The sequence below is a fragment of the Physcomitrium patens genome, chromosome 11, assembly GCF_059467195.1.
Source record: "Physcomitrium patens ecotype Gransden chromosome 11, ASM5946719v1, whole genome shotgun sequence".
NCBI lineage: Eukaryota > Viridiplantae > Streptophyta > Bryopsida > Funariales > Funariaceae > Physcomitrium > Physcomitrium patens.
The window spans coordinates 4,951,908-5,023,996 of record NC_143420.1 but is presented as its reverse complement, the minus strand read 5'-3'; the positions used below and the strand labels follow the sequence as shown (position 1 = coordinate 5,023,996).

Sequence of the window (72,089 nt, the reverse complement as noted above, 5' to 3'; positions counted from 1 at the left end):
GTATGATGGATTTATCACATATTATAATATGCACTTGATTTCTAGGAAGAAAAAAATCTATTTTTATATCAAGAGGTGGTCAGAATGGTTGTTATCACCAAGTATGTAATAATCAACACTTGTGAGTCGCTTTCCAAGAGAGACAAAGGAATATACTTTGACAAGCTGTCTTATGGTCTAGAAATGTTTTCTCTGGTAATTATTTCAAATATAAAAAATATAATGAGATGTCAAAAAATTGTTCAAAATTTATAGAATTTGTGTGAGATTGCTGAATAATCGTCTCTTACATGCAAGCAAAGTGGATTCCTTAATATTTGACTTATCAACATTTTTTTTGGAAAACTTTTAATCACCCTCTAAAATCCACTAGCACTCTCTTAAAAGAGATTGAATTAATTCAATTTACAATTCATACCTCTCAATCGAGGTGAGATATAGGTAGATATTGAAAACATCAATGTCTATGCCAACTGTCTTATGAAAGCTTAGCCATTGTGCCTTCCTTGTGTTTTGAGTATCTCTTAGTAACAATTAAGTGGGTCAATTGGGAAGCAACTCAAAGACATGTGATGATACACATCGGTATCAGATGGTAGCCAAAGCGCTGCTTCTCGCTGATGAGACGCGAATGCACGACCCCTCCTGCTCACCTCCAGGCGGGTGCAAGGGTGCAACGTCATGTGGTTCGCCGCTCTCCTTGGTAACCTGTTGCTAGAGCTCCCGGGCCTAAATCAACTCATTCTCGCAGACTCCAAGTCCAAGTCGAAGTGCAGGTGCAGGCCATGAATGAGGGAGCGGTTCGGACGGATGTTGACCCGATGGTCATGCGAGGTAAGCTTTCCACTTTCGTGGATGAAGTCATCCACTGCAGAGGTGCGGCTGCGGTCGGAGACCCCCGCCGCCGACACATGCCCCGGAGAATGGCAACCGCTTCGTCAGCAACGCTTGAACGATTACGTCGCGGATCTGTTGGACCCGTCCTTCAACGGCAGGGCCGTTCCTGATCTCGGCTCCATACACAGCGTCTCAAACCTCGCAACCTTCCCCATTGTCGAAATCAATCACTCTTAAGTATCAACCAATTAACTAGAACAGAGAATATGTTTATAATTAGCTCTGCAGTCATTGCATGGAGCAATTATTTTTTCGCGTGGTACCACTTTTTGACAAATGTTTCGCACCACCTCATGTTGGAGTTGTTGGTCCACTGGCTATGCACCACAGTGCAAGTCCCAAGCGGATGGGATAATGCCGTGCCATGCAATGCAAATTCTTTAGCTTGATTTGGATGAGGTAAATGGTTACCTTCTAACCCCTCCTGCTGTTTTCCGGTCACTTTCATTCACACCCACATCTTGCACCGACAGCTACTAAAGCAGTGAGTGTTTGAACACTAGATCGAAAAAGCATGGATGGATTCAGCCCCAGCATTTACGTTTGAGCAACGGTAGCAGCAGCAAGTCACAAGCAAAGCCACGCATTCCAAATACAATTTAATGCTGCTCAGGCGCCATGAAACCGGAGAGTGTGGGAATTGAGTATTTACGTATTGGGATCAGATCAGGTTGGTAAAGGGTGCGCGAACCATGAGCATGATACCACTGCGACGAAAGCATCTTCAAACAGCGCCTACCGCACATCTAATGCCTACCGCTCATCTAAACGCAGGAATGATGCACGCACGAAACCAAATCGCTCCCACCCTGACTGGCATCTGGATGCGCCTTCACAAGCATGCACTCGGATGCCTTCATGTCAACAACCAGTGTAAGGAAATTCCGCCCGTTCCTGCTCCCATGAAGGTCGCAGCCCACGCCGTCCCCTTACTGGCAGGAACGCACACAAAACCAAAACCAACAACAACAACAACAACAACAACAAGGCGGCGTGCCCGAGGCACAGCCAGTTCTCGGCACAAGCCTGGTAGTCCCGAAACCGGCAATGCCCTCCACTGAGACTACCGCAAAAACCACCCGCACACGCCTCCAACATGAATACACCAGATACTCGGCCCTGACTCATGCGGTGCTATATCCGAGACCTTCGCCCTCAAAATTGCTCACTAACCACAATGACAGTGGTCGGGCACAACTTGGAAGGAACTTGTCATCGCCATTGGACATGCCGGTGTGGTCGAAAATGCGTGCCATAGCTGTACAGGACTTCCAGTGCTCCTCACGTCCAACATGGAAGTATGCAGTTTCATCCGAGTGCGCCACAAAGTACGTAAGGTCCAAATTGAATCGGTCACCATGGGAACCGGTAGCCTGCACGGAGGTGCAAGATTCGCCCCCGACTGTGGGTAAGTCTCCTCGCTGGTTCATGGCAGGCGCATTGGCATATCAAGGTACGACCAGCTCCCTCAGTTTCCCACAGTTGGACGCGGACAAGGCATAAAGGGAGAGCGTTGGCGTTGCACCCTCCAGCCGCGCTGCATACTCGGGCACCGCAGGCCCAGGCAGCACAGCTCCAGCAGCAAACAAACGGCATGACACGAAGCCGCACGCGCACACCCAAACGCCATGGCCGCAAGGGTTTGGGCACGCTCGGATGCAGGGGACCATCGAGCAGCTTCGCAATGCAGCGGGGCCGGTGCGGCGGTGGAAGGCAGGTGGAGAGAAAAACACGGCACCGCGGTGGCTGACGCGCTCATCCGGGGTCCATTTCGCGGAAACCAATCCAAGGCCTCCACGTTTGGTGACAATGAATATCTGACACTCGGCGCCCGGAAGTCAACGCCCCCAACTGCTCGAGGCCCAGCCCCCAGATAGCCGCGCATTCGACAGCGATTTTCGTTACTAAAGGGTTTCGCGCGCGCACCTGTCAGAGCCTCAAATGCAGTTCGGTGAGGTGCAGCGACCCGTCAGAGTGAAGTTGACGCAGTGTGGCGATGGGCCATGCGACCTGCTTGTGCGTGGCCAAGGCTAGAAAAAGGCGGCATTGTTCCTGGTCCAAACCATCCTCAGATCGCCTCTCGGTTCAGCGCAGCCCTCAGCCGTGAGCCGTGAGCCGTGAGCCCCTTAGCACAGCTCAGATCAGCTCAGCTCCGCTTGGTGGCTGACCGCTCAGCAAGCAGCAACGTGGTGGTGAGCCGAGTCCAGGAGCAGCAGGATCTCGGAGCCGAGTTGAGCCCCCCAGTAAACGCATCGGGACCGGCAGCGGCAATGGCAATGGCAGTGGCAGTGGCAGGATCGAAGTGGCGTTTCGCAGCTGTAAGCGTTTGTTTGCTGGTGGTGATGGCGATGGTGGCCGAATCCAGCGCTGCCGGGGTGTGCGACCCCAACGCGCTGTACCCGTGCCTGCGAGCCATTCAGGGAGCTCGGCCACCGCCGCCCAGCGCGCAGTGCTGCATGGTGGTCCGCAGGGCGAACAAGAATTGCATGTGCGCTCAGCTGAGGTCCAGCTCCTTCCCCGCCCAGATGGTGAACAACGGGTTGCGGCTGCCCAAGAAGTGTGGTCGCACGGATCTGGGTGGCTTCCGCTGCGGGCGTTACACGTTCCCCAAATGAGCGGATGGTTGCAGGCGGGAAGCAGCAGGAAGGCTGGGCGGTGGGCAATGCGGACCCGGGACGGCGTTGGGCAGCGGAGCGTAGGTGTGGATAGTTCATGTCGGTATAGCCAGGATCACGTGTGTGGCGGTGCAATCATGGGTATTGTATGGGACTCTTGTGGATACCCCATTGTATTGTTTCTTTCCTTCCCCCCATGAAACGCTGGCTTCCTGTTCTCAGCACTACTTGTCCCTTTCACGCGAGTCGTCCTGTTTTTCTACGGGCGCTGGAAGCCGTCGTGTCCCCGAGTGAGCATGTGTCCACTACTGATAGCTACTTGATTTCTATTACTTCAACATTAATCCATATGCCAAGTAAAAATTTCAATAATATAGGTTACAGTCCTTATTAAATCTTCTTTTTCTAATAAGATAAAGGATGTGTCATGTGCATATTGAGTTAATACTTATTAATGTCCTATGATGAGAAGTTAGATGCTTTGTATAGTCCCACTTGCAATGTTCTTTGTTATCATGGTATTTATTGCTTCTCCTACAATTAAGAATAAATAAAGAACCAATGGACATCCTTGTCTCATCCCTCTTATAATTGGAAAATATTTTGATAATGTTCCATTTACCTTTATACAAGTTGAAGCATTTCCTAAAAGAAAATTGACCATGTCTATGAATTCTTTTGAGAAGCCTAGTACTATCATAATTGTGAATAAAAAATAATATTCTATCATATCATATACCTTTGAAAAATCTAATTTGAGAAATAATAGAGGTTGATCTAAATATTCAGCCTATTCCATGGTTTCTTAGGTAAGTAAAAAATTGTCCATATGAATTCCATGAATAAGAATATCAATTGATCTATGCTAATAATATTTATAAGTATTGATCATAAAGATAGGTGCAATGTCATGGCATATATTTTGTAGTCTAAGTTCAGAAGTGTAATGGACTTCCAATTGGTTAAGAAGCAACAATCTCCACCTTTATGAAGAAGGGTTATTGTACTAGTAGTAACTCAAGGAAGGAGGAACCCTAAAATAAGGCTAGTATTAATCATTTCTATGTATTGTTAGCCAATTATGTCTCAAAAAGTGAGATAGAACTCTATCACTACATCTGGGTCCATATACTTAAATTTAGCTAGTATTGAAAGTGCACAAATTGTTTCTTAGAGCGTTAATGGGTCTTTTAGTAAATTTAATGTCTCTATATCTAGTATCATTTCTAATACTTTGTAGGCCTAATCTTGCACCTCCCTAACTACTTTCGAATTGTGGCTTGTTCTTTATAGTTTGTGATAATAATTTATACAGATCTTGGACATAGCGGCCTGGTTGGTATATAATTGCCCTAAATGGTCTACCAATTTTGAAATTTAGGAGCTTAACAACTATTCTTGATTAACATTAAAAAATTTCCATGAGCACCTATCTCTGACTTGCTACCATTTGATTTTGCTCCGTACCCACCCACCCTTAGTTATTTGTACATCCATAGCTTTGAAGTTGTCCATATACTAAACTATATTTTATTGGAGACATGAATTATTGGGATCTCTATATAATTCCAAAATTATATTTGTGAGATTTTGGTAAAGAACATTTTCTTTCCAATGCCGCTCTCTTCTTTTTTGACACACATCTTTATAAAACTTCATACAACACGTATTTTTCTTTAAAAAGATAGATTAGAATGGATATTTCAAATTTGAAAAATGCAATTTAGATTGTTAAATCCTAAAGGTATGATGGATTTATCACATATTATAATATGCACTTGATTTCTAGGAAGAAAAAAATCTATTTTTATATCAAGAGGTGGTCAGAATGGTTGTTATCACCAAGTATGTAATAATCAACACTTGTGAGTCGCTTTCCAAGAGAGACAAAGGAATATACTTTGACAAGCTGTCTTATGGTCTAGAAATGTTTTCTCTGGTAATTATTTCAAATATAAAAAATATAATGAGATGTCAAAAAATTGTTCAAAATTTATAGAATTTGTGTGAGATTGCTGAATAATCGTCTCTTACATGCAAGCAAAGTGGATTCCTTAATATTTGACTTATCAACATTTTTTTTGGAAAACTTTTAATCACCCTCTAAAATCCACTAGCAGTCTCTTAAAAGAGATTGAATTAATTCAATTTACAATTCATACCTCTCAATCGAGGTGAGATATAGGTAGATATTGAAAACATCAATGTCTATGCCAACTGTCTTATGAAAGCTTAGCCATTGTGCCTTCCTTGTGTTTTGAGTATCTCTTAGTAACAATTAAGTGGGTCAATTGGGAAGCAACTCAAAGACATGTGATGATACACATCGGTATCAGATGGTAGCCAAAGCGCTGCTTCTCGCTGATGAGACGCGAATGCACGACCCCTCCTGCTCACCTCCAGGCGGGTGCAAGGGTGCAACGTCATGTGGTTCGCCGCTCTCCTTGGTAACCTGTTGCTAGAGCTCCCGGGCCTAAATCAACTCATTCTCGCAGACTCCAAGTCCAAGTCGAAGTGCAGGTGCAGGCCATGAATGAGGGAGCGGTTCGGACGGATGTTGACCCGATGGTCATGCGAGGTAAGCTTTCCACTTTCGTGGATGAAGTCATCCACTGCAGAGGTGCGGCTGCGGTCGGAGACCCCCGCCGCCGACACATGCCCCGGAGAATGGCAACCGCTTCGTCAGCAACGCTTGAACGATTACGTCGCGGATCTGTTGGACCCGTCCTTCAACGGCAGGGCCGTTCCTGATCTCGGCTCCATACACAGCGTCTCAAACCTCGCAACCTTCCCCATTGTCGAAATCAATCACTCTTAAGTATCAACCAATTAACTAGAACAGAGAATATGTTTATAATTAGCTCTGCAGTCATTGCATGGAGCAATTATTTTTTCGCGTGGTACCACTTTTTGACAAATGTTTCGCACCACCTCATGTTGGAGTTGTTGGTCCACTGGCTATGCACCACAGTGCAAGTCCCAAGCGGATGGGATAATGCCGTGCCATGCAATGCAAATTCTTTAGCTTGATTTGGATGAGGTAAATGGTTACCTTCTAACCCCTCCTGCTGTTTTCCGGTCACTTTCATTCACACCCACATCTTGCACCGACAGCTACTAAAGCAGTGAGTGTTTGAACACTAGATCGAAAAAGCATGGATGGATTCAGCCCCAGCATTTACGTTTGAGCAACGGTAGCAGCAGCAAGTCACAAGCAAAGCCACGCATTCCAAATACAATTTAATGCTGCTCAGGCGCCATGAAACCGGAGAGTGTGGGAATTGAGTATTTACGTATTGGGATCAGATCAGGTTGGTAAAGGGTGCGCGAACCATGAGCATGATACCACTGCGACGAAAGCATCTTCAAACAGCGCCTACCGCACATCTAATGCCTACCGCTCATCTAAACGCAGGAATGATGCACGCACGAAACCAAATCGCTCCCACCCTGACTGGCATCTGGATGCGCCTTCACAAGCATGCACTCGGATGCCTTCATGTCAACAACCAGTGTAAGGAAATTCCGCCCGTTCCTGCTCCCATGAAGGTCGCAGCCCACGCCGTCCCCTTACTGGCAGGAACGCACACAAAACCAAAACCAACAACAACAACAACAACAACAACAAGGCGGCGTGCCCGAGGCACAGCCAGTTCTCGGCACAAGCCTGGTAGTCCCGAAACCGGCAATGCCCTCCACTGAGACTACCGCAAAAACCACCCGCACACGCCTCCAACATGAATACACCAGATACTCGGCCCTGACTCATGCGGTGCTATATCCGAGACCTTCGCCCTCAAAATTGCTCACTAACCACAATGACAGTGGTCGGGCACAACTTGGAAGGAACTTGTCATCGCCATTGGACATGCCGGTGTGGTCGAAAATGCGTGCCATAGCTGTACAGGACTTCCAGTGCTCCTCACGTCCAACATGGAAGTATGCAGTTTCATCCGAGTGCGCCACAAAGTACGTAAGGTCCAAATTGAATCGGTCACCATGGGAACCGGTAGCCTGCACGGAGGTGCAAGATTCGCCCCCGACTGTGGGTAAGTCTCCTCGCTGGTTCATGGCAGGCGCATTGGCATATCAAGGTACGACCAGCTCCCTCAGTTTCCCACAGTTGGACGCGGACAAGGCATAAAGGGAGAGCGTTGGCGTTGCACCCTCCAGCCGCGCTGCATACTCGGGCACCGCAGGCCCAGGCAGCACAGCTCCAGCAGCAAACAAACGGCATGACACGAAGCCGCACGCGCACACCCAAACGCCATGGCCGCAAGGGTTTGGGCACGCTCGGATGCAGGGGACCATCGAGCAGCTTCGCAATGCAGCGGGGCCGGTGCGGCGGTGGAAGGCAGGTGGAGAGAAAAACACGGCACCGCGGTGGCTGACGCGCTCATCCGGGGTCCATTTCGCGGAAACCAATCCAAGGCCTCCACGTTTGGTGACAATGAATATCTGACACTCGGCGCCCGGAAGTCAACGCCCCCAACTGCTCGAGGCCCAGCCCCCAGATAGCCGCGCATTCGACAGCGATTTTCGTTACTAAAGGGTTTCGCGCGCGCACCTGTCAGAGCCTCAAATGCAGTTCGGTGAGGTGCAGCGACCCGTCAGAGTGAAGTTGACGCAGTGTGGCGATGGGCCATGCGACCTGCTTGTGCGTGGCCAAGGCTAGAAAAAGGCGGCATTGTTCCTGGTCCAAACCATCCTCAGATCGCCTCTCGGTTCAGCGCAGCCCTCAGCCGTGAGCCGTGAGCCGTGAGCCCTTAGCACAGCTCAGATCAGCTCAGCTCCGCTTGGTGGCTGACCGCTCAGCAAGCAGCAACGTGGTGGTGAGCCGAGTCCAGGAGCAGCAGGATCTCGGAGCCGAGTTGAGCCCCCCAGTAAACGCATCGGGACCGGCAGCGGCAATGGCAATGGCAGTGGCAGTGGCAGGATCGAAGTGGCGTTTCGCAGCTGTAAGCGTTTGTTTGCTGGTGGTGATGGCGATGGTGGCCGAATCCAGCGCTGCCGGGGTGTGCGACCCCAACGCGCTGTACCCGTGCCTGCGAGCCATTCAGGGAGCTCGGCCACCGCCGCCCAGCGCGCAGTGCTGCATGGTGGTCCGCAGGGCGAACAAGAATTGCATGTGCGCTCAGCTGAGGTCCAGCTCCTTCCCCGCCCAGATGGTGAACAACGGGTTGCGGCTGCCCAAGAAGTGTGGTCGCACGGATCTGGGTGGCTTCCGCTGCGGGCGTTACACGTTCCCCAAATGAGCGGATGGTTGCAGGCGGGAAGCAGCAGGAAGGCTGGGCGGTGGGCAATGCGGACCCGGGACGGCGTTGGGCAGCGGAGCGTAGGTGTGGATAGTTCATGTCGGTATAGCCAGGATCACGTGTGTGGCGGTGCAATCATGGGTATTGTATGGGACTCTTGTGGATACCCCATTGTATTGTTTCTTTCCTTCCCCCCATGAAACGCTGGCTTCCTGTTCTCAGCACTACTTGTCCCTTTCACGCGAGTCGTCCTGTTTTTCTACGGGCGCTGGAAGCCGTCGTGTCCCCGAGTGAGCATGTGTCCACTACTGATAGCTACTTGATTTCTATTACTTCAACATTAATCCATATGCCAAGTAAAAATTTCAATAATATAGGTTACAGTCCTTATTAAATCTTCTTTTTCTAATAAGATAAAGGATGTGTCATGTGCATATTGAGTTAATACTTATTAATGTCCTATGATGAGAAGTTAGATGCTTTGTATAGTCCCACTTGCAATGTTCTTTGTTATCATGGTATTTATTGCTTCTCCTACAATTAAGAATAAATAAAGAACCAATGGACATCCTTGTCTCATCCCTCTTATAATTGGAAAATATTTTGATAATGTTCCATTTACCTTTATACAAGTTGAAGCATTTCCTAAAAGAAAATTGACCATGTCTATGAATTCTTTTGAGAAGCCTAGTACTATCATAATTGTGAATAAAAAATAATATTCTATCATATCATATACCTTTGAAAAATCTAATTTGAGAAATAATAGAGGTTGATCTAAATATTCAGCCTATTCCATGGTTTCTTAGGTAAGTAAAAAATTGTCCATATGAATTCCATGAATAAGAATATCAATTGATCTATGCTAATAATATTTATAAGTATTGATCATAAAGATAGGTGCAATGTCATGGCATATATTTTGTAGTCTAAGTTCAAAAGTGTAATGGACTTCCAATTGGTTAAGAAGCAACAATCTCCACCTTTATGAAGAAGGGTTATTGTACTAGTAGTAACTCAAGGAAGGAGGAACCCTAAAATAAGGCTAGTATTAATCATTTCTATGTATTGTTAGCCAATTATGTCTCAAAAAGTGAGATAGAACTCTATCACTACATCTGGGTCCATATACTTAAATTTAGCTAGTATTGAAAGTGCACAAATTGTTTCTTAGAGCGTTAATGGGTCTTTTAGTAAATTTAATGTCTCTATATCTAGTATCATTTCTAATACTTTGTAGGCCTAATCTTGCACCTCCCTAACTACTTTCGAATTGTGGCTTGTTCTTTATAGTTTGTGATAATAATTTATACAGATCTTGGACATAGCGGCCTGGTTGGTATATAATTGCCCTAAATGGTCTACCAATTTTGAAATTTAGGAGCTTAACAACTATTCTTGATTAACATTAAAAAATTTCCATGAGCACCTATCTCTGACTTGCTACCATTTGATTTTGCTCCGTACCCACCCACCCTTAGTTATTTGTACATCCATAGCTTTGAAGTTGTCCATATACTAAACTATATTTTATTGGAGACATGAATTATTGGGATCTCTATATAATTCCAAAATTATATTTGTGAGATTTTGGTAAAGAACATTTTCTTTCCAATGCCGCTCTCTTCTTTTTTGACACACATCTTTATAAAACTTCATACAACACGTATTTTTCTTTAAAAAGATAGATTAGAATGGATATTTCAAATTTGAAAAATGCAATTTAGATTGTTAAATCCTAAAGGTATGATGTGATTTATCACATATTATAATATGCACTTGATTTCTAGGAAGAAAAAAATTCTATTTTTATATCAAGAGGTGGTCAGAATGGTTGTTATCACCAAGTATGTAATAATCAACACTTGTGAGTCGCTTTCCAAGAGAGACAAAGGAATATACTTTGACAAGCTGTCTTATGGTCTAGAAATGTTTTCTCTGGTAATTATTTCAAATATAAAAAATATAATGAGATGTCAAAAATTGTTCAAAATTTATAGAATTTGTGTGAGATTGCTGAATAATCGTCTCTTACATGCAAGCAAAGTGGATTCCTTAATATTTGACTTATCAACATTTTTTTTGGAAAACTTTTAATCACCCTCTAAAATCCACTAGCAGTCTCTTTAAAAGAGATTGAATTAATTCAATTTACAATTCATACCTCTCAATCGAGGTGAGATATAGGTAGATATTGAAAACATCAATGTCTATGCCAACTGTCTTATGAAAGCTTAGCCATTGTGCCTTCCTTGTGTTTTGAGTATCTCTTAGTAACAATTAAGTGGGTCAATTGGGAAGCAACTCAAAGACATGTGATGATACACATCGGTATCAGATGGTAGCCAAAGCGCTGCTTCTCGCTGATGAGACGCGAATGCACGACCCCTCCTGCTCACCTCCCAGGCGGGTGCAAGGGTGCAACGTCATGTGGTTCGCCGCTCTCCTTGGTAACCTGTTGCTAGAGCTCCCGGGCCTAAATCAACTCATTCTCGCAGACTCCAAGTCCAAGTCGAAGTGCAGGTGCAGGCCATGAATGAGGGAGCGGTTCGGACGGATGTTGACCCGATGGTCATGCGAGGTAAGCTTTCCACTTTCGTGGATGAAGTCATCCACTGCAGAGGTGCGGCTGCGGTCGGAGACCCCCGCCGCCGACACATGCCCCGGAGAATGGCAACCGCTTCGTCAGCAACGCTTGAACGATTACGTCGCGGATCTGTTGGACCCGTCCTTCAACGGCAGGGCCGTTCCTGATCTCGGCTCCATACACAGCGTCTCAAACCTCGCAACCTTCCCCATTGTCGAAATCAATCACTCTTAAGTATCAACCAATTAACTAGAACAGAGAATATGTTTATAATTAGCTCTGCAGTCATTGCATGGAGCAATTATTTTTTCGCGTGGTACCACTTTTTGACAAATGTTTCGCACCACCTCATGTTGGAGTTGTTGGTCCACTGGCTATGCACCACAGTGCAAGTCCCAAGCGGATGGGATAATGCCGTGCCATGCAATGCAAATTCTTTAGCTTGATTTGGATGAGGTAAATGGTTACCTTCTAACCCCTCCTGCTGTTTTCCGGTCACTTTCATTCACACCCACATCTTGCACCGACAGCTACTAAAGCAGTGAGTGTTTGAACACTAGATCGAAAAAGCATGGATGGATTCAGCCCCAGCATTTACGTTTGAGCAACGGTAGCAGCAGCAAGTCACAAGCAAAGCCACGCATTCCAAATACAATTTAATGCTGCTCAGGCGCCATGAAACCGGAGAGTGTGGGAATTGAGTATTTACGTATTGGGATCAGATCAGGTTGGTAAAGGGTGCGCGAACCATGAGCATGATACCACTGCGACGAAAGCATCTTCAAACAGCGCCTACCGCACATCTAATGCCTACCGCTCATCTAAACGCAGGAATGATGCACGCACGAAACCAAATCGCTCCCACCCTGACTGGCATCTGGATGCGCCTTCACAAGCATGCACTCGGATGCCTTCATGTCAACAACCAGTGTAAGGAAATTCCGCCCGTTCCTGCTCCCATGAAGGTCGCAGCCCACGCCGTCCCCTTACTGGCAGGAACGCACACAAAACCAAAACCAACAACAACAACAACAACAACAACAAGGCGGCGTGCCCGAGGCACAGCCAGTTCTCGGCACAAGCCTGGTAGTCCCGAAACCGGCAATGCCCTCCACTGAGACTACCGCAAAAACCACCCGCACACGCCTCCAACATGAATACACCAGATACTCGGCCCTGACTCATGCGGTGCTATATCCGAGACCTTCGCCCTCAAAATTGCTCACTAACCACAATGACAGTGGTCGGGCACAACTTGGAAGGAACTTGTCATCGCCATTGGACATGCCGGTGTGGTCGAAAATGCGTGCCATAGCTGTACAGGACTTCCAGTGCTCCTCACGTCCAACATGGAAGTATGCAGTTTCATCCGAGTGCGCCACAAAGTACGTAAGGTCCAAATTGAATCGGTCACCATGGGAACCGGTAGCCTGCACGGAGGTGCAAGATTCGCCCCCGACTGTGGGTAAGTCTCCTCGCTGGTTCATGGCAGGCGCATTGGCATATCAAGGTACGACCAGCTCCCTCAGTTTCCCACAGTTGGACGCGGACAAGGCATAAAGGGAGAGCGTTGGCGTTGCACCCTCCAGCCGCGCTGCATACTCGGGCACCGCAGGCCCAGGCAGCACAGCTCCAGCAGCAAACAAACGGCATGACACGAAGCCGCACGCGCACACCCAAACGCCATGGCCGCAAGGGTTTGGGCACGCTCGGATGCAGGGGACCATCGAGCAGCTTCGCAATGCAGCGGGGCCGGTGCGGCGGTGGAAGGCAGGTGGAGAGAAAAACACGGCACCGCGGTGGCTGACGCGCTCATCCGGGGTCCATTTCGCGGAAACCAATCCAAGGCCTCCACGTTTGGTGACAATGAATATCTGACACTCGGCGCCCGGAAGTCAACGCCCCCAACTGCTCGAGGCCCAGCCCCAGATAGCCGCGCATTCGACAGCGATTTTCGTTACTAAAGGGTTTCGCGCGCGCACCTGTCAGAGCCTCAAATGCAGTTCGGTGAGGTGCAGCGACCCGTCAGAGTGAAGTTGACGCAGTGTGGCGATGGGCCATGCGACCTGCTTGTGCGTGGCCAAGGCTAGAAAAAGGCGGCATTGTTCCTGGTCCAAACCATCCTCAGATCGCCTCTCGGTTCAGCGCAGCCCTCAGCCGTGAGCCGTGAGCCGTGAGCCCTTAGCACAGCTCAGATCAGCTCAGCTCCGCTTGGTGGCTGACCGCTCAGCAAGCAGCAACGTGGTGGTGAGCCGAGTCCAGGAGCAGCAGGATCTCGGAGCCGAGTTGAGCCCCCCAGTAAACGCATCGGGACCGGCAGCGGCAATGGCAATGGCAGTGGCAGTGGCAGGATCGAAGTGGCGTTTCGCAGCTGTAAGCGTTTGTTTGCTGGTGGTGATGGCGATGGTGGCCGAATCCAGCGCTGCCGGGGTGTGCGACCCCAACGCGCTGTACCCGTGCCTGCGAGCCATTCAGGGAGCTCGGCCACCGCCGCCCAGCGCGCAGTGCTGCATGGTGGTCCGCAGGGCGAACAAGAATTGCATGTGCGCTCAGCTGAGGTCCAGCTCCTTCCCCGCCCAGATGGTGAACAACGGGTTGCGGCTGCCCAAGAAGTGTGGTCGCACGGATCTGGGTGGCTTCCGCTGCGGGCGTTACACGTTCCCCAAATGAGCGGATGGTTGCAGGCGGGAAGCAGCAGGAAGGCTGGGCGGTGGGCAATGCGGACCCGGGACGGCGTTGGGCAGCGGAGCGTAGGTGTGGATAGTTCATGTCGGTATAGCCAGGATCACGTGTGTGGCGGTGCAATCATGGGTATTGTATGGGACTCTTGTGGATACCCCATTGTATTGTTTCTTTCCTTCCCCCCATGAAACGCTGGCTTCCTGTTCTCAGCACTACTTGTCCCTTTCACGCGAGTCGTCCTGTTTTTCTACGGGCGCTGGAAGCCGTCGTGTCCCCGAGTGAGCATGTGTCCACTACTGATAGCTACTTGATTTCTATTACTTCAACATTAATCCATATGCCAAGTAAAAATTTCAATAATATAGGTTACAGTCCTTATTAAATCTTCTTTTTCTAATAAGATAAAGGATGTGTCATGTGCATATTGAGTTAATACTTATTAATGTCCTATGATGAGAAGTTAGATGCTTTGTATAGTCCCACTTGCAATGTTCTTTGTTATCATGGTATTTATTGCTTCTCCTACAATTAAGAATAAATAAAGAACCAATGGACATCCTTGTCTCATCCCTCTTATAATTGGAAAATATTTTGATAATGTTCCATTTACCTTTATACAAGTTGAAGCATTTCCTAAAAAACAATTGACCATGTCTATGAATTCTTTTGAGAAGCCTAGTACTATCATAATTGTGAATAAAAAATAATATTCTATCATATCATATACCTTTGAAAAATCTAATTTGAGAAATAATAGAGGTTGATCTAAATATTCAGCCTATTCCATGGTTTCTTAGGTAAGTAAAAAATTGTCCATATGAATTCCATGAATAAGAATATCAATTGATCTATGCTAATAATATTTATAAGTATTGATCATAAAGATAGGTGCAATGTCATGGCATATATTTTGTAGTCTAAGTTCAAAAGTGTAATGGACTTCCAATTGGTTAAGAAGCAACAATCTCCACCTTTATGAAGAAGGGTTATTGTACTAGTAGTAACTCAAGGAAGGAGGAACCCTAAAATAAGGCTAGTATTAATCATTTCTATGTATTGTTAGCCAATTATGTCTCAAAAAGTGAGATAGAACTCTATCACTACATCTGGGTCCATATACTTAAATTTAGCTAGTATTGAAAGTGCACAAATTGTTTCTTAGAGCGTTAATGGGTCTTTTAGTAAATTTAATGTCTCTATATCTAGTATCATTTCTAATACTTTGTAGGCCTAATCTTGCACCTCCCTAACTACTTTCGAATTGTGGCTTGTTCTTTATAGTTTGTGATAATAATTTATACAGATCTTGGACATAGCGGCCTGGTTGGTATATAATTGCCCTAAATGGTCTACCAATTTTGAAATTTAGGAGCTTAACAACTATTCTTGATTAACATTAAAAAATTTCCATGAGCACCTATCTCTGACTTGCTACCATTTGATTTTGCTCCGTACCCACCCACCCTTAGTTATTTGTACATCCATAGCTTTGAAGTTGTCCATATACTAAACTATATTTTATTGGAGACATGAATTATTGGGATCTCTATATAATTCCAAAATTATATTTGTGAGATTTTGGTAAAGAACATTTTCTTTCCAATGCCGCTCTCTTCTTTTTTGACACACATCTTTATAAAACTTCATACAACACGTATTTTTCTTTAAAAAGATAGATTAGAATGGATATTTCAAATTTGAAAAATGCAATTTAGATTGTTAAATCCTAAAGGTATGATGGATTTATCACATATTATAATATGCACTTGATTTCTAGGAAGAAAAAAATCTATTTTTATATCAAGAGGTGGTCAGAATGGTTGTTATCACCAAGTATGTAATAATCAACACTTGTGAGTCGCTTTCCAAGAGAGACAAAGGAATATACTTTGACAAGCTGTCTTATGGTCTAGAAATGTTTTCTCTGGTAATTATTTCAAATATAAAAAATATAATGAGATGTCAAAAAATTGTTCAAAATTTATAGAATTTGTGTGAGATTGCTGAATAATCGTCTCTTACATGCAAGCAAAGTGGATTCCTTAATATTTGACTTATCAACATTTTTTTTGGAAAACTTTTAATCACCCTCTAAAATCCACTAGCAGTCTCTTAAAAGAGATTGAATTAATTCAATTTACAATTCATACCTCTCAATCGAGGTGAGATATAGGTAGATATTGAAAACATCAATGTCTATGCCAACTGTCTTATGAAAGCTTAGCCATTGTGCCTTCCTTGTGTTTTGAGTATCTCTTAGTAACAATTAAGTGGGTCAATTGGGAAGCAACTCAAAGACATGTGATGATACACATCGGTATCAGATGGTAGCCAAAGCGCTGCTTCTCGCTGATGAGACGCGAATGCACGACCCCTCCTGCTCACCTCCAGGCGGGTGCAAGGGTGCAACGTCATGTGGTTCGCCGCTCTCCTTGGTAACCTGTTGCTAGAGCTCCCGGGCCTAAATCAACTCATTCTCGCAGACTCCAAGTCCAAGTCGAAGTGCAGGTGCAGGCCATGAATGAGGGAGCGGTTCGGACGGATGTTGACCCGATGGTCATGCGAGGTAAGCTTTCCACTTTCGTGGATGAAGTCATCCACTGCAGAGGTGCGGCTGCGGTCGGAGACCCCCGCCGCCGACACATGCCCCGGAGAATGGCAACCGCTTCGTCAGCAACGCTTGAACGATTACGTCGCGGATCTGTTGGACCCGTCCTTCAACGGCAGGGCCGTTCCTGATCTCGGCTCCATACACAGCGTCTCAAACCTCGCAACCTTCCCCATTGTCGAAATCAATCACTCTTAAGTATCAACCAATTAACTAGAACAGAGAATATGTTTATAATTAGCTCTGCAGTCATTGCATGGAGCAATTATTTTTTCGCGTGGTACCACTTTTTGACAAATGTTTCGCACCACCTCATGTTGGAGTTGTTGGTCCACTGGCTATGCACCACAGTGCAAGTCCCAAGCGGATGGGATAATGCCGTGCCATGCAATGCAAATTCTTTAGCTTGATTTGGATGAGGTAAATGGTTACCTTCTAACCCCTCCTGCTGTTTTCCGGTCACTTTCATTCACACCCACATCTTGCACCGACAGCTACTAAAGCAGTGAGTGTTTGAACACTAGATCGAAAAAGCATGGATGGATTCAGCCCCAGCATTTACGTTTGAGCAACGGTAGCAGCAGCAAGTCACAAGCAAAGCCACGCATTCCAAATACAATTTAATGCTGCTCAGGCGCCATGAAACCGGAGAGTGTGGGAATTGAGTATTTACGTATTGGGATCAGATCAGGTTGGTAAAGGGTGCGCGAACCATGAGCATGATACCACTGCGACGAAAGCATCTTCAAACAGCGCCTACCGCACATCTAATGCCTACCGCTCATCTAAACGCAGGAATGATGCACGCACGAAACCAAATCGCTCCCACCCTGACTGGCATCTGGATGCGCCTTCACAAGCATGCACTCGGATGCCTTCATGTCAACAACCAGTGTAAGGAAATTCCGCCCGTTCCTGCTCCCATGAAGGTCGCAGCCCACGCCGTCCCCTTACTGGCAGGAACGCACACAAAACCAAAACCAACAACAACAACAACAACAACAAGGCGGCGTGCCCGAGGCACAGCCAGTTCTCGGCACAAGCCTGGTAGTCCCGAAACCGGCAATGCCCTCCACTGAGACTACCGCAAAAACCACCCGCACACGCCTCCAACATGAATACACCAGATACTCGGCCCTGACTCATGCGGTGCTATATCCGAGACCTTCGCCCTCAAAATTGCTCACTAACCACAATGACAGTGGTCGGGCACAACTTGGAAGGAACTTGTCATCGCCATTGGACATGCCGGTGTGGTCGAAAATGCGTGCCATAGCTGTACAGGACTTCCAGTGCTCCTCACGTCCAACATGGAAGTATGCAGTTTCATCCGAGTGCGCCACAAAGTACGTAAGGTCCAAATTGAATCGGTCACCATGGGAACCGGTAGCCTGCACGGAGGTGCAAGATTCGCCCCCGACTGTGGGTAAGTCTCCTCGCTGGTTCATGGCAGGCGCATTGGCATATCAAGGTACGACCAGCTCCCTCAGTTTCCCACAGTTGGACGCGGACAAGGCATAAAGGGAGAGCGTTGGCGTTGCACCCTCCAGCCGCGCTGCATACTCGGGCACCGCAGGCCCAGGCAGCACAGCTCCAGCAGCAAACAAACGGCATGACACGAAGCCGCACGCGCACACCCAAACGCCATGGCCGCAAGGGTTTGGGCACGCTCGGATGCAGGGGACCATCGAGCAGCTTCGCAATGCAGCGGGGCCGGTGCGGCGGTGGAAGGCAGGTGGAGAGAAAAACACGGCACCGCGGTGGCTGACGCGCTCATCCGGGGTCCATTTCGCGGAAACCAATCCAAGGCCTCCACGTTTGGTGACAATGAATATCTGACACTCGGCGCCCGGAAGTCAACGCCCCCAACTGCTCGAGGCCCAGCCCCCAGATAGCCGCGCATTCGACAGCGATTTTCGTTACTAAAGGGTTTCGCGCGCGCACCTGTCAGAGCCTCAAATGCAGTTCGGTGAGGTGCAGCGACCCGTCAGAGTGAAGTTGACGCAGTGTGGCGATGGGCCATGCGACCTGCTTGTGCGTGGCCAAGGCTAGAAAAAGGCGGCATTGTTCCTGGTCCAAACCATCCTCAGATCGCCTCTCGGTTCAGCGCAGCCCTCAGCCGTGAGCCGTGAGCCGTGAGCCCTTAGCACAGCTCAGATCAGCTCAGCTCCGCTTGGTGGCTGACCGCTCAGCAAGCAGCAACGTGGTGGTGAGCCGAGTCCAGGAGCAGCAGGATCTCGGAGCCGAGTTGAGCCCCCCAGTAAACGCATCGGGACCGGCAGCGGCAATGGCAATGGCAGTGGCAGTGGCAGGATCGAAGTGGCGTTTCGCAGCTGTAAGCGTTTGTTTGCTGGTGGTGATGGCGATGGTGGCCGAATCCAGCGCTGCCGGGGTGTGCGACCCCAACGCGCTGTACCCGTGCCTGCGAGCCATTCAGGGAGCTCGGCCACCGCCGCCCAGCGCGCAGTGCTGCATGGTGGTCCGCAGGGCGAACAAGAATTGCATGTGCGCTCAGCTGAGGTCCAGCTCCTTCCCCGCCCAGATGGTGAACAACGGGTTGCGGCTGCCCAAGAAGTGTGGTCGCACGGATCTGGGTGGCTTCCGCTGCGGGCGTTACACGTTCCCCAAATGAGCGGATGGTTGCAGGCGGGAAGCAGCAGGAAGGCTGGGCGGTGGGCAATGCGGACCCGGGACGGCGTTGGGCAGCGGAGCGTAGGTGTGGATAGTTCATGTCGGTATAGCCAGGATCACGTGTGTGGCGGTGCAATCATGGGTATTGTATGGGACTCTTGTGGATACCCCATTGTATTGTTTCTTTCCTTCCCCCCATGAAACGCTGGCTTCCTGTTCTCAGCACTACTTGTCCCTTTCACGCGAGTCGTCCTGTTTTTCTACGGGCGCTGGAAGCCGTCGTGTCCCCGAGTGAGCATGTGTCCACTACTGATAGCTACTTGATTTCTATTACTTCAACATTAATCCATATGCCAAGTAAAAATTTCAATAATATAGGTTACAGTCCTTATTAAATCTTCTTTTTCTAATAAGATAAAGGATGTGTCATGTGCATATTGAGTTAATACTTATTAATGTCCTATGATGAGAAGTTAGATGCTTTGTATAGTCCCACTTGCAATGTTCTTTGTTATCATGGTATTTATTGCTTCTCCTACAATTAAGAATAAATAAAGAACCAATGGACATCCTTGTCTCATCCCTCTTATAATTGGAAAATATTTTGATAATGTTCCATTTACCTTTATACAAGTTGAAGCATTTCCTAAAAAACAATTGACCATGTCTATGAATTCTTTTGAGAAGCCTAGTACTATCATAATTGTGAATAAAAAATAATATTCTATCATATCATATACCTTTGAAAAATCTAATTTGAGAAATAATAGAGGTTGATCTAAATATTCAGCCTATTCCATGGTTTCTTAGGTAAGTAAAAAATTGTCCATATGAATTCCATGAATAAGAATATCAATTGATCTATGCTAATAATATTTATAAGTATTGATCATAAAGATAGGTGCAATGTCATGGCATATATTTTGTAGTCTAAGTTCAAAAGTGTAATGGACTTCCAATTGGTTAAGAAGCAACAATCTCCACCTTTATGAAGAAGGGTTATTGTACTAGTAGTAACTCAAGGAAGGAGGAACCCTAAAATAAGGCTAGTATTAATCATTTCTATGTATTGTTAGCCAATTATGTCTCAAAAAGTGAGATAGAACTCTATCACTACATCTGGGTCCATATACTTAAATTTAGCTAGTATTGAAAGTGCACAAATTGTTTCTTAGAGCGTTAATGGGTCTTTTAGTAAATTTAATGTCTCTATATCTAGTATCATTTCTAATACTTTGTAGGCCTAATCTTGCACCTCCCTAACTACTTTCGAATTGTGGCTTGTTCTTTATAGTTTGTGATAATAATTTATACAGATCTTGGACATAGCGGCCTGGTTGGTATATAATTGCCCTAAATGGTCTACCAATTTTGAAATTTAGGAGCTTAACAACTATTCTTGATTAACATTAAAAAATTTCCATGAGCACCTATCTCTGACTTGCTACCATTTGATTTTGCTCCGTACCCACCCACCCTTAGTTATTTGTACATCCATAGCTTTGAAGTTGTCCATATACTAAACTATATTTTATTGGAGACATGAATTATTGGGATCTCTATATAATTCCAAAATTATATTTGTGAGATTTTGGTAAAGAACATTTTCTTTCCAATGCCGCTCCCTTCTTTTTTGACACACATCTTTATAAAACTTCATACAACACGTATTTTTCTTTAAAAAGATAGATTAGAATGGATATTTCAAATTTGAAAAATGCAATTTAGATTGTTAAATCCTAAAGGTATGATGGATTTATCACATATTATAATATGCACTTGATTTCTAGGAAGAAAAAAATCTATTTTTATATCAAGAGGTGGTCAGAATGGTTGTTATCACCAAGTATGTAATAATCAACACTTGTGAGTCGCTTTCCAAGAGAGACAAAGGAATACACTTTGACAAGCTGTCTTATGGTCTAGAAATGTTTTCTCTGGTAATTATTTCAAATATAAAAAATATAATGAGATGTCAAAAAATTGTTCAAAATTTATAGAATTTGTGTGAGATTGCTGAATAATCGTCTCTTACATGCAAGCAAAGTGGATTCCTTAATATTTGACTTATCAACATTTTTTTTGGAAAACTTTTAATCACCCTCTAAAATCCACTAGCACTCTCTTAAAAGAGATTGAATTAATTCAATTTACAATTCATACCTCTCAATCGAGGTGAGATATAGGTAGATATTGAAAACATCAATGTCTATGCCAACTGTCTTATGAAAGCTTAGCCATTGTGCCTTCCTTGTGTTTTGAGTATCTCTTAGTAACAATTAAGTGGGCCAATTGGGAAGCAACTCAAAGACATGTGATGATACACATCGGTATCAGATGGTAGCCAAAGCGCTGCTTCTCGCTGATGAGACGCGAATGCACGACCCCTCCTGCTCACCTCCAGGCGGGTGCAAGGGTGCAACGTCATGTGGTTCGCCGCTCTCCTTGGTAACCTGTTGCTAGAGCTCCCGGGCCTAAATCAACTCATTCTCGCAGACTCCAAGTCCAAGTCGAAGTGCAGGTGCAGGCCATGAATGAGGGAGCGGTTCGGACGGATGTTGACCCGATGGTCATGCGAGGTAAGCTTTCCACTTTCGTGGATGAAGTCATCCACTGCAGAGGTGCGGCTGCGGTCGGAGACCCCCGCCGCCGACACATGCCCCGGAGAATGGCAACCGCTTCGTCAGCAACGCTTGAACGATTACGTCGCGGATCTGTTGGACCCGTCCTTCAACGGCAGGGCCGTTCCTGATCTCGGCTCCATACACAGCGTCTCAAACCTCGCAACCTTCCCCATTGTCGAAATCAATCACTCTTAAGTATCAACCAATTAACTAGAACAGAGAATATGTTTATAATTAGCTCTGCAGTCATTGCATGGAGCAATTATTTTTTCGCGTGGTACCACTTTTTGACAAATGTTTCGCACCACCTCATGTTGGAGTTGTTGGTCCACTGGCTATGCACCACAGTGCAAGTCCCAAGCGGATGGGATAATGCCGTGCCATGCAATGCAAATTCTTTAGCTTGATTTGGATGAGGTAAATGGTTACCTTCTAACCCCTCCTGCTGTTTTCCGGTCACTTTCATTCACACCCACATCTTGCACCGACAGCTACTAAAGCAGTGAGTGTTTGAACACTAGATCGAAAAAGCATGGATGGATTCAGCCCCAGCATTTACGTTTGAGCAACGGTAGCAGCAGCAAGTCACAAGCAAAGCCACGCATTCCAAATACAATTTAATGCTGCTCAGGCGCCATGAAACCGGAGAGTGTGGGAATTGAGTATTTACGTATTGGGATCAGATCAGGTTGGTAAAGGGTGCGCGAACCATGAGCATGATACCACTGCGACGAAAGCATCTTCAAACAGCGCCTACCGCACATCTAATGCCTACCGCTCATCTAAACGCAGGAATGATGCACGCACGAAACCAAATCGCTCCCACCCTGACTGGCATCTGGATGCGCCTTCACAAGCATGCACTCGGATGCCTTCATGTCAACAACCAGTGTAAGGAAATTCCGCCCGTTCCTGCTCCCATGAAGGTCGCAGCCCACGCCGTCCCCTTACTGGCAGGAACGCACACAAAACCAAAACCAACAACAACAACAACAACAACAACAAGGCGGCGTGCCCGAGGCACAGCCAGTTCTCGGCACAAGCCTGGTAGTCCCGAAACCGGCAATGCCCTCCACTGAGACTACCGCAAAAACCACCCGCACACGCCTCCAACATGAATACACCAGATACTCGGCCCTGACTCATGCGGTGCTATATCCGAGACCTTCGCCCTCAAAATTGCTCACTAACCACAATGACAGTGGTCGGGCACAACTTGGAAGGAACTTGTCATCGCCATTGGACATGCCGGTGTGGTCGAAAATGCGTGCCATAGCTGTACAGGACTTCCAGTGCTCCTCACGTCCAACATGGAAGTATGCAGTTTCATCCGAGTGCGCCACAAAGTACGTAAGGTCCAAATTGAATCGGTCACCATGGGAACCGGTAGCCTGCACGGAGGTGCAAGATTCGCCCCCGACTGTGGGTAAGTCTCCTCGCTGGTTCATGGCAGGCGCATTGGCATATCAAGGTACGACCAGCTCCCTCAGTTTCCCACAGTTGGACGCGGACAAGGCATAAAGGGAGAGCGTTGGCGTTGCACCCTCCAGCCGCGCTGCATACTCGGGCACCGCAGGCCCAGGCAGCACAGCTCCAGCAGCAAACAAACGGCATGACACGAAGCCGCACGCGCACACCCAAACGCCATGGCCGCAAGGGTTTGGGCACGCTCGGATGCAGGGGACCATCGAGCAGCTTCGCAATGCAGCGGGGCCGGTGCGGCGGTGGAAGGCAGGTGGAGAGAAAAACACGGCACCGCGGTGGCTGACGCGCTCATCCGGGGTCCATTTCGCGGAAACCAATCCAAGGCCTCCACGTTTGGTGACAATGAATATCTGACACTCGGCGCCCGGAAGTCAACGCCCCCAACTGCTCGAGGCCCAGCCCCCAGATAGCCGCGCATTCGACAGCGATTTTCGTTACTAAAGGGTTTCGCGCGCGCACCTGTCAGAGCCTCAAATGCAGTTCGGTGAGGTGCAGCGACCCGTCAGAGTGAAGTTGACGCAGTGTGGCGATGGGCCATGCGACCTGCTTGTGCGTGGCCAAGGCTAGAAAAAGGCGGCATTGTTCCTGGTCCAAACCATCCTCAGATCGCCTCTCGGTTCAGCGCAGCCCTCAGCCGTGAGCCGTGAGCCGTGAGCCCCTTAGCACAGCTCAGATCAGCTCAGCTCCGCTTGGTGGCTGACCGCTCAGCAAGCAGCAACGTGGTGGTGAGCCGAGTCCAGGAGCAGCAGGATCTCGGAGCCGAGTTGAGCCCCCCAGTAAACGCATCGGGACCGGCAGCGGCAATGGCAATGGCAGTGGCAGTGGCAGGATCGAAGTGGCGTTTCGCAGCTGTAAGCGTTTGTTTGCTGGTGGTGATGGCGATGGTGGCCGAATCCAGCGCTGCCGGGGTGTGCGACCCCAACGCGCTGTACCCGTGCCTGCGAGCCATTCAGGGAGCTCGGCCACCGCCGCCCAGCGCGCAGTGCTGCATGGTGGTCCGCAGGGCGAACAAGAATTGCATGTGCGCTCAGCTGAGGTCCAGCTCCTTCCCCGCCCAGATGGTGAACAACGGGTTGCGGCTGCCCAAGAAGTGTGGTCGCACGGATCTGGGTGGCTTCCGCTGCGGGCGTTACACGTTCCCCAAATGAGCGGATGGTTGCAGGCGGGAAGCAGCAGGAAGGCTGGGCGGTGGGCAATGCGGACCCGGGACGGCGTTGGGCAGCGGAGCGTAGGTGTGGATAGTTCATGTCGGTATAGCCAGGATCACGTGTGTGGCGGTGCAATCATGGGTATTGTATGGGACTCTTGTGGATACCCCATTGTATTGTTTCTTTCCTTCCCCCCATGAAACGCTGGCTTCCTGTTCTCAGCACTACTTGTCCCTTTCACGCGAGTCGTCCTGTTTTTCTACGGGCGCTGGAAGCCGTCGTGTCCCCGAGTGAGCATGTGTCCACTACTGATAGCTACTTGATTTCTATTACTTCAACATTAATCCATATGCCAAGTAAAAATTTCAATAATATAGGTTACAGTCCTTATTAAATCTTCTTTTTCTAATAAGATAAAGGATGTGTCATGTGCATATTGAGTTAATACTTATTAATGTCCTATGATGAGAAGTTAGATGCTTTGTATAGTCCCACTTGCAATGTTCTTTGTTATCATGGTATTTATTGCTTCTCCTACAATTAAGAATAAATAAAGAACCAATGGACATCCTTGTCTCATCCCTCTTATAATTGGAAAATATTTTGATAATGTTCCATTTACCTTTATACAAGTTGAAGCATTTCCTAAAAGAAAATTGACCATGTCTATGAATTCTTTTGAGAAGCCTAGTACTATCATAATTGTGAATAAAAAATAATATTCTATCATATCATATACCTTTGAAAAATCTAATTTGAGAAATAATAGAGGTTGATCTAAATATTCAGCCTATTCCATGGTTTCTTAGGTAAGTAAAAAATTGTCCATATGAATTCCATGAATAAGAATATCAATTGATCTATGCTAATAATATTTATAAGTATTGATCATAAAGATAGGTGCAATGTCATGGCATATATTTTGTAGTCTAAGTTCAAAAGTGTAATGGACTTCCAATTGGTTAAGAAGCAACAATCTCCACCTTTATGAAGAAGGGTTATTGTACTAGTAGTAACTCAAGGAAGGAGGAACCCTAAAATAAGGCTAGTATTAATCATTTCTATGTATTGTTAGCCAATTATGTCTCAAAAAGTGAGATAGAACTCTATCACTACATCTGGGTCCATATACTTAAATTTAGCTAGTATTGAAAGTGCACAAATTGTTTCTTAGAGCGTTAATGGGTCTTTTAGTAAATTTAATGTCTCTATATCTAGTATCATTTCTAATACTTTGTAGGCCTAATCTTGCACCTCCCTAACTACTTTCGAATTGTGGCTTGTTCTTTATAGTTTGTGATAATAATTTATACAGATCTTGGACATAGCGGCCTGGTTGGTATATAATTGCCCTAAATGGTCTACCAATTTTGAAATTTAGGAGCTTAACAACTATTCTTGATTAACATTAAAAAATTTCCATGAGCACCTATCTCTGACTTGCTACCATTTGATTTTGCTCCGTACCCACCCACCCTTAGTTATTTGTACATCCATAGCTTTGAAGTTGTCCATATACTAAACTATATTTTATTGGAGACATGAATTATTGGGATCTCTATATAATTCCAAAATTATATTTGTGAGATTTTGGTAAAGAACATTTTCTTTCCAATGCCGCTCTCTTCTTTTTTGACACACATCTTTATAAAACTTCATACAACACGTATTTTTCTTTAAAAAGATAGATTAGAATGGATATTTCAAATTTGAAAAATGCAATTTAGATTGTTAAATCCTAAAGGTATGATGGATTTATCACATATTATAATATGCACTTGATTTCTAGGAAGAAAAAAATCTATTTTTATATCAAGAGGTGGTCAGAATGGTTGTTATCACCAAGTATGTAATAATCAACACTTGTGAGTCGCTTTCCAAGAGAGACAAAGGAATATACTTTGACAAGCTGTCTTATGGTCTAGAAATGTTTTCTCTGGTAATTATTTCAAATATAAAAAATATAATGAGATGTCAAAAAATTGTTCAAAATTTATAGAATTTGTGTGAGATTGCTGAATAATCGTCTCTTACATGCAAGCAAAGTGGATTCCTTAATATTTGACTTATCAACATTTTTTTTGGAAAACTTTTAATCACCCTCTAAAATCCACTAGCACTCTCTTAAAAGAGATTGAATTAATTCAATTTACAATTCATACCTCTCAATCGAGGTGAGATATAGGTAGATATTGAAAACATCAATGTCTATGCCAACTGTCTTATGAAAGCTTAGCCATTGTGCCTTCCTTGTGTTTTGAGTATCTCTTAGTAACAATTAAGTGGGCCAATTGGGAAGCAACTCAAAGACATGTGATGATACACATCGGTATCAGATGGTAGCCAAAGCGCTGCTTCTCGCTGATGAGACGCGAATGCACGACCCCTCCTGCTCACCTCCAGGCGGGTGCAAGGGTGCAACGTCATGTGGTTCGCCGCTCTCCTTGGTAACCTGTTGCTAGAGCTCCCGGGCCTAAATCAACTCATTCTCGCAGACTCCAAGTCCAAGTCGAAGTGCAGGTGCAGGCCATGAATGAGGGAGCGGTTCGGACGGATGTTGACCCGATGGTCATGCGAGGTAAGCTTTCCACTTTCGTGGATGAAGTCATCCACTGCAGAGGTGCGGCTGCGGTCGGAGACCCCCGCCGCCGACACATGCCCCGGAGAATGGCAACCGCTTCGTCAGCAACGCTTGAACGATTACGTCGCGGATCTGTTGGACCCGTCCTTCAACGGCAGGGCCGTTCCTGATCTCGGCTCCATACACAGCGTCTCAAACCTCGCAACCTTCCCCATTGTCGAAATCAATCACTCTTAAGTATCAACCAATTAACTAGAACAGAGAATATGTTTATAATTAGCTCTGCAGTCATTGCATGGAGCAATTATTTTTTCGCGTGGTACCACTTTTTGACAAATGTTTCGCACCACCTCATGTTGGAGTTGTTGGTCCACTGGCTATGCACCACAGTGCAAGTCCCAAGCGGATGGGATAATGCCGTGCCATGCAATGCAAATTCTTTAGCTTGATTTGGATGAGGTAAATGGTTACCTTCTAACCCCTCCTGCTGTTTTCCGGTCACTTTCATTCACACCCACATCTTGCACCGACAGCTACTAAAGCAGTGAGTGTTTGAACACTAGATCGAAAAAGCATGGATGGATTCAGCCCCAGCATTTACGTTTGAGCAACGGTAGCAGCAGCAAGTCACAAGCAAAGCCACGCATTCCAAATACAATTTAATGCTGCTCAGGCGCCATGAAACCGGAGAGTGTGGGAATTGAGTATTTACGTATTGGGATCAGATCAGGTTGGTAAAGGGTGCGCGAACCATGAGCATGATACCACTGCGACGAAAGCATCTTCAAACAGCGCCTACCGCACATCTAATGCCTACCGCTCATCTAAACGCAGGAATGATGCACGCACGAAACCAAATCGCTCCCACCCTGACTGGCATCTGGATGCGCCTTCACAAGCATGCACTCGGATGCCTTCATGTCAACAACCAGTGTAAGGAAATTCCGCCCGTTCCTGCTCCCATGAAGGTCGCAGCCCACGCCGTCCCCTTACTGGCAGGAACGCACACAAAACCAAAACCAACAACAACAACAACAACAACAACAAGGCGGCGTGCCCGAGGCACAGCCAGTTCTCGGCACAAGCCTGGTAGTCCCGAAACCGGCAATGCCCTCCACTGAGACTACCGCAAAAACCACCCGCACACGCCTCCAACATGAATACACCAGATACTCGGCCCTGACTCATGCGGTGCTATATCCGAGACCTTCGCCCTCAAAATTGCTCACTAACCACAATGACAGTGGTCGGGCACAACTTGGAAGGAACTTGTCATCGCCATTGGACATGCCGGTGTGGTCGAAAATGCGTGCCATAGCTGTACAGGACTTCCAGTGCTCCTCACGTCCAACATGGAAGTATGCAGTTTCATCCGAGTGCGCCACAAAGTACGTAAGGTCCAAATTGAATCGGTCACCATGGGAACCGGTAGCCTGCACGGAGGTGCAAGATTCGCCCCCGACTGTGGGTAAGTCTCCTCGCTGGTTCATGGCAGGCGCATTGGCATATCAAGGTACGACCAGCTCCCTCAGTTTCCCACAGTTGGACGCGGACAAGGCATAAAGGGAGAGCGTTGGCGTTGCACCCTCCAGCCGCGCTGCATACTCGGGCACCGCAGGCCCAGGCAGCACAGCTCCAGCAGCAAACAAACGGCATGACACGAAGCCGCACGCGCACACCCAAACGCCATGGCCGCAAGGGTTTGGGCACGCTCGGATGCAGGGGACCATCGAGCAGCTTCGCAATGCAGCGGGGCCGGTGCGGCGGTGGAAGGCAGGTGGAGAGAAAAACACGGCACCGCGGTGGCTGACGCGCTCATCCGGGGTCCATTTCGCGGAAACCAATCCAAGGCCTCCACGTTTGGTGACAATGAATATCTGACACTCGGCGCCCGGAAGTCAACGCCCCCAACTGCTCGAGGCCCAGCCCCCAGATAGCCGCGCATTCGACAGCGATTTTCGTTACTAAAGGGTTTCGCGCGCGCACCTGTCAGAGCCTCAAATGCAGTTCGGTGAGGTGCAGCGACCCGTCAGAGTGAAGTTGACGCAGTGTGGCGATGGGCCATGCGACCTGCTTGTGCGTGGCCAAGGCTAGAAAAAGGCGGCATTGTTCCTGGTCCAAACCATCCTCAGATCGCCTCTCGGTTCAGCGCAGCCCTCAGCCGTGAGCCGTGAGCCGTGAGCCCCTTAGCACAGCTCAGATCAGCTCAGCTCCGCTTGGTGGCTGACCGCTCAGCAAGCAGCAACGTGGTGGTGAGCCGAGTCCAGGAGCAGCAGGATCTCGGAGCCGAGTTGAGCCCCCCAGTAAACGCATCGGGACCGGCAGCGGCAATGGCAATGGCAGTGGCAGTGGCAGGATCGAAGTGGCGTTTCGCAGCTGTAAGCGTTTGTTTGCTGGTGGTGATGGCGATGGTGGCCGAATCCAGCGCTGCCGGGGTGTGCGACCCCAACGCGCTGTACCCGTGCCTGCGAGCCATTCAGGGAGCTCGGCCACCGCCGCCCAGCGCGCAGTGCTGCATGGTGGTCCGCAGGGCGAACAAGAATTGCATGTGCGCTCAGCTGAGGTCCAGCTCCTTCCCCGCCCAGATGGTGAACAACGGGTTGCGGCTGCCCAAGAAGTGTGGTCGCACGGATCTGGGTGGCTTCCGCTGCGGGCGTTACACGTTCCCCAAATGAGCGGATGGTTGCAGGCGGGAAGCAGCAGGAAGGCTGGGCGGTGGGCAATGCGGACCCGGGACGGCGTTGGGCAGCGGAGCGTAGGTGTGGATAGTTCATGTCGGTATAGCCAGGATCACGTGTGTGGCGGTGCAATCATGGGTATTGTATGGGACTCTTGTGGATACCCCATTGTATTGTTTCTTTCCTTCCCCCCATGAAACGCTGGCTTCCTGTTCTCAGCACTACTTGTCCCTTTCACGCGAGTCGTCCTGTTTTTCTACGGGCGCTGGAAGCCGTCGTGTCCCCGAGTGAGCATGTGTCCACTACTGATAGCTACTTGATTTCTATTACTTCAACATTAATCCATATGCCAAGTAAAAATTTCAATAATATAGGTTACAGTCCTTATTAAATCTTCTTTTTCTAATAAGATAAAGGATGTGTCATGTGCATATTGAGTTAATACTTATTAATGTCCTATGATGAGAAGTTAGATGCTTTGTATAGTCCCACTTGCAATGTTCTTTGTTATCATGGTATTTATTGCTTCTCCTACAATTAAGAATAAATAAAGAACCAATGGACATCCTTGTCTCATCCCTCTTATAATTGGAAAATATTTTGATAATGTTCCATTTACCTTTATACAAGTTGAAGCATTTCCTAAAAGAAAATTGACCATGTCTATGAATTCTTTTGAGAAGCCTAGTACTATCATAATTGTGAATAAAAAATAATATTCTATCATATCATATACCTTTGAAAAATCTAATTTGAGAAATAATAGAGGTTGATCTAAATATTCAGCCTATTCCATGGTTTAAGTCACGGCCATAATCATGTAAGTTAATAATTACATCTAGAAATAGGTAGAAGTAAGTAAAAGTAAATAAAAGTAAGTTAATTCTGTAATATTTAATATAGAAGCTTCCTAGAAACTTTCTAGACGCTGGTTTGACTTCATAGGTGTCTTTATTTTACTTTTTGGATTAGAAACGTGGTCAACAAGTTGGCCATGTGCCACACATGTTGTTAGTTTGAAGATCAAGCTAACTATGTGGCCCACACGTAGAAAAACTTGCCTTGTAAGTCAAGGCATGTGTCCTACAAAGTCATCACATATTGGAGGTCCTATAGAACGTCGCCACGTAGCCCCTAGTTAGATAGTATATATAGAGACAAGAGTGAAGGCTTCTTCACTCTTGTCAACTCCTTTCTTGCTTCTAGTCTAGTCTCAAGGGTCTCTAGTTTTTGTGTCTTTTGGCAATAGCCATTCTAGTTTCTTTTTCAATATACATACTTATTTATTTATATTTTGTTACTTTTCTTTGAGTGAAGGCTTACTTGTCTGAACTACTTTTTCATCGAGTTCTTGTCCTTGACAGATTGACAAGAGTACACTTACAATATCAGAGCTTTGTTTTTCTTGAGTAAGAGTGGATTACCCCTTTCTCTTGACAAGACTTAAGCGTATTAGAAGTTTGCGGATTACCCACTTCTAAACTGATATTGTTCTTAGTATCTTCTTTGTTATCAAGTCTTTCTTTTCTTTTGTCTTGAGCAGTATCAAACAAATTTTTCTTCTTAGTGTTATTATGGCAGAGCTTGTTTAAATGAAGAGTGCAATGGCACAAATGCAAGAGCAAATGAGGGAGTTAATGCTTGCGATGCATCAACTCAATTCATCAACACAGGAAAGAACAAAAATAGCTGAAAGTGGGGATATAGAGATGATCGGAGCTGCTTCAACATCTGCAACAAATCACATTCCTTCTCCAATAGTACAACACCCTATAAGCACTAGAGAACCAAGAATTGCCTTACCCGAGAAATTTGATGGTACAAGATCAAAGTTTCGAGGGTTCATCAATCAAGTACAATTGGCAATTGAACTTCAACCGCAAAGCTATTCAACTCCAGGATCACAAGTCAGGTTTATTGGCACTCTACTTTCTGGTTCTGCATTATCGTGGTTTTCATCTTTTCTTGAACAACAAAATCCAATATTAGACAATTTGGAAGCTTTTTTGGCGGAGTTTCGATCTATGTATGGTGAACACGATGCAACTCGTGTTGCAACAAATAAGATCCGAATTCTGCGACAAGGAAATCGCTCAGTAATAGTGTATGCTTCACAATTTCGACAACTTGCAATTGACATCAAGTGGGATGATGCTGCACTCATCAGTCAATTTCTTTATGGATTGCAATAGGAAGTAAAGAAATTGATGCTCAACTTACTTGATCCTCAAACTTTGAGTCAAGCAATCGATTTTGCGGTAAAATGTGATAATCGACTTTTCAAATTTCGATCCGAGAATCATTCACGGGAACCTCAACGTTATTACTCAATGGCGACATCAACATCTTTGCCAAACATATATTCGAAAGTGGAAGACATGTAAATTGATGCGGTACGTTTTAAACCCCTAACTAAGCAAGAAAAGATTTGTCGTCGTCAAGAAGGATTATATTTATATTGCGGAGAACCTAAGCACACTGCTCAACATTGTCCAAAGAAACGACGCAACTATAAAATGAGGGGTACGATTGTCAAAGAAAACAACATGTCAGAAAACGGATTCGTCCAGCTTCAATAGGGACCATGCAGCTGGAACCTTATACAATTCCTAATGAAGGTCCTATCCTCTCCTCAGAACCCTCTCCTTGTTTTATAATAGACTTATATTTAGGACCTAAGAATTACAAAGCTTCTGCTTTATTAGATTCGGGAGCCTCAGCATGTTTTTTAGATGAACAATTTGTTAAAAGTCGTAAAATACCTTTTGTACAGAAACCTAAACCAGTACATGTAGAAGTCATAGATGGTCGTCCCTTGTCTTCTGGAGATGTCACTCATGAAACTCATCCTATAAAAGTAACAATAGACGGTCATGATAGCTACATAGCTTTTAACATAATTAAATCCCCGTCCAATCCAGTTATTTTAGGTTTATCCTGGCTAGAAAAATATAACCCTCGAATAGATTGGAATTCGCATAAACTTGACTTTTCCCAAAGCGTTATTAATAGTTCTACTAACCAAGTAAAAAATTATAAGTCTAGTATAGTAAAACCCGTATTGATAGGTGCAAAAGCATTTATACACGCAGCAAAAGAAGGATCAACTTTTGCTATTTATGCTACACCTATTTCTCAAGTGGCATTCCAAGTCAATATCAGGAGTATCAAGACGTTTTTGAGAAAAAGAATGCAGATATTCTTCTTGAGCATCGCCCATATGATTGTTCAATCGACCTCAAGGAAGGAACTCAGCCACCATTTGGACCAATTTATAGTTTATCGCAAGATGAAATGGTTGAACTCAAGACATATATTGACGAGAATTTAGCGAAGAATTTCATACGCCATTCAAAATCTCCAGCAGGAGCTCCAATTCTATTCGTAAAGAAAAAAGATGGATCTTTACGAATGTGTGTTGATTATCGAGGACTCAACAAGATCACAATCAAGAACAGGTATCCATTACCTTTGATATCAGGACTCCTTGACCAGTTGAATCAAGCTAAGATCTATACAAAAATAGATCTAAGAGGAGCATATAATCTAGTATGGATCAAAGAAGAAGATGAATGGAAGATTGTGTTTCGAACCAGGTATGGACATTTCGAATATAATTTCATGCCCTTTGGACTCACGAATGCACTAGTTGCTTTTCAACATCTCATGAATGATGTATTTCGTGAATTCTTAGACAATTTTGTCGTCTGCTATCTAGACAATATCCTGATCTATTCCAAGAACGTCGAAGAACATGAAATACATGTTCGTCAAGTATTACAAAAACTTAGAGATGCAGGATTGTACGCCAAGATGGAAAAGTGTGTATTTCACACTACTCAAGTTGACTTTTTAGGATACATCATTTCAAATGATGGTCTCATGATGGATTCTAAGAAAGTCCAAACAATCATGGATTGGAAGATTCCAAGGACGGTAAGAAATGTCCAATGTTTCTTGAGATTTGCCAATTACTATCGGATCTTCATCAAAGATTTCTCACAAGTTGCAGCTCCACTTACACGCTTGAGTAGTAAAGATAAATTCCAATGGAATCAAGAAGCGGAAGCAGCATTTGAAGCCTTAAAGACATCGTTTGTCTCTGCACCAGTCTTATATCGTGTTGACTTTTCCAAGGCATTTTTTATGGAAACAGATGCATCAGATTTTGCCTTGGGTGCAGTTTTATCACAAATGGGATCGGATGACAAACTTCATCCGATAGCTTTTCATTCAAGAAAATTCTCAACAGCCGAGATCAATTATGAGATCCACGATAAAGAACTTCTTGCAATCATGGATTCCTTTCAAGAATGGCGTCATTATCTAGAAGGCACTTCTAGTCCAATCACTGTATATACAGATCACAAGAACCTCGAGTATTTCATGTCAGCACGCGTATTGAATCGTCGTCAAGCTCGTTGGAGTATGTCTTTGTCAAGATTCGAGTTCATTATCACTTATCGACCAGGAAAACAACAAGGTTTGTCCGATGCCCTATCTAGACGTTCTTATTTTGCACCAAAAGAAGGAGATGCAACTTTTGAGCAACAAAGAACGGTCTTCTTGAAACCGGAGCAATTTCATCTCTAAGGAATGAAATCAACATTGACTGTTGATTCAACTTTTCTCAAGCAAATCCAGTCCAGTATGTCCTCAGACCCTCTTGTTTATGATATCGAGAATAATTCTTCCAAGTCTCATGATCCTTCTAAGTTTGAGTTCAAGAATAATCTATTATATTTTGAAGGACGCCTATATGTTCCAGAAGGAGAAGCACGTTTACGTGTTCTTCAAGCACGTCATGACTTTCCAACAGCAAGGCACTTTGGATATAATAAGACTTTGGAACTCATATCAAGAGATTTTTGGTGGCCACAAATGTGGAAGTCAGTCAAAGACTTTGTACAATCATGTGATATTTGTTCAAGATCAAAAATTCCTCGTCATCGACCTTACGGACTTCTTCACCCATTACCTATACCAGAACAACCATGGTCTTCTGTTTCTATGGATTTCATCACAGATCTTCCAAGCTCAAGATCTTATGATTCTATATTTGTGATAGTAGATCGTTTCACCAAGATGGCACATTTTGTGCCATGTACAAAATCTATCATAGGTGAAGAAACAACTAAGCTTTTCATTGATAATATCTATCGCTATCATAGATTACCTAAAGATATCATATCAGATAGGGGAACTCAATTTGTGTCAAGATTTTGGAGGATCCTTTTCAAGATTTTAAAAGTGGACATAAAGCTATCTTCGGCTTTCCATCCTCAAACTGATGGACAAACAGAGCACGTAAATCAAGTCTTGGAGCAATATTTAAGGTGTACTATCAACTACCAACAAGATGATTGGACAACCCTTCTGCCATTGGCAGAGTTTGCTTATAATAATATGGTACATTCTTCCACGCAACAAACACCTTTCTTTGCCAATTATGGCTATCATCCACGACTTGATACTTTTGATTTTTTAAAAGTTGATAATCCTGCAGCAGAAGATATGGCAAATCGGTTGTCAGAGTTACATGCAATAATGAAGACACAATTGAAGGAAGCTCAAGAACGACAAAAGATAAACGCAGATCTATATCGTGAGGAGCAACCACAAATCAACGTGGGTGATAAGGTATGGCTACTTCGTCGCAATATCAAGACTACTCGACCTTGTGACAAGTTGGACTATCGTAGGCTTGGCCCCTTTTCTGTTTCTGAACAGATCAACCTAGTTGCATATCGGTTACATCTACTGGAGTCAATGAAGATCCATCATGTATTCCACGTGTCTCTTCTTGAACCATATAAGACAGTGGATATACAAAGAAGAAGACAAATGCCACCGCCTCCTATAGAAGTAGATAATAATGAAGAATTTGAGGTGGAAGAGATATTAGTCTCAAGGCGGCGCCGAAATAAGCTGGAATATCTTGTTCATTGGCGCTGATATCATATTAGTGAACGTATATGGGAGCCATCCAGGAATCTAGCAAATGCATCAGCTAAAGTCAAAGTTTTTCATCAACGACATCCATCAAAACCAAGATGAAAATCTCTCTTATAAAAGAGACAAGACTGAGGCAAGATAACATTCAATTTCCTATCCTTGTTTGTAACTTCTTTGCATTTGTGACGCTAATTAGATAGAGAGCCAACAACCAGCGGATTCAACTCAAGAACCTTCGTTTGCTGATCTGCCGGACGAGACATTACGAATGTCACAACCTTCAAGACGACGCAATCGAGATGAAGATCTTCAAGAACCACATGTTCTTCCTCGAATAGATGGTGAGATACAACGCGTTTGGTATCACGATTTGGGAAGGGAGTCCCGATGTTTGGTGATTTTGCTAGAGGTAGAAACAACTCTTGATGGTGTTCCAAATATTCTATTCGAAGGAAGTTATGAAGGCCTCAACAATGATCAAATAACTGGGTGGTCTTCCCACCCTGGTATGGGACACTATCGATGGTTGAGAGGCCCTATCAATCATCTTCGAAGAGAACAGAGATCAGAGTATGTGGCGAATACAATTCGTCGCATCATAGATTTCCTCAACATATGATGACCACTCCTCATGGAACTCGTCTCTAGAAGGGGGGGTAATGTCACGGCCATAATCATGTAAGCTAATAATTACATATAGAAATAGGTAGAAGTAAGTAAAAGTAGATAAAAATAAGTTAATTCTATAATATTTAATATAGAAGCTTCCTAGAAACTTCATAGACGCTGCTTTGACTTCATAGGTGTCTTTAATTGACTTTTTGGATTAGAAACGTGGTCAACAAGTTGGCCATGTGCCACACATGTTGTTAGCTTGAAGATCAAGCTAACTATGTGGCCCACACGTAGAAAAACTTGCCTTGTAAGTCAAGGCATGTATCCTACAAAGTCAACACATATTGGAGGTCCTATAGAACGTCGCCACGTAGCCCCTAGTTAGATAGTATATATATAGAGACAAGAGTGAAGGCTTCTTCACTCTTGTCAACTTCTTTCTTGCTTCTAGTCTAGTTTCAAGGGTCTCTAGTTTTCTTGTCTTTTCGCAATAGCCATTCTAGTTTCTCTTTCAATATACATACTTATTATTTATATTTTGTTACTTTTCTTTGAGTGAAGGCTTACTTGTCTGAACTGCTTTTTCATCGAGTTCTTGTCCTTGACAGTTTCTTAGGTAAGTAAAAAATTGTCCATATGAATTCCATAAATAAGAATATCAATTGATCTATGCTAATAATATTTATAAGTATTGATCATAAAGATAGGTGCAATGTCATGGCATATATTTTGTAGTCTAAGTTCAGAAGTGTAATGGAATTCCAATTGGTTAAGAAGCAACAATCTCCACCTTTATGAAGAAGGGTTATTGTACTAGTAGTAACTCAAGGAAGGAGGAACCCTAAAATAAGGCTAGTATTAATCATTTCTATGTATTGTTAGCCAATTATGTCTCAAAAAGTGAGATAGAACTCTATCACTACATCTGGGTCCATATACTTAAATTTAGCTAGTATTGAAAGTGCACAAATTGTTTCTTAGAGCGTTAATGGGTCTTTTAGTAAATTTAATGTCTCTATATCTAGTATCATTTCTAATACTTTGTAGGCCTAATCTTACACCTCCCTAACTACTTTCGAATTCTGGCTTGTTCTTTATAGTTTGTGATAATAATCTATACAGATCTTGGACATAGCAGCCTGGTTGATATATAATTGCCCTAAATGGTTTACCAATTTTGAAATTTAGGAGCTTAACAACTATTCTTGATTAACATTAAAAAATTTCCATGAGCACCTATCTTTGACTTGCTACCATTTGATTTTGCTCCGTACCCACCCACCCTTAGTTATTTGTACATCCATAGCTTTGAAGTTGTCCATATACTAAACTATATTTTATTGGAGACATGAATTATTGGGATCTCTATATAATTCCAAAATTATATTTGTGAGATTTTGGTAAAGAACATTTTCTTTCCAATGCCGCTCTCTTCTTTTTTGACACTCCAAGTCCATTTATATTCCATGCTTAAATGGTTTACATAGCAGTGATTAGCTAAAAACATCAAATTGCAATGCCTGCTACCCAAAACAATTTCAAAATTTAAGATTAAATCGATTCTTGGGATCAAAAATACATGGATGCTTGCATGCTTATTACTTCCAGTATATTATCACTTATCATCACAAATATTAATTAATTGTATAACTTTAGAAAATATGTGGGCAAGCTATGTATAATATTTCTTCAACAAACTACTGAGAGCATCTTTTAGTTACAAGGAAAATTTTATGATTATAAATGTCCCAAAATGATGATATTCATTCTCATATCAATAACACATAGAATATGGTTTTGTTATTAAAAGTTTTACATCATGAACTTCTTAAAGACATGATTATTTCAAAAATAATGTCCACTCTATCACCAAATTATAATAGTCTACTTGCGGATTGAGCTAATGTTCCAAAAGGTCAACATGATTTTCTTACTTTGTATGAATGTCTGCTTTGCCACCAAAGTCTCTTCCAAGGTTTTCACCCTAAACCCTAAACCTGGTCAATGAACCGGTGTAATTTAATTTTCAGTTTTTCAATATATATATATATGTATATATATATATATGTGTGTGTGTGTGTGTAATGAAGGGAAGGGGGGGAGGAGAAGAATGCATTGACACCCCTCAACGAGGACAAGGGTGTCATCCATCAGGATTTTTTTCATCCAAAAGAGTCCTCCCATCGTCGTCTGCATGGAGCTTAAACCCTATTGAAACCCTAATCTTACAAAGCCCGTGAGAGCTTTGAAACCTTGCATCGCAGGGAAATTTCAGACATGGCGACCATGGAGGAAGGTACCAAGGCTGCTGGAACAGCGGCTCCCTTTGGTAGCACTGGCAGCGGTGACGATATTGACGAGCGCACTGTCTTCGTGCGCAGCTTGCCATACACTCTCACTGATGCGCAGGTCAGTCAGCTTCTAAACTTTCTCATTCAATGTTCGCAGAGTTGTGATACTAAGTCCAGAGTGGGCTTGGTTCCCTTGGTTTTGGTGGAGTATTTTGACGTTGACAGTTCTGTCTGATTTGGATCGCAGCTCGAGGCTTATTTCGGTGAAGTAGGTCCTGTTCGGAACTGCTTCACGGTGAAACAGAAAGGTGCGATACTATATATTTGTGGGAGAGTTTAGTGTTGACATTATAATCTGTCATTTCTTTCGGTTTGCCCGAGTGCTCATGAAGTAATTTGTGATATGGAATTGCATTAAGCCTTTAATTCGTCATTCATTCAATTTTTCTCGGGACCTGGTTATTTCGCACCAGGCTAATTTTATTCGCCGGTTTTTGAATTATGTAGGCTCTGAACGGCACCGCGGATTTGGATTCGTGAATTTGTAAGTGTCTCAGTGCTCAGATTCAAAACTTCGGAAACTTTTTGAATGTTTTTGTGTCTTCGTGATGATCTTATGTTTAAGGAAGCTTGATAAGTAGGACATTGCTGGAATGCAGTATCTGTAAATGATGCCTACTTTGCTTGAACTCTCTGGAATGTACAGCGCGGTCAAAGAGGATGCTATTCGAGCTGTTGAAACCAAAAATGGTGCCGCCCTGCAAGGACGAAAGATTAAAGTGGAGCTTGCAAAGCGCCGGGCTCCGCTGGACGCAAGGCATCCTAAAGGCAAACGCAAAGGTGCAGCACTTCATTTTGTTATTTACAAGTTGCCTCCCCCCCCCCCCCGTCTTCCTCGTTTAATCGTTTACTTTCTCGATTGTTTTTAACAATCCCTGATACTAACTAGAAATGTATTGGCTACGTTTGCTCGAACACCTGCAGGCTAGAGCAAAGTTCACTTCGTTTCGTTGCATGATTTCATCGAAGGTTGAATCGCAGTTTGGTTCGTCCTTTCGCCTCTTGTCATAAGTATTCCATCTGCGTTGGTTTGAACAGATGCAGAGGGAACTAAAGAAGATGAAAAAAATGTTGAGGGGGATTCAATGGCTGCTATGGCACCCGAGGACAAGGGAATAAAGAAGCGAAAAGTTTCCGACGGTGAAGACCTGGAGCTATCTCATGGGACGGCGGTCGAATCGAAACTCACAAATGGTATCTTAGTGCTTTCTTTCCATTTGACTTATAGGTGTGCTCTATGCATATTTGTAATATCATGCCTAGAAGGATTATATCAAACGTTTACCTTTTGGTGCCGATGATCATTTTGCAGAGAGAGTGACCAAAAAATTGTTCATTGGCTGACAGGCAGGCAACCAGCAGTCAAGCCAGACTCGAAGAAGCGTCCACGAGAAGAGGGGAAGGCATCTGAAAGTCAGAGGTGAGCCAATTGTCTCAACATTAAAGTTGTGTGTCGGTTGTGCGTTACTGCGTATTTACGGCGTGCTTAAATGGCCATTACCTTTATGCTCATGACAACCGTGTTGAATGAATCACTCGAACATGAATGTCTTTTTCTTGGTAGTGGTGAGAACCAGTTCGAAGATTAGTAGTACCTCATTTTTATGGCTTAAGTCAGACAACACGTTTGCTATGAATTCTATTCTCTGAGTAGGTATCATGAAAGCATTGAAATTCTTTGTTTCTTTAAAGAACGTAATTTGTCTTTTGTAGGGTGTAGGGTTTTAGTTTCAATTTAAAACCGCCTCGTTTGTTTACGCAGAACTGCACGGACAGTTATCATAGGGTGTCTGGAAAACCCCAAAATGGTTCAAGCCGCCATTGCAAAAGCCAAAAGATTGGGCAAAGTGGAGGATGTGCGTCATCCTGTTCCAGAAGCCGAGCTTATCAGTCGGGGTAATTTTGTTTGTTTCATCATTCTCTATTGAGTGTTACCAGTATGTCTGCCCTCGTGCCCGCATTGATATTTTCAGGGTCTGAAGGTGATGAGTCGTGTTAGTTGCAGGGTGAAACGAACAGTATATTTATGTATATCATGCTCCCGACAGGTTTGGCTAAGGATGGATGCAAACAAGAGGCTGTAGAAGTTCGGTACACCTCTGTGAAAGTAGCTCATCAAGCTGTAACCGCGCTTCACAAGCAGAATGTAGGAGGAGGAGGTGCTATTTGGGCTCGTCAACTCGGTGGAGAGGTGCGTGCTTTAGATAAGTTTCAGCTTGTTTTTTTGTGTTGGTGAATCTTTTCAGTGTAAAAGAAAGTATCTAATCTTTGTTCTAGTATTGAGGAGTTGGTGTGCTGGAAGATTTAGCTGGGTTTTGTGGTCGCTGTTAAGCCTGTTCATGTTTCTCCTCTGAGGTGATAAGAGGGGTGCAAGTTTAGTTGTGTTAAGGTTGTGTACTAGACCCCTGGTGCACCTGATTAAGCTTAACAAGAGGAATTCGTAGATGAAATGCACTTAGTGTCGACGGGTACCTGCATATGTCGTGGTTGTGAGCGATTTTCTGCAGGCCTGAACATTTTTTTCTTAGTTCTGTCGAGTATTTTTTGCAGTCTTGTTATCATCGATTGTCACTATTGTCGTTGCACTGGGTACAAATCAAGAGAAAAGAGTTGATAAGGACCTAGGGTCATGAATAGAGCTTTTGTCCATGATTGAAATGCCAGACCCAAAAGCCCCCCTTAATTCTGGAGCAGCTCGTGAATCGAGAGCTGTCAAAGCCGATTCCGGTTAGATTTCTCTTAGAATGACCCGTGGAGTGATTTAGATATTTTTTCAAGGCTGTTGTTTCTATATGTTTGTTTTAGTAGTAGATATTAATAATCTTTGTTGCAATTATGTCTGTGCTGCAGGGCGCGAAGTTGAAAAAATGGCGGCTCATTGTTCGGAATCTTCCCTTCATGGTAATCATTCACTTTATGGGTAATAGATGTACATGTAGTGGCGGCTGTTGACATGTTAAATTCTAAGTTTCGAACTCTGTTTTTGCAGCTGAAAGAACAAACTTTGCGTCAGCTATTCTCTCCGTTAGGGTTTGTTTGGGAGGTCACCATACCGAGGAAACCTGACAACTCGTATATTTCTGCTCCCTTTTGTTTCTAGTTTGGAGGATTGCACTTCAACAGGAGAATTAAGTTTATTGTAATAATATCTGTAATTATGACTGCTTGTTCAAGTTATGCACTTACATAAAGTATCCGTGCATTTCTGAAGTATTGTCTAACCGATTTTTGGTGGCACTTTTGTCAGGTCGAAAGGATTTGCTTTTGTTGGTTTCACCTGCAAGGCTGACGCAGAGAAGGTATGTTAGTTTTCTTGCACAACTTTGTTGGAAGTCCAGTGTAGTCCTTCTCTACTTCACAGCATTTCTTTCTTTTCGATGTCCCAATATTTGCCAACCTTGTATTTGTAAAGGAAGCCCGATGTAGTATACATCTAATCACTGTGAAGTGGAACTATAGGCGATTCAAACTGTGAATGGGACACTAGTCAGCAAGAGGCCTATTGCAGTGGATTGGGCAGTGGCTAAAAAGGAGTACGAAACTGCTGCATCTAAAACTTCTGTTCCAGGTATTCATTTGTGTACAATATCGAGAACTATCGGGTGCAGGGGTTTTAATCAATTACGACATTATGATCTCATAATCTCTCAAATCTCATTTGTATTCTGGCTTGACAGAAGCAACTGAAGACGATGTTGATGAAACTGCTAGTGAGGATGAAAGTGATGAAGGAAGTGAAGATGGAAACGACGAGGATAGTGAAGATGAAGATGGAAGTGGTTCTGAAGAAGATGTTAAGCACTCACCCAAGGTCACAAAGAAAATGAAGGTTGATAGCAGTAATCTGAAGCAATCGAGTCCCAAAGTAGACATCGATATAGAAAGTAGTGATGAGGAAGATGTAGATGACGAAGATGATGACGAGGGTGAAGAATCTGAAAAGGACAAAGAACAAGTGATTGATTTCTCAGAAGAGAAAGACTTGGCAAAAAGAATACTCAAGAAAGTGACAGCCTCTAGCAAGACAAAAGAGCAGGACAATGTACAGCTGACTGATAGCCTTGAGATTGGGGGTAAGCAAACAGCTAAACAAAAGTCTTCAGCGAAGGAAACTAAGCCTGCAGTTAAGGAGACTAAAACGCCTAAAGTAGCGGACACTGTTAAGAATGCGAAAAAAGTTGAACTTGCAGCTTCACAGGACGACGGCTTGAGTAGGACAGTTTTTGTCAGAAATCTGCCCCTGGAGGCAAATGTGCAGGACCTTCGTCGTCAATTTTCTGACTTTGGTGAGGTCAAAGCGTTTCGGCTGGTGCTTCATCCGATAACTAAGTAAGATGTTTCCCTTCTTCTGGATTAGTACATCCTAGCTCAACATTTTCTAAGTTAATTTCATTATTCTGTTCCATTCTATGAACAGCCTGATATCACTTATCAGAGCCGATATTTATAAGTGACCTCGTTTTATCGTGTTATATTTCATTTGTCCATGTTCAGGAGACCTAAAGGAACTGCTTTTGTGGAGTTTGTTACTGCTGAAGGTGCTCAAGAAGCAATAGCAGCTGCAAGTAGGACTGAGGCAGATGGTGGACTTGTTGTTGGAGGTCGGAATATAATCATGAATTTGGCTCTGGATCGTGATAAAGCCAAGCAAGTAGCCAGGGAATTATCGAAGGAACAAGATGATCATGATAGAAGGCACTTAAAACTTGCCAAGGTAAGTCTTCACTATGTTCTAAATACTTCGTTGTGAAGGGTTAGATCTTATTAATTATATGTCTTCTACGGTGGGTTCAGTGATTCAAATCGTAGAACCTGGTCTAATCTTCGAGGAGCAAGACATCACTCGATCTTTTTGCGGTTAGTGTGTTTGGGTGTTGTGTTGATGTCGCTGAATTCCTCTTATTGAAGTGTTGGTATTCTTCCAATGTCTGGTTTCTTTGGATCCCAGGAAGGCGTAGTAGAGGAAGGTACACCGGCAGCACAAGGTTTATCCAAGGGTGATCTTATGAAACGCAAACAGTAAGTAATACATATTTGTTTTAGAATCTAAACGAGTAGGATCTATTAATCGGTTTTTCCTTGCAGGAACATATTCCGTAGAGGTGTTTTGTTAGCTCTGATCACAGATTAATGAGGCTATCGGATTGATGTTGGTGCTTTGTCAGAGTTGAGCATGAGAAAGCCACGAAGTTGCGGAGTCCAAATTTCCATGTTTCTACTACTCGACTTGCTGTGCACAATATTCCTAAAGATATGACTGAGAAGGAACTCAAGCAGTTGTTCATTCAAGCTGTAAAATCCAAAGCATCTAAGCAAAACCCTGCACTTAAGCAGGTTCTTCACTTTTCCTTCCCGAAGTTACTCTACTCAATGGGTCTCAGCCTTGAGCTGTTTTCTTGTCTAGAACATTGAATGTGAAATACAATTAAGATTTTATGTTCTGATTGCGATTCCGCATGTACTAACTACGTTGCCTCAAATTGTTTTATATGTAATGCGGAACGTGTTTTGACTGAATCTGAAAACCTGGTTTTGAAGGTGAAAATTTTACGGGATGAAGTGAAAGGAGTGCCAGGTAGTAGTGGGAAGTCACGGGGAGCTGCTTTTGTGGAATTCACCGAACATCAGCACGCACTTGTGGCCCTGCGAGTTCTTAATAACAATCCAGGTCTGTTAAGGGTTATACATCTGTCAAAGAGTGTGAACACAGGATGTCCACTCATTGTGGTCGTATCATTGTGGTTAAATTCTTTATTTGTAAATCGATTGAAGTATCGAACGAGCTGTGAGATTTTTAACACGGATGAGAATATTTTGTGTTATTACCTTATTAATATACGATATGCGTAACCATTGAGTAGAAATAATTCTCATTATTTTACTTTGATGACTTACCTTTCAGAAACATTTGGATCCGAGCACCGTCCAATTATTCAATTTGCAATTGAAAACTCTCAGAAATTAAAACTGAGAGCTACCCGGGAAGCACTGGCTAAAGGTAGACAAGCAAGGAATGCTGCCACTGCCAGGCCAGGGGATGGATCGAGCAAGGGTAAAAAGTTCGACTCAAAGAAAGATCAAGAATCGTTCGGGAAACGGACGGCTGGTGTTGGTAACTCCGCTGATGACGGCAATGAAGTGGATGATAGTGATCGACGTGTTAAGAGAAAACGCGAAAAGAAGAACAAAAAGAAGGAAGCTGGTCAGGATACGAAAAATGCGGCCTCCGAGGAGTTGGTCACAGATTCCAAAATCACCATGAAAGGAAAGAAGCTTCAAAAACCCCATGATAGGAAACGACAGAAATTTGAGGTTGGTGCAGGTAATCAGGAGTTCTTGGGCAAGAACAAGAGCAAGCAAAGCAGCAGCGATCAATCTCTAAGTGCTAAACCAAGTCCAGAGAAAGTGCAAGCAAACAAGAAGCCTCGAGTAACACCTGAAAAATCACCTCAGGTATTTCGTCCGATATACACTTGTAGAGTCGTTTTTCTTCTCTTTTATTGAAAAATTTAGAAACCGTTGCTGAAGTTCGTAATCTTCATTTGCTGCGTTCGTCAATTGCACCGAATGGATGGCGTCGAAAATGTGACATAAATGTCAGTCGTGTCTGAATGATGTGCCTGGCCAATTTCGTAGAATCGTAAAACGGAAAAAACGACAAAACCTACAGCTGAAATACCGCAGCATAAATCACCGGCAGAGCAGTCAAGGCGGCGGAAGAATCAACCAGAAATCGCGGACAAGTTGGACCAGCTCGTCTCCGAGTATCGGACTAAGTACTTTAATACCTCCAGTGGAACCAAATCGAAAAGTTCTGCTCAGCCTGACGCGGATCTGAAGCGGTGGTTTGAGTAGGTGATCCCCTGATGTTGGTGATTTTCGTCCGTCCCGGGCCTCTTCGCATTTGACGAAAGGAAGAATTCTTCAGTTCCTCGTGCCATTCCAGACTGTTGCAGCGTGAACGACGCCTCAAGCAGTTTATCCTAGATACTCGTGAAGAAGTTAAAAGGGATGTGTTTGAGTTGGAGTGCCTAATATGGAGTTTGTAATCATCTCACAACCAGGTGAAATGGAAATGTTACGCGAGTAAAAATGCTCCCAGAAGACTTGCTCAAGAATTTTTGTACCTCCGAGAATACTGCCGCAAAAACATTTTATTTCTGTCAGCCCGCAAGTTGCAACCACAGGTTCTGGGTAACAGAGTGCGGGATTCGAGACTGAGTCTAGAGATCTTGTACCTTACGAAGAAATTCATGCTCGACCACGATTTTGTGTTTACTCGGTCGCAGTTTCGAATCGGTGATGGTGTAAGAGCACTTCACGACTCTGGGTCAGATCCTTCATAGCGTTAGTTCATTGGTCACTTGCTGATTACTGTTTAAAATCCATCTGGTTGTTACATCGATACAGCCAATGCTATATTTTGGACAAGCCTTATTCCCCAACCTCAGAATGAGAATATAAGCAAAAACCTGCCCATAGTTAATAATTCCTAGAGCGACGTGACAGATTGGGATAATCGCTCGAATGCATTTCACCTATTTCTTTTCAATGGGATAAACTGTAAATCAAAGTGTCAACTACTACTTTTCTTAATTTGTGAAACGTGTTTATCTACCTTTTATGGTGCAACATCGCAAACTACAATAGCGACGCACGTGACTAAAATATAAAAAAACCTCCAACTGCTCAAAACAAATCACTTTTTACAGTATTACAACAGCTTGTTAAATCGCTGAAAAGTATATCCTCTCTCCACCAAAAATACATTATTTCAGGATATTGTCACCAAAGCATTCACAATGGAAAGTACTGAAGACAATCTTGTGACATCTCGAAGGAACAATTTGGCCACCGATTCCGACGAACCATTCATCTTCATCTTAGCGGTTTTTCTGACTCTGATTTCGGAGGCAACCTTTACGACCGTAAGGGTTGCATCAGCTATATGCTTTTCTCGCCGGTGGAGCCATTTCCAGGACTAGCAAAAGTCAACCGTGTACAGCTTATTCAACAACTGCTGAGCTACTCGCAATGGCAGACACAACCAAAAAGGCAATATGGTTATCTTGCCTGATACATAGTATTGCAGTTCTGCGGTTCCCACCGATTGTTATTTCGGGTCATTATCAAGGAGGAAAATCCCTAAACAAAAATCCGTTATCACACAAAAGCACCAAGCATATTGATATCAAATTTTCCTTTCTTCGAAAACTAAAGGAGAATCAACAAGTCCATTTTAAGTACAATCAAACTCAGAACCAACTTGCCAATAATTCCGATAAAATTCGTCTGCTTGACAGTTTTGATCGATAGCAAAATCCACTCAGGCCTACAACATACACTCCCGATTAAGTGAGTGGAAATTGTAATTCTCACGTAACAGAAAAGTGTAAAAAGAAGACTCGAATAGATTGAAAGTGGTTTACAAAAAAATTCAGTTGCTTCGAGCAACCCGTCCATGAATTACGATGATAAAAAAGGGATAAGTGCAACTGCAGAGTTAATTATAAACATATTCTCGGTTCTAGTTAATTGGTTGATACTTAAGAGTGATTGATTTCGACAATGGGGAAGGTTGCGAGGTTTGAGACGCTGTGTATGGAGCCGAGATCAGGAACGGCCCTGCCGTTGAAGGACGGGTCCAACAGATCCGCGACGTAATCGTTCAAGCGTTGCTGACGAAGCGGTTGCCATTCTCCGGGGCATGTGTCGGCGGCGGGGGTCTCCGACCGCAGCCGCACCTCTGCAGTGGATGACTTCATCCACGAAAGTGGAAAGCTTACCTCGCATGACCATCGGGTCAACATCCGTCCGAACCGCTCCCTCATTCATGGCCTGCACCTGCACTTCGACTTGGACTTGGAGTCTGCGAGAATGAGTTGATTTAGGCCCGGGAGCTCTAGCAACAGGTTACCAAGGAGAGCGGCGAACCACATGACGTTGCACCCTTGCACCCGCCTGGAGGTGAGCAGGAGGGGTCGTGCATTCGCGTCTCATCAGCGAGAAGCAGCGCTTTGGCTACCATCTGATACCGATGTGTATCATCACATGTCTTTGAGTTGCTTCCCAATTGGCCCACTTAATTGTTACTAAGAGATACTCAAAACACAAGGAAGGCACAATGGCTAAGCTTTCATAAGACAGTTGGCATAGACATTGATGTTTTCAATATCTACCTATATCTCACCTCTATTGAGAGGTATGAATTGTAAATTGAATTAATTCAATCTCTTTTAAGAGACTGCTAGTGGATTTTAGAGGGTGATTAAAATTTTTCCAAAAAAAATGTTGATAAGTCAAATATTAAGGAATCCACTTTGCTTGCATGTAAGAGACGATTATTCAGCAATCTCACACAAATTCTATAAATTTTGAACAATTTTTTGACATCTCATTATATTTTTTATATTTGAAATAATTACCAGAGAAAACATTTCTAGACCATAAGACAGCTTGTCAAAGTGTATTCCTTTGTCTCTCTTGGAAAGCGACTCACAAGTGTTGATTATTACATACTTGGTGATAACAACCATTCTGACCACCTCTTGATATAAAAATAGATTTTTTTCTTCCTAGAAATCAAGTGCATATTATAATATGTGATAAATCCATCATACCTTTAGGATTTAACAATCTAAATTGCATTTTTCAAATTTGAAATATCCATTCTAATCTATCTTTTTAAAGAAAAATACGTGTTGTATGAAGTTTTATAAAGATGTGTGTCAAAAAAGAAGAGAGCGGCATTGGAAAGAAAATGTTCTTTACCAAAATCTCACAAATATAATTTTGGAATTATATAGAGATCCCAATAATTCATGTCTCCAATAAAATATAGTTTAGTATATGGACAACTTCAAAGCTATGGATGTACAAATAACTAAGGGTGGGTGGGTACGGAGCAAAATCAAATGGTAGCAAGTCAGAGATAGGTGCTCATGGAAATTTTTTAATGTTAATCAAGAATAGTTGTTAAGCTCCTAAATTTCAAAATTGGTAGACCATTTAGGGCAATTATATATCAACCAGGCCGCTTTGTCCAAGATCTGTATAGATTATTATCACAAACTATAAAGAACAAGCCACAATTCGAAAGTAGTTAGGGAGGTGCAAGATTAGGCCTACAAAGTATTAGAAATGATACTAGATATAGAGACATTAAATTTACTAAAAGACCCATTAACGCTCTAAGAAACAATTTGTGCACTTTCAATACTAGCTAAATTTAAGTATATGGACCCAGATGTAGTGATAGAGTTCTATCTCACTTTTTGAGACATAATTGGCTAACAATACATAGAAATGATTAATACTAGCCTTATTTTAGGGTTCCTCCTTCCTTGAGTTACTACTAGTACAATAACCCTTCTTCATAAAGGTGGAGATTGTTGCTTCTTAACCAATTGGAAGTCCATTACACTTTTGAACTTAGACTACAAAATATATGCCATGACATTGCACCTATCTTTATGATCAATACTTATAAATATTATTAGCATAGATCAATTGATATTCTTATTCATGGAATTCATATGGACAATTTTTTACTTATCTAAGAAACCATGGAATAGGCTGAATATTTAGATCAACCTCTATTATTTCTCAAATTAGATTTTTCAAAGGTATATGATATGATAGAATATTATTTTTTATTCACAATTATGATAGTACTAGGCTTCTCAAAAGAATTCATAGACATGGTCAATTGTTTTTTAGGAAATGCTTCAACTTGTATAAAGGTAAATGGAACATTATCAAAATATTTTCCAATTATAAGAGGGATGAGACAAGGATGTCCATTGGTTCTTTATTTATTCTTAATTGTAGGAGAAGCAATAAATACCATGATAACAAAGAACATTGCAAGTGGGACTATACAAAGCATCTAACTTCTCATCATAGGACATTAATAAGTATTAACTCAATATGCACATGACACATCCTTTATCTTATTAGAAAAAGAAGATTTAATAAGGACTGTAACCTATATTATTGAAATTTTTACTTGGCATATGGATTAATGTTGAAGTAATAGAAATCAAGTAGCTATCAGTAGTGGACACATGCTCACTCGGGGACACGACGGCTTCCAGCGCCCGTAGAAAAACAGGATGACTCGCGTGAAAGGGACAAGTAGTGCTGAGAACAGGAAGCCAGCGTTTCATGGGGGGAAGGAAAGAAACAATACAATGGGGTATCCACAAGAGTCCCATACAATACCCATGATTGCACCGCCACACACGTGATCCTGGCTATACCGACATGAACTATCCACACCTACGCTCCGCTGCCCAACGCCGTCCCGGGTCCGCATTGCCCACCGCCCAGCCTTCCTGCTGCTTCCCGCCTGCAACCATCCGCTCATTTGGGGAACGTGTAACGCCCGCAGCGGAAGCCACCCAGATCCGTGCGACCACACTTCTTGGGCAGCCGCAACCCGTTGTTCACCATCTGGGCGGGGAAGGAGCTGGACCTCAGCTGAGCGCACATGCAATTCTTGTTCGCCCTGCGGACCACCATGCAGCACTGCGCGCTGGGCGGCGGTGGCCGAGCTCCCTGAATGGCTCGCAGGCACGGGTACAGCGCGTTGGGGTCGCACACCCCGGCAGCGCTGGATTCGGCCACCATCGCCATCACCACCAGCAAACAAACGCTTACAGCTGCGAAACGCCACTTCGATCCTGCCACTGCCACTGCCATTGCCATTGCCGCTGCCGGTCCCGATGCGTTTACTGGGGGGCTCAACTCGGCTCCGAGATCCTGCTGCTCCTGGACTCGGCTCACCACCACGTTGCTGCTTGCTGAGCGGTCAGCCACCAAGCGGAGCTGAGCTGATCTGAGCTGTGCTAAGGGCTCACGGCTCACGGCTCACGGCTGAGGGCTGCGCTGAACCGAGAGGCGATCTGAGGATGGTTTGGACCAGGAACAATGCCGCCTTTTTCTAGCCTTGGCCACGCACAAGCAGGTCGCATGGCCCATCGCCACACTGCGTCAACTTCACTCTGACGGGTCGCTGCACCTCACCGAACTGCATTTGAGGCTCTGACAGGTGCGCGCGCGAAACCCTTTAGTAACGAAAATCGCTGTCGAATGCGCGGCTATCTGGGGGCTGGGCCTCGAGCAGTTGGGGGCGTTGACTTCCGGGCGCCGAGTGTCAGATATTCATTGTCACCAAACGTGGAGGCCTTGGATTGGTTTCCGCGAAATGGACCCCGGATGAGCGCGTCAGCCACCGCGGTGCCGTGTTTTTCTCTCCACCTGCCTTCCACCGCCGCACCGGCCCCGCTGCATTGCGAAGCTGCTCGATGGTCCCCTGCATCCGAGCGTGCCCAAACCCTTGCGGCCATGGCGTTTGGGTGTGCGCGTGCGGCTTCGTGTCATGCCGTTTGTTTGCTGCTGGAGCTGTGCTGCCTGGGCCTGCGGTGCCCGAGTATGCAGCGCGGCTGGAGGGTGCAACGCCAACGCTCTCCCTTTATGCCTTGTCCGCGTCCAACTGTGGGAAACTGAGGGAGCTGGTCGTACCTTGATATGCCAATGCGCCTGCCATGAACCAGCGAGGAGACTTACCCACAGTCGGGGGCGAATCTTGCACCTCCGTGCAGGCTACCGGTTCCCATGGTGACCGATTCAATTTGGACCTTACGTACTTTGTGGCGCACTCGGATGAAACTGCATACTTCCATGTTGGACGTGAGGAGCACTGGAAGTCCTGTACAGCTATGGCACGCATTTTCGACCACACCGGCATGTCCAATGGCGATGACAAGTTCCTTCCAAGTTGTGCCCGACCACTGTCATTGTGGTTAGTGAGCAATTTTGAGGGCGAAGGTCTCGGATATAGCACCGCATGAGTCAGGGCCGAGTATCTGGTGTATTCATGTTGGAGGCGTGTGCGGGTGGTTTTTGCGGTAGTCTCAGTGGAGGGCATTGCCGGTTTCGGGACTACCAGGCTTGTGCCGAGAACTGGCTGTGCCTCGGGCACGCCGCCTTGTTGTTGTTGTTGTTGTTGTTGTTGGTTTTGGTTTTGTGTGCGTTCCTGCCAGTAAGGGGACGGCGTGGGCTGCGACCTTCATGGGAGCAGGAACGGGCGGAATTTCCTTACACTGGTTGTTGACATGAAGGCATCCGAGTGCATGCTTGTGAAGGCGCATCCAGATGCCAGTCAGGGTGGGAGCGATTTGGTTTCGTGCGTGCATCATTCCTGCGTTTAGATGAGCGGTAGGCATTAGATGTGCGGTAGGCGCTGTTTGAAGATGCTTTCGTCGCAGTGGTATCATGCTCATGGTTCGCGCACCCTTTACCAACCTGATCTGATCCCAATACGTAAATACTCAATTCCCACACTCTCCGGTTTCATGGCGCCTGAGCAGCATTAAATTGTATTTGGAATGCGTGGCTTTGCTTGTGACTTGCTGCTGCTACCGTTGCTCAAACGTAAATGCTGGGGCTGAATCCACCCATGCTTTTTCGATCTAGTGTTCAAACACTCACTGCTTTAGTAGCTGTCGGTGCAAGATGTGGGTGTGAATGAAAGTGACCGGAAAACAGCAGGAGGGGTTAGAAGGTAACCATTTACCTCATCCAAATCAAGCTAAAGAATTTGCATTGCATGGCACGGCATTATCCCATCCGCTTGGGACTTGCACTGTGGTGCATAGCCAGTGGACCAACAACTCCAACATGAGGTGGTGCGAAACATTTGTCAAAAAGTGGTACCACGCGAAAAAATAATTGCTCCATGCAATGACTGCAGAGCGAATTATAAACATATTCTCTGTTCTAGTTAATTGGTTGATACTTAAGAGTGATTGATTTCGACAATGGGGAAGGTTGCGAGGTTTGAGACGCTGTGTATGGAGCCGAGATCAGGAACGGCCCTGCCGTTGAAGGACGGGTCCAACAGATCCGCGACGTAATCGTTCAAGCGTTGCTGACGAAGCGGTTGCCATTCTCCGGGGCATGTGTCGGCGGCGGGGGTCTCCGACCGCAGCCGCACCTCTGCAGTGGATGACTTCATCCACGAAAGTGGAAAGCTTACCTCGCATGACCATCGGGTCAACATCCGTCCGAACCGCTCCCTCATTCATGGCCTGCACCTGCACTTCGACTTGGACTTGGAGTCTGCGAGAATGAGTTGATTTAGGCCCGGGAGCTCTAGCAACAGGTTACCAAGGAGAGCGGCGAACCACATGACGTTGCACCCTTGCACCCGCCTGGAGGTGAGCAGGAGGGGTCGTGCATTCGCGTCTCATCAGCGAGAAGCAGCGCTTTGGCTACCATCTGATACCGATGTGTATCATCACATGTCTTTGAGTTGCTTCCCAATTGACCCACTTAATTGTTACTAAGAGATACTCAAAACACAAGGAAGGCACAATGGCTAAGCTTTCATAAGACAGTTGGCATAGACATTGATGTTTTCAATATCTACCTATATCTCACCTCGATTGAGAGGTATGAATTGTAAATTGAATTAATTCAATCTCTTTTAAGAGACTGCTAGTGGATTTTAGAGGGTGATTAAAAGTTTTCCAAAAAAAATGTTGATAAGTCAAATATTAAGGAATCCACTTTGCTTGCATGTAAGAGACGATTATTCAGCAATCTCACACAAATTCTATAAATTTTGAACAATTTTTTGACATCTCATTATATTTTTTATATTTGAAATAATTACCAGAGAAAACATTTCTAGACCATAAGACAGCTTGTCAAAGTGTATTCCTTTGTCTCTCTTGGAAAGCGACTCACAAGTGTTGATTATTACATACTTGGTGATAACAACCATTCTGACCACCTCTTGATATAAAAATAGATTTTTTTCTTCCTAGAAATCAAGTGCATATTATAATATGTGATAAATCCATCATACCTTTAGGATTTAACAATCTAAATTGCATTTTTCAAATTTGAAATATCCATTCTAATCTATCTTTTTAAAGAAAAATACGTGTTGTATGAAGTTTTATAAAGATGTGTGTCAAAAAAGAAGAGAGCGGCATTGGAAAGAAAATGTTCTTTACCAAAATCTCACAAATATAATTTTGGAATTATATAGAGATCCCAATAATTCATGTCTCCAATAAAATATAGTTTAGTATATGGACAACTTCAAAGCTATGGATGTACAAATAACTAAGGGTGGGTGGGTACGGAGCAAAATCAAATGGTAGCAAGTCAGAGATAGGTGCTCATGGAAATTTTTTAATGTTAATCAAGAATAGTTGTTAAGCTCCTAAATTTCAAAATTGGTAGACCATTTAGGGCAATTATATATCAACCAGGCTGCTTTGTCCAAGATCTGTATAGATTATTATCACAAACTATAAAGAACAAGCCACAATTCGAAAGTAGTTAGGGAGGTGCAAGATTAGGCCTACAAAGTATTAGAAATGATACTAGATATAGAGACATTAAATTTACTAAAAGACCCATTAACGCTCTAAGAAACAATTTGTGCACTTTCAATACTAGCTAAATTTAAGTATATGGACCCAGATGTAGTGATAGAGTTCTATCTCACTTTTTGAGACATAATTGGCTAACAATACATAGAAATGATTAATACTAGCCTTATTTTAGGGTTCCTCCTTCCTTGAGTTACTACTAGTACAATAACCCTTCTTCATAAAGGTGGAGATTGTTGCTTCTTAACCAATTGGAAGTCCATTACACTTTTGAACTTAGACTACAAAATATATGCCATGACATTGCACCTATCTTTATGATCAATACTTATAAATATTATTAGCATAGATCAATTGATATTCTTATTCATGGAATTCATATGGACAATTTTTTACTTACCTAAGAAACCATGGAATAGGCTGAATATTTAGATCAACCTCTATTATTTCTCAAATTAGATTTTTCAAAGGTATATGATATGATAGAATATTATTTTTTATTCACAATTATGATAGTACTAGGCTTCTCAAAAGAATTCATAGACATGGTCAATTTTCTTTTAGGAAATGCTTCAACTTGTATAAAGGTAAATGGAACATTATCAAAATATTTTCCAATTATAAGAGGGATGAGACAAGGATGTCCATTGGTTCTTTATTTATTCTTAATTGTAGGAGAAGCAATAAATACCATGATAACAAAGAACATTGCAAGTGGGACTATACAAAGCATCTAACTTCTCATCATAGGACATTAATAAGTATTAACTCAATATGCACATGACACATCCTTTATCTTATTAGAAAAAGAAGATTTAATAAGGACTGTAACCTATATTATTGAAATTTTTACTTGGCATATGGATTAATGTTGAAGTAATAGAAATCAAGTAGCTATCAGTAGTGGACACATGCTCACTCGGGGACACGACGGCTTCCAGCGCCCGTAGAAAAACAGGATGACTCGCGTGAAAGGGACAAGTAGTGCTGAGAACAGGAAGCCAGCGTTTCATGGGGGGAAGGAAAGAAACAATACAATGGGGTATCCACAAGAGTCCCATACAATACCCATGATTGCACCGCCACACACGTGATCCTGGCTATACCGACATGAACTATCCACACCTACGCTCCGCTGCCCAACGCCGTCCCGGGTCCGCATTGCCCACCGCCCAGCCTTCCTGCTGCTTCCCGCCTGCAACCATCCGCTCATTTGGGGAACGTGTAACGCCCGCAGCGGAAGCCACCCAGATCCGTGCGACCACACTTCTTGGGCAGCCGCAACCCGTTGTTCACCATCTGGGCGGGGAAGGAGCTGGACCTCAGCTGAGCGCACATGCAATTCTTGTTCGCCCTGCGGACCACCATGCAGCACTGCGCGCTGGGCGGCGGTGGCCGAGCTCCCTGAATGGCTCGCAGGCACGGGTACAGCGCGTTGGGGTCGCACACCCCGGCAGCGCTGGATTCGGCCACCATCGCCATCACCACCAGCAAACAAACGCTTACAGCTGCGAAACGCCACTTCGATCCTGCCACTGCCACTGCCATTGCCATTGCCGCTGCCGGTCCCGATGCGTTTACTGGGGGGCTCAACTCGGCTCCGAGATCCTGCTGCTCCTGGACTCGGCTCACCACCACGTTGCTGCTTGCTGAGCGGTCAGCCACCAAGCGGAGCTGAGCTGATCTGAGCTGTGCTAAGGGCTCACGGCTCACGGCTCACGGCTGAGGGCTGCGCTGAACCGAGAGGCGATCTGAGGATGGTTTGGACCAGGAACAATGCCGCCTTTTTCTAGCCTTGGCCACGCACAAGCAGGTCGCATGGCCCATCGCCACACTGCGTCAACTTCACTCTGACGGGTCGCTGCACCTCACCGAACTGCATTTGAGGCTCTGACAGGTGCGCGCGCGAAACCCTTTAGTAACGAAAATCGCTGTCGAATGCGCGGCTATCTGGGGGCTGGGCCTCGAGCAGTTGGGGGCGTTGACTTCCGGGCGCCGAGTGTCAGATATTCATTGTCACCAAACGTGGAGGCCTTGGATTGGTTTCCGCGAAATGGACCCCGGATGAGCGCGTCAGCCACCGCGGTGCCGTGTTTTTCTCTCCACCTGCCTTCCACCGCCGCACCGGCCCCGCTGCATTGCGAAGCTGCTCGATGGTCCCCTGCATCCGAGCGTGCCCAAACCCTTGCGGCCATGGCGTTTGGGTGTGCGCGTGCGGCTTCGTGTCATGCCGTTTGTTTGCTGCTGGAGCTGTGCTGCCTGGGCCTGCGGTGCCCGAGTATGCAGCGCGGCTGGAGGGTGCAACGCCAACGCTCTCCCTTTATGCCTTGTCCGCGTCCAACTGTGGGAAACTGAGGGAGCTGGTCGTACCTTGATATGCCAATGCGCCTGCCATGAACCAGCGAGGAGACTTACCCACAGTCGGGGGCGAATCTTGCACCTCCGTGCAGGCTACCGGTTCCCATGGTGACCGATTCAATTTGGACCTTACGTACTTTGTGGCGCACTCGGATGAAACTGCATACTTCCATGTTGGACGTGAGGAGCACTGGAAGTCCTGTACAGCTATGGCACGCATTTTCGACCACACCGGCATGTCCAATGGCGATGACAAGTTCCTTCCAAGTTGTGCCCGACCACTGTCATTGTGGTTAGTGAGCAATTTTGAGGGCGAAGGTCTCGGATATAGCACCGCATGAGTCAGGGCCGAGTATCTGGTGTATTCATGTTGGAGGCGTGTGCGGGTGGTTTTTGCGGTAGTCTCAGTGGAGGGCATTGCCGGTTTCGGGACTACCAGGCTTGTGCCGAGAACTGGCTGTGCCTCGGGCACGCCTTGTTGTTGTTGTTGTTGTTGTTGGTTTTGGTTTTGTGTGCGTTCCTGCCAGTAAGGGGACGGCGTGGGCTGCGACCTTCATGGGAGCAGGAACGGGCGGAATTTCCTTACACTGGTTGTTGACATGAAGGCATCCGAGTGCATGCTTGTGAAGGCGCATCCAGATGCCAGTCAGGGTGGGAGCGATTTGGTTTCGTGCGTGCATCATTCCTGCGTTTAGATGAGCGGTAGGCATTAGATGTGCGGTAGGCGCTGTTTGAAGATGCTTTCGTCGCAGTGGTATCATGCTCATGGTTCGCGCACCCTTTACCAACCTGATCTGATCCCAATACGTAAATACTCAATTCCCACACTCTCCGGTTTCATGGCGCCTGAGCAGCATTAAATTGTATTTGGAATGCGTGGCTTTGCTTGTGACTTGCTGCTGCTACCGTTGCTCAAACGTAAATGCTGGGGCTGAATCCACCCATGCTTTTTCGATCTAGTGTTCAAACACTCACTGCTTTAGTAGTTGTCGGTGCAAGATGTGGGTGTGAATGAAAGTGACCGGAAAACAGCAGGAGGGGTTAGAAGGTAACCATTTACCTCATCCAAATCAAGCTAAAGAATTTGCATTGCATGGCACGGCATTATCCCATCCGCTTGGGACTTGCACTGTGGTGCATAGCCAGTGGACCAACAACTCCAACATGAGGTGGTGCGAAACATTTGTCAAAAAGTGGTACCACGCGAAAAAATAATTGCTCCATGCAATGACTGCAGAGCGAATTATAAACATATTCTCTGTTCTAGTTAATTGGTTGATACTTAAGAGTGATTGATTTCGACAATGGGGAAGGTTGCGAGGTTTGAGACGCTGTGTATGGAGCCGAGATCAGGAACGGCCCTGCCGTTGAAGGACGGGTCCAACAGATCCGCGACGTAATCGTTCAAGCGTTGCTGACGAAGCGGTTGCCATTCTCCGGGGCATGTGTCGGCGGCGGGGGTCTCCGACCGCAGCCGCACCTCTGCAGTGGATGACTTCATCCACGAAAGTGGAAAGCTTACCTCGCATGACCATCGGGTCAACATCCGTCCGAACCGCTCCCTCATTCATGGCCTGCACCTGCACTTCGACTTGGACTTGGAGTCTGCGAGAATGAGTTGATTTAGGCCCGGGAGCTCTAGCAACAGGTTACCAAGGAGAGCGGCGAACCACATGACGTTGCACCCTTGCACCCGCCTGGAGGTGAGCAGGAGGGGTCGTGCATTCGCGTCTCATCAGCGAGAAGCAGCGCTTTGGCTACCATCTGATACCGATGTGTATCATCACATGTCTTTGAGTTGCTTCCCAATTGGCCCACTTAATTGTTACTAAGAGATACTCAAAACACAAGGAAGGCACAATGGCTAAGCTTTCATAAGACAGTTGGCATAGACATTGATGTTTTCAATATCTACCTATATCTCACCTCGATTGAGAGGTATGAATTGTAAATTGAATTAATTCAATCTCTTTTAAGAGACTGCTAGTGGATTTTAGAGGGTGATTAAAATTTTTCCAAAAAAAATGTTGATAAGTCAAATATTAAGGAATCCACTTTGCTTGCATGTAAGAGAAGATTATTCAGCAATCTCACACAAATTCTATAAATTTTGAACAATTTTTTGACATCTCATTATATTTTTTATATTTGAAATAATTACCAGAGAAAACATTTCTAGACCATAAGACAGCTTGTCAAAGTGTATTCCTTTGTCTCTCTTGGAAAGCGACTCACAAGTGTTGATTATTACATACTTGGTGATAACAACCATTCTGACCACCTCTTGATATAAAAATAGATTTTTTTCTTCCTAGAAATCAAGTGCATATTATAATATGTGATAAATCCATCATACCTTTAGGATTTAACAATCTAAATTGCATTTTTCAAATTTGAAATATCCATTCTAATCTATCTTTTTAAAGAAAAATACGTGTTGTATGAAGTTTTATAAAGATGTGTGTCAAAAAAGAAGAGAGCGGCATTGGAAAGAAAATGTTCTTTACCAAAATCTCACAAATATAATTTTGGAATTATATAGAGATCCCAATAATTCATGTCTCCAATAAAATATAGTTTAGTATATGGACAACTTCAAAGCTATGGATGTACAAATAACTAAGGGTGGGTGGGTACGGAGCAAAATCAAATGGTAGCAAGTCAGAGATAGGTGCTCATGGAAATTTTTTAATGTTAATCAAGAATAGTTGTTAAGCTCCTAAATTTCAAAATTGGTAGACCATTTAGGGCAATTATATATCAACCAGGCTGCTTTGTCCAAGATCTGTATAGATTATTATCACAAACTATAAAGAACAAGCCACAATTCGAAAGTAGTTAGGGAGGTGCAAGATTAGGCCTACAAAGTATTAGAAATGATACTAGATATAGAGACATTAAATTTACTAAAAGACCCATTAACGCTCTAAGAAACAATTTGTGCACTTTCAATACTAGCTAAATTTAAGTATATGGACCCAGATGTAGTGATAGAGTTCTATCTCACTTTTTGAGACATAATTGGCTAACAATACATAGAAATGATTAATACTAGCCTTATTTTAGGGTTCCTCCTTCCTTGAGTTACTACTAGTACAATAACCCTTCTTCATAAAGGTGGAGATTGTTGCTTCTTAACCAATTGGAAGTCCATTACACTTTTGAACTTAGACTACAAAATATATGCCATGACATTGCACCTATCTTTATGATCAATACTTATAAATATTATTAGCATAGATCAATTGATATTCTTATTCATGGAATTCATATGGACAATTTTTTACTTACCTAAGAAACCATGGAATAGGCTGAATATTTAGATCAACCTCTATTATTTCTCAAATTAGATTTTTCAAAGGTATATGATATGATAGAATATTATTTTTTATTCACAATTATGATAGTACTAGGCTTCTCAAAAGAATTCATAGACATGGTCAATTTTCTTTTAGGAAATGCTTCAACTTGTATAAAGGTAAATGGAACATTATCAAAATATTTTCCAATTATAAGAGGGATGAGACAAGGATGTCCATTGGTTCTTTATTTATTCTTAATTGTAGGAGAAGCAATAAATACCATGATAACAAAGAACATTGCAAGTGGGACTATACAAAGCATCTAACTTCTCATCATAGGACATTAATAAGTATTAACTCAATATGCACATGACACATCCTTTATCTTATTAGAAAAAGAAGATTTAATAAGGACTGTAACCTATATTATTGAAATTTTTACTTGGCATATGGATTAATGTTGAAGTAATAGAAATCAAGTAGCTATCAGTAGTGGACACATGCTCACTCGGGGACACGACGGCTTCCAGCGCCCGTAGAAAAACAGGACGACTCGCGTGAAAGGGACAAGTAGTGCTGAGAACAGGAAGCCAGCGTTTCATGGGGGGAAGGAAAGAAACAATACAATGGGGTATCCACAAGAGTCCCATACAATACCCATGATTGCACCGCCACACACGTGATCCTGGCTATACCGACATGAACTATCCACACCTACGCTCCGCTGCCCAACGCCGTCCCGGGTCCGCATTGCCCACCGCCCAGCCTTCCTGCTGCTTCCCGCCTGCAACCATCCGCTCATTTGGGGAACGTGTAACGCCCGCAGCGGAAGCCACCCAGATCCGTGCGACCACACTTCTTGGGCAGCCGCAACCCGTTGTTCACCATCTGGGCGGGGAAGGAGCTGGACCTCAGCTGAGCGCACATGCAATTCTTGTTCGCCCTGCGGACCACCATGCAGCACTGCGCGCTGGGCGGCGGTGGCCGAGCTCCCTGAATGGCTCGCAGGCACGGGTACAGCGCGTTGGGGTCGCACACCCCGGCAGCGCTGGATTCGGCCACCATCGCCATCACCACCAGCAAACAAACGCTTACAGCTGCGAAACGCCACTTCGATCCTGCCACTGCCACTGCCATTGCCATTGCCGCTGCCGGTCCCGATGCGTTTACTGGGGGGCTCAACTCGGCTCCGAGATCCTGCTGCTCCTGGACTCGGCTCACCACCACGTTGCTGCTTGCTGAGCGGTCAGCCACCAAGCGGAGCTGAGCTGATCTGAGCTGTGCTAAGGGCTCACGGCTCACGGCTCACGGCTGAGGGCTGCGCTGAACCGAGAGGCGATCTGAGGATGGTTTGGACCAGGAACAATGCCGCCTTTTTCTAGCCTTGGCCACGCACAAGCAGGTCGCATGGCCCATCGCCACACTGCGTCAACTTCACTCTGACGGGTCGCTGCACCTCACCGAACTGCATTTGAGGCTCTGACAGGTGCGCGCGCGAAACCCTTTAGTAACGAAAATCGCTGTCGAATGCGCGGCTATCTGGGGGCTGGGCCTCGAGCAGTTGGGGGCGTTGACTTCCGGGCGCCGAGTGTCAGATATTCATTGTCACCAAACGTGGAGGCCTTGGATTGGTTTCCGCGAAATGGACCCCGGATGAGCGCGTCAGCCACCGCGGTGCCGTGTTTTTCTCTCCACCTGCCTTCCACCGCCGCACCGGCCCCGCTGCATTGCGAAGCTGCTCGATGGTCCCCTGCATCCGAGCGTGCCCAAACCCTTGCGGCCATGGCGTTTGGGTGTGCGCGTGCGGCTTCGTGTCATGCCGTTTGTTTGCTGCTGGAGCTGTGCTGCCTGGGCCTGCGGTGCCCGAGTATGCAGCGCGGCTGGAGGGTGCAACGCCAACGCTCTCCCTTTATGCCTTGTCCGCGTCCAACTGTGGGAAACTGAGGGAGCTGGTCGTACCTTGATATGCCAATGCGCCTGCCATGAACCAGCGAGGAGACTTACCCACAGTCGGGGGCGAATCTTGCACCTCCGTGCAGGCTACCGGTTCCCATGGTGACCGATTCAATTTGGACCTTACGTACTTTGTGGCGCACTCGGATGAAACTGCATACTTCCATGTTGGACGTGAGGAGCACTGGAAGTCCTGTACAGCTATGGCACGCATTTTCGACCACACCGGCATGTCCAATGGCGATGACAAGTTCCTTCCAAGTTGTGCCCGACCACTGTCATTGTGGTTAGTGAGCAATTTTGAGGGCGAAGGTCTCGGATATAGCACCGCATGAGTCAGGGCCGAGTATCTGGTGTATTCATGTTGGAGGCGTGTGCGGGTGGTTTTTGCGGTAGTCTCAGTGGAGGGCATTGCCGGTTTCGGGACTACCAGGCTTGTGCCGAGAACTGGCTGTGCCTCGGGCACGCCGCCTTGTTGTTGTTGTTGTTGTTGTTGTTGGTTTTGGTTTTGTGTGCGTTCCTGCCAGTAAGGGGACGGCGTGGGCTGCGACCTTCATGGGAGCAGGAACGGGCGGAATTTCCTTACACTGGTTGTTGACATGAAGGCATCCGAGTGCATGCTTGTGAAGGCGCATCCAGATGCCAGTCAGGGTGGGAGCGATTTGGTTTCGTGCGTGCATCATTCCTGCGTTTAGATGAGCGGTAGGCATTAGATGTGCGGTAGGCGCTGTTTGAAGATGCTTTCGTCGCAGTGGTATCATGCTCATGGTTCGCGCACCCTTTACCAACCTGATCTGATCCCAATACGTAAATACTCAATTCCCACACTCTCCGGTTTCATGGCGCCTGAGCAGCATTAAATTGTATTTGGAATGCGTGGCTTTGCTTGTGACTTGCTGCTGCTACCGTTGCTCAAACGTAAATGCTGGGGCTGAATCCATCCATGCTTTTTCGATCTAGTGTTCAAACACTCACTGCTTTAGTAGCTGTCGGTGCAAGATGTGGGTGTGAATGAAAGTGACCGGAAAACAGCAGGAGGGGTTAGAAGGTAACCATTTACCTCATCCAAATCAAGCTAAAGAATTTGCATTGCATGGCACGGCATTATCCCATCCGCTTGGGACTTGCACTGTGGTGCATAGCCAGTGGACCAACAACTCCAACATGAGGTGGTGCGAAACATTTGTCAAAAAGTGGTACCACGCGAAAAAATAATTGCTCCATGCAATGACTGCAGAGCTAATTATAAACATATTCTCTGTTCTAGTTAATTGGTTGATACTTAAGAGTGATTGATTTCGACAATGGGGAAGGTTGCGAGGTTTGAGACGCTGTGTATGGAGCCGAGATCAGGAACGGCCCTGCCGTTGAAGGACGGGTCCAACAGATCCGCGACGTAATCGTTCAAGCGTTGCTGACGAAGCGGTTGCCATTCTCCGGGGCATGTGTCGGCGGCGGGGGTCTCCGACCGCAGCCGCACCTCTGCAGTGGATGACTTCATCCACGAAAGTGGAAAGCTTACCTCGCATGACCATCGGGTCAACATCCGTCCGAACCGCTCCCTCATTCATGGCCTGCACCTGCACTTCGACTTGGACTTGGAGTCTGCGAGAATGAGTTGATTTAGGCCCGGGAGCTCTAGCAACAGGTTACCAAGGAGAGCGGCGAACCACATGACGTTGCACCCTTGCACCCGCCTGGAGGTGAGCAGGAGGGGTCGTGCATTCGCGTCTCATCAGCGAGAAGCAGCGCTTTGGCTACCATCTGATACCGATGTGTATCATCACATGTCTTTGAGTTGCTTCCCAATTGGCCACTTAATTGTTACTAAGAGATACTCAAAACACAAGGAAGGCACAATGGCTAAGCTTTCATAAGACAGTTGGCATAGACATTGATGTTTTCAATATCTACCTATATCTCACCTCGATTGAGAGGTATGAATTGTAAATTGAATTAATTCAATCTCTTTTAAGAGACTGCTAGTGGATTTTAGAGGGTGATTAAAATTTTTCCAAAAAAAATGTTGATAAGTCAAATATTAAGGAATCCACTTTGCTTGCATGTAAGAGACGATTATTCAGCAATCTCACACAAATTCTATAAATTTTGAACAATTTTTTGACATCTCATTATATTTTTATATTTGAAATAATTACCGAGAAAACATTTCTAGACCATAAGACAGCTTGTCAAAGTGTATTCCTTTGTCTCTCTTGGAAAGCGACTCACAAGTGTTGATTATTACATACTTGGTGATAACAACCATTCGACCACCTCTTGATATAAAAATAGATTTTTTCTTCCTAGAAATCAAGTGCATATTATAATATGTGATAAATCCATCATACCTTTAGGATTTAACAATCTAAATTGCATTTTTCAAATTTGAAATATCCATTCTAATCTATCTTTTTAAAGAAAAATACGTGTTGTATGAAGTTTTATAAAGATGTGTGTCAAAAAGAAGAGAGCGGCATTGGAAAGAAAATGTTCTTTACCAAAATCTCACAAATATAATTTTGGAATTATATAGAGATCCCAATAATTCATGTCTCCAATAAAATATAGTTTAGTATATGGACAACTTCAAAGCTATGGATGTACAAATAACTAAGGGTGGGTGGGTACGGAGCAAAATCAAATGGTAGCAAGTCAGAGATAGGTGCTCATGGAAATTTTTTAATGTTAATCAAGAATAGTTGTTAAGCTCCTAAATTTCAAAATTGGTAGACCATTTAGGGCAATTATATACCAACCAGGCCGCTATGTCCAAGATCTGTATAAATTATTATCACAAACTATAAAGAACAAGCCACAATTCGAAAGTAGTTAGGGAGGTGCAAGATTAGGCCTACAAAGTATTAGAAATGATACTAGATATAGAGACATTAAATTTACTAAAAGACCCATTAACGCTCTAAGAAACAATTTGTGCACTTTCAATACTAGCTAAATTTAAGTATATGGACCCAGATGTAGTGATAGAGTTCTATCTCACTTTTTGAGACATAATTGGCTAACAATACATAGAAATGATTAATACTAGCCTTATTTTAGGGTTCCTCCTTCCTTGAGTTACTACTAGTACAATAACCCTTCTTCATAAAGGTGGAGATTGTTGCTTCTTAACCAATTGGAAGTCCATTACACTTTTGAACTTAGACTACAAAATATATGCCATGACATTGCACCTATCTTTATGATCAATACTTATAAATATTATTAGCATAGATCAATTGATATTCTTATTCATGGAATTCATATGGACAATTTTTTACTTACCTAAGAAACCATGGAATAGGCTGAATATTTAGATCAACCTCTATTATTTCTCAAATTAGATTTTTCAAAGGTATATGATATGATAGAATATTATTTTTTATTCACAATTATGATAGTACTAGGCTTCTCAAAAGAATTCATAGACATGGTCAATTTTCTTTTAGGAAATGCTTCAACTTGTATAAAGGTAAATGGAACATTATCAAAATATTTTCCAATTATAAGAGGGATGAGACAAGGATGTCCATTGGTTCTTTATTTATTCTTAATTGTAGGAGAAGCAATAAATACCATGATAACAAAGAACATTGCAAGTGGGACTATACAAAGCATCTAACTTCTCATCATAGGACATTAATAAGTATTAACTCAATATGCACATGACACATCCTTTATCTTATTAGAAAAAGAAGATTTAATAAGGACTGTAACCTATATTATTGAAATTTTTACTTGGCATATGGATTAATGTTGAAGTAATAGAAATCAAGTAGCTATCAGTAGTGGACACATGCTCACTCGGGGACACGACGGCTTCCAGCGCCCGTAGAAAAACAGGACGACTCGCGTGAAAGGGACAAGTAGTGCTGAGAACAGGAAGCCAGCGTTTCATGGGGGGAAGGAAAGAAACAATACAATGGGGTATCCACAAGAGTCCCATACAATACCCATGATTGCACCGCCACACACGTGATCCTGGCTATACCGACATGAACTATCCACACCTACGCTCCGCTGCCCAACGCCGTCCCGGGTCCGCATTGCCCACCGCCCAGCCTTCCTGCTGCTTCCCGCCTGCAACCATCCGCTCATTTGGGGAACGTGTAACGCCCGCAGCGGAAGCCACCCAGATCCGTGCGACCACACTTCTTGGGCAGCCGCAACCCGTTGTTCACCATCTGGGCGGGGAAGGAGCTGGACCTCAGCTGAGCGCACATGCAATTCTTGTTCGCCCTGCGGACCACCATGCAGCACTGCGCGCTGGGCGGCGGTGGCCGAGCTCCCTGAATGGCTCGCAGGCACGGGTACAGCGCGTTGGGGTCGCACACCCCGGCAGCGCTGGATTCGGCCACCATCGCCATCACCACCAGCAAACAAACGCTTACAGCTGCGAAACGCCACTTCGATCCTGCCACTGCCACTGCCATTGCCATTGCCGCTGCCGGTCCCGATGCGTTTACTGGGGGGCTCAACTCGGCTCCGAGATCCTGCTGCTCCTGGACTCGGCTCACCACCACGTTGCTGCTTGCTGAGCGGTCAGCCACCAAGCGGAGCTGAGCTGATCTGAGCTGTGCTAAGGGGCTCACGGCTCACGGCTCACGGCTGAGGGCTGCGCTGAACCGAGAGGCGATCTGAGGATGGTTTGGACCAGGAACAATGCCGCCTTTTTCTAGCCTTGGCCACGCACAAGCAGGTCGCATGGCCCATCGCCACACTGCGTCAACTTCACTCTGACGGGTCGCTGCACCTCACCGAACTGCATTTGAGGCTCTGACAGGTGCGCGCGCGAAACCCTTTAGTAACGAAAATCGCTGTCGAATGCGCGGCTATCTGGGGCTGGGCCTCGAGCAGTTGGGGGCGTTGACTTCCGGGCGCCGAGTGTCAGATATTCATTGTCACCAAACGTGGAGGCCTTGGATTGGTTTCCGCGAAATGGACCCCGGATGAGCGCGTCAGCCACCGCGGTGCCGTGTTTTTCTCTCCACCTGCCTTCCACCGCCGCACCGGCCCCGCTGCATTGCGAAGCTGCTCGATGGTCCCCTGCATCCGAGCGTGCCCAAACCCTTGCGGCCATGGCGTTTGGGTGTGCGCGTGCGGCTTCGTGTCATGCCGTTTGTTTGCTGCTGGAGCTGTGCTGCCTGGGCCTGCGGTGCCCGAGTATGCAGCGCGGCTGGAGGGTGCAACGCCAACGCTCTCCCTTTATGCCTTGTCCGCGTCCAACTGTGGGAAACTGAGGGAGCTGGTCGTACCTTGATATGCCAATGCGCCTGCCATGAACCAGCGAGGAGACTTACCCACAGTCGGGGGCGAATCTTGCACCTCCGTGCAGGCTACCGGTTCCCATGGTGACCGATTCAATTTGGACCTTACGTACTTTGTGGCGCACTCGGATGAAACTGCATACTTCCATGTTGGACGTGAGGAGCACTGGAAGTCCTGTACAGCTATGGCACGCATTTTCGACCACACCGGCATGTCCAATGGCGATGACAAGTTCCTTCCAAGTTGTGCCCGACCACTGTCATTGTGGTTAGTGAGCAATTTTGAGGGCGAAGGTCTCGGATATAGCACCGCATGAGTCAGGGCCGAGTATCTGGTGTATTCATGTTGGAGGCGTGTGCGGGTGGTTTTTGCGGTAGTCTCAGTGGAGGGCATTGCCGGTTTCGGGACTACCAGGCTTGTGCCGAGAACTGGCTGTGCCTCGGGCACGCCGCCTTGTTGTTGTTGTTGTTGTTGGTTTTGGTTTTGTGTGCGTTCCTGCCAGTAAGGGGACGGCGTGGGCTGCGACCTTCATGGGAGCAGGAACGGGCGGAATTTCCTTACACTGGTTGTTGACATGAAGGCATCCGAGTGCATGCTTGTGAAGGCGCATCCAGATGCCAGTCAGGGTGGGAGCGATTTGGTTTCGTGCGTGCATCATTCCTGCGTTTAGATGAGCGGTAGGCATTAGATGTGCGGTAGGCGCTGTTTGAAGATGCTTTCGTCGCAGTGGTATCATGCTCATGGTTCGCGCACCCTTTACCAACCTGATCTGATCCCAATACGTAAATACTCAATTCCCACACTCTCCGGTTTCATGGCGCCTGAGCAGCATTAAATTGTATTTGGAATGCGTGGCTTTGCTTGTGACTTGCTGCTGCTACCGTTGCTCAAACGTAAATGCTGGGGCTGAATCCATCCATGCTTTTTCGATCTAGTGTTCAAACACTCACTGCTTTAGTAGCTGTCGGTGCAAGATGTGGGTGTGAATGAAAGTGACCGGAAAACAGCAGGAGGGGTTAGAAGGTAACCATTTACCTCATCCAAATCAAGCTAAAGAATTTGCATTGCATGGCACGGCATTATCCCATCCGCTTGGGACTTGCACTGTGGTGCATAGCCAGTGGACCAACAACTCCAACATGAGGTGGTGCGAAACATTTGTCAAAAAGTGGTACCACGCGAAAAAATAATTGCTCCATGCAATGACTGCAGAGCTAATTATAAACATATTCTCTGTTCTAGTTAATTGGTTGATACTTAAGAGTGATTGATTTCGACAATGGGGAAGGTTGCGAGGTTTGAGACGCTGTGTATGGAGCCGAGATCAGGAACGGCCCTGCCGTTGAAGGACGGGTCCAACAGATCCGCGACGTAATCGTTCAAGCGTTGCTGACGAAGCGGTTGCCATTCTCCGGGGCATGTGTCGGCGGCGGGGGTCTCCGACCGCAGCCGCACCTCTGCAGTGGATGACTTCATCCACGAAAGTGGAAAGCTTACCTCGCATGACCATCGGGTCAACATCCGTCCGAACCGCTCCTCATTCATGGCCTGCACCTGCACTTCGACTTGGACTTGGAGTCTGCGAGAATGAGTTGATTTAGGCCCGGGAGCTCTAGCAACAGGTTACCAAGGAGAGCGGCGAACCACATGACGTTGCACCCTTGCACCCGCCTGGAGGTGAGCAGGAGGGGTCGTGCATTCGCGTCTCATCAGCGAGAAGCAGCGCTTTGGCTACCATCTGATACCGATGTGTATCATCACATGTCTTTGAGTTGCTTCCCAATTGGCCCACTTAATTGTTACTAAGAGATACTCAAAACACAAGGAAGGCACAATGGCTAAGCTTTCATAAGACAGTTGGCATAGACATTGATGTTTTCAATATCTACCTATATCTCACCTCTATTGAGAGGTATGAATTGTAAATTGAATTAATTCAATCTCTTTTAAGAGACTGCTAGTGGATTTTAGAGGGTGATTAAAATTTTTCCAAAAAAAATGTTGATAAGTCAAATATTAAGGAATCCACTTTGCTTGCATGTAAGAGACGATTATTCAGCAATCTCACACAAATTCTATAAATTTTGAACAATTTTTGACATCTCATTATATTTTTATATTTGAAATAATTACCGAGAGAAAACATTTCTAGACCATAAGACAGCTTGTCAAAGTGTATTCCTTTGTCTCTCTTGGAAAGCGACTCACAAGTGTTGATTATTACATACTTGGTGATAACAACCATTCGACCACCTCTTGATATAAAAATAGATTTTTTCTTCCTAGAAATCAAGTGCATATTATAATATGTGATAAATCCATCATACCTTTAGGATTTAACAATCTAAATTGCATTTTTCAAATTTGAAATATCCATTCTAATCTATCTTTTTAAAGAAAAATACGTGTTGTATGAAGTTTTATAAAGATGTGTGTCAAAAAAGAAGAGAGCGGCATTGGAAAGAAAATGTTCTTTACCAAAATCTCACAAATATAATTTTGGAATTATATAGAGATCCCAATAATTCATGTCTCCAATAAAATATAGTTTAGTATATGGACAACTTCAAAGCTATGGATGTACAAATAACTAAGGGTGGGTGGGTACGGAGCAAAATCAAATGGTAGCAAGTCAGAGATAGGTGCTCATGGAAATTTTTTAATGTTAATCAAGAATAGTTGTTAAGCTCCTAAATTTCAAAATTGGTAGACCATTTAGGGCAATTATATACCAACCAGGCCGCTATGTCCAAGATCTGTATAAATTATTATCACAAACTATAAAGAACAAGCCACAATTCGAAAGTAGTTAGGAGGTGCAAGATTAGGCCTACAAAGTATTAGAAATGATACTAGATATAGAGACATTAAATTTACTAAAAGACCCATTAACGCTCTAAGAAACAATTTGTGCACTTTCAATACTAGCTAAATTTAAGTATATGGACCCAGATGTAGTGATAGAGTTCTATCTCACTTTTTGAGACATAATTGGCTAACAATACATAGAAATGATTAATACTAGCCTTATTTTAGGGTTCCTCCTTCCTTGAGTTACTACTAGTACAATAACCCTTCTTCATAAAGGTGGAGATTGTTGCTTCTTAACCAATTGGAAGTCCATTACACTTTTGAACTTAGACTACAAAATATATGCCATGACATTGCACCTATCTTTATGATCAATACTTATAAATATTATTAGCATAGATCAATTGATATTCTTATTCATGGAATTCATATGGACAATTTTTTACTTACCTAAGAAACCATGGAATAGGCTGAATATTTAGATCAACCTCTATTATTTCTCAAATTAGATTTTTCAAAGGTATATGATATGATAGAATATTATTTTTTATTCACAATTATGATAGTACTAGGCTTCTCAAAAGAATTCATAGACATGGTCAATTTTCTTTTAGGAAATGCTTCAACTTGTATAAAGGTAAATGGAACATTATCAAAATATTTTCCAATTATAAGAGGGATGAGACAAGGATGTCCATTGGTTCTTTATTTATTCTTAATTGTAGGAGAAGCAATAAATACCATGATAACAAAGAACATTGCAAGTGGGACTATACAAAGCATCTAACTTCTCATCATAGGACATTAATAAGTATTAACTCAATATGCACATGACACATCCTTTATCTTATTAGAAAAAGAAGATTTAATAAGGACTGTAACCTATATTATTGAAATTTTTACTTGGCATATGGATTAATGTTGAAGTAATAGAAATCAAGTAGCTATCAGTAGTGGACACATGCTCACTCGGGGACACGACGGCTTCCAGCGCCCGTAGAAAAACAGGACGACTCGCGTGAAAGGGACAAGTAGTGCTGAGAACAGGAAGCCAGCGTTTCATGGGGGGAAGGAAAGAAACAATACAATGGGGTATCCACAAGAGTCCCATACAATACCCATGATTGCACCGCCACACACGTGATCCTGGCTATACCGACATGAACTATCCACACCTACGCTCCGCTGCCCAACGCCGTCCCGGGTCCGCATTGCCCACCGCCCAGCCTTCCTGCTGCTTCCCGCCTGCAACCATCCGCTCATTTGGGGAACGTGTAACGCCCGCAGCGGAAGCCACCCAGATCCGTGCGACCACACTTCTTGGGCAGCCGCAACCCGTTGTTCACCATCTGGGCGGGGAAGGAGCTGGACCTCAGCTGAGCGCACATGCAATTCTTGTTCGCCCTGCGGACCACCATGCAGCACTGCGCGCTGGGCGGCGGTGGCCGAGCTCCCTGAATGGCTCGCAGGCACGGGTACAGCGCGTTGGGGTCGCACACCCCGGCAGCGCTGGATTCGGCCACCATCGCCATCACCACCAGCAAACAAACGCTTACAGCTGCGAAACGCCACTTCGATCCTGCCACTGCCACTGCCATTGCCATTGCCGCTGCCGGTCCCGATGCGTTTACTGGGGGGCTCAACTCGGCTCCGAGATCCTGCTGCTCCTGGACTCGGCTCACCACCACGTTGCTGCTTGCTGAGCGGTCAGCCACCAAGCGGAGCTGAGCTGATCTGAGCTGTGCTAAGGGGCTCACGGCTCACGGCTCACGGCTGAGGGCTGCGCTGAACCGAGAGGCGATCTGAGGATGGTTTGGACCAGGAACAATGCCGCCTTTTTCTAGCCTTGGCCACGCACAAGCAGGTCGCATGGCCCATCGCCACACTGCGTCAACTTCACTCTGACGGGTCGCTGCACCTCACCGAACTGCATTTGAGGCTCTGACAGGTGCGCGCGCGAAACCCTTTAGTAACGAAAATCGCTGTCGAATGCGCGGCTATCTGGGGCTGGGCCTCGAGCAGTTGGGGGCGTTGACTTCCGGGCGCCGAGTGTCAGATATTCATTGTCACCAAACGTGGAGGCCTTGGATTGGTTTCCGCGAAATGGACCCCGGATGAGCGCGTCAGCCACCGCGGTGCCGTGTTTTTCTCTCCACCTGCCTTCCACCGCCGCACCGGCCCCGCTGCATTGCGAAGCTGCTCGATGGTCCCCTGCATCCGAGCGTGCCCAAACCCTTGCGGCCATGGCGTTTGGGTGTGCGCGTGCGGCTTCGTG

At 45.0% G+C, this 72,089-nt stretch overlaps 1 protein-coding gene across 1 annotated transcript; it reads left to right on the top strand.

Annotated features, from left to right (window-relative positions):
- Positions 1-38,588: 38,588 nt before the first annotated feature.
- On the top strand, positions 38,589-46,308 carry LOC112288904 (uncharacterized). Its single transcript, XM_024533632.3, has 19 exons — positions 38,589-38,770; positions 38,900-38,960; positions 39,160-39,196; positions 39,359-39,492; positions 39,751-39,906; positions 40,060-40,132; positions 40,475-40,608; positions 40,761-40,903; positions 41,563-41,613; positions 41,702-41,784; positions 41,960-42,011; positions 42,172-42,280; positions 42,390-43,041; positions 43,207-43,426; positions 43,661-43,731; positions 43,878-44,046; positions 44,251-44,380; positions 44,615-45,165; positions 45,349-46,308. Exons 1-19 carry the CDS (start codon positions 38,639-38,641, stop codon positions 45,565-45,567), a joined length of 3,177 nt encoding a protein of 1,058 aa, XP_024389400.1. The 5' UTR covers positions 38,589-38,638; the 3' UTR covers positions 45,568-46,308.
- Positions 46,309-72,089: the final 25,781 nt, after the last annotated feature.

Excerpts from the sequence above, each read along its gene's own strand:
- LOC112288904 (XM_024533632.3), top strand. The coding sequence starts at position 38,639 with ATGGCGACCATGGAGGAAGGTACCAAGGCTGCTGGAACAGCGGCTCCC. Across the intron at positions 43,732-43,877 it reads GATCTTATGAAACGCAAACA|AGTTGAGCATGAGAAAGCCA; the intron begins GTAAGTAATACA and ends GTGCTTTGTCAG. Across the intron at positions 44,381-44,614 it reads AGTTCTTAATAACAATCCAG|AAACATTTGGATCCGAGCAC; the intron begins GTCTGTTAAGGG and ends CTTACCTTTCAG.